This window comes from Chiloscyllium plagiosum, unplaced genomic scaffold, assembly GCF_037043375.1.
Source record: "Chiloscyllium plagiosum isolate Xiang-an unplaced genomic scaffold, Cpla_swu_hap1 HiC_scaffold_41, whole genome shotgun sequence".
Taxonomy (NCBI): domain Eukaryota; kingdom Metazoa; phylum Chordata; class Chondrichthyes; order Orectolobiformes; family Hemiscylliidae; genus Chiloscyllium; species Chiloscyllium plagiosum.
In genome coordinates this window covers 42794254-42866342 of record NW_028270179.1, presented here as the reverse complement: position 1 = coordinate 42866342, position 72089 = coordinate 42794254, and the positions used below count along the sequence as shown (strand labels likewise).

At 47.3% G+C, this 72089-nt stretch overlaps 1 protein-coding gene across 2 annotated transcripts; it reads right to left on the bottom strand.

Annotated features, from left to right (window-relative positions):
• Window positions 1–24248: 24248 nt before the first annotated feature.
• On the bottom strand, window positions 24249–53945 carry LOC148138267 (uncharacterized). Of its 2 annotated transcripts, none has more exons than XM_087981792.1 (2): window positions 53802–53945; window positions 24249–26435 (listed from the first exon to the last, which is right to left on the bottom strand). In XM_087981792.1, the coding sequence occupies exon 2, from the start codon at window positions 26355–26357 to the stop codon at window positions 24960–24962; it is 1398 nt and encodes a 465-aa protein (XP_087837918.1). In that variant the 5' UTR covers window positions 26358–26435; window positions 53802–53945; the 3' UTR covers window positions 24249–24959. The 2 variants fall into 2 exon arrangements, with proteins under 2 accessions (XP_087837918.1, XP_087837919.1); XM_087981793.1 differs by having other exon boundaries at window positions 53798–53921.
• Window positions 53946–72089: the final 18144 nt, after the last annotated feature.

Here is a 72089-nt window from a genome sequence, read left to right as displayed (position 1 = left end):
GATTCTGAGTTTCTGACCTGGACTTTTGACCACAGTATCCATATGCTGGTCCAGTTCAGTTTGTAGTCAACATAGTAACCGCCAGGAATTTGATCGCTGAGATTCAGCAATGGTAATACCACTGAATGTCAGTGGGAAATGATTATATTCTTTCTTGTTAGAGAGAGTCATTGTCTGGCACTTGTTACTTTTCACATTTCATCCCTAACTTCATATTCTCTAGGTCTTGCTGCATTTGAATATGAACTGCTTCAGTATCTGAGCAATTCCAATTAATATTGTGCAAACATCCAAACTTATGACTTTAGTATGAAGCAGTTAAAGATGGTTAAGCTTAGGCCGTTTCCCTGAAGTACCCCTGCAGAGATTTCCTGGAGCTGAAATAACTGACCTAGAACAATCACAACCGTGTTCCTTTATACCAGGAATTACTCCAACCAGTGAAGAGTTTTCCCCATGATTCCAGTTTTGTTGGGACTTCCTGGAACCAGTTTTGGTCAAATGCAACTTTGATGCCAAAGACAGTCATAGAGTTATACAGACACATAGCATAGAAACAGATGCTTTGGTGCAAACTCATCCATGCAGTCACTCATTTCTACAGTTTGCTTTTTAGTCCATGGTTTGAACCAAGGCTGTAATGAGGTCAGGAGCTGAGTAGCCATTGCAGAACCCAAACTGAGCATCAGAGAGCAGGATGATGCTGAACAAGTGCTGCTTGATAGTACTGTTGATGACACCTTCCATCACTTTACCGATGATCGAGGGTAGACTGATGGGTTGATAATTGGCTGGGTTGGATTTGCTTTGTGTACAGGATGTAGTTGTCAGATAGATGTCGCTGCTGTAGCTGTACTGGAACAGCTTGGCAAGGGGTGTAGAAAGCTCTTTGATTCATTTTGCCAGAATGTTGTCAGAGCTAATGGCCTTTGCAGTATTCAGTGCCTACAGCAATTTACTTGATATTACATGGATTGAATTGACTGACGATCTGGGATCCTGGAGACCGTTGGATAAAGATTATCATCTCAGCATTTCTGACTGAAGATTGCTGCAAATGCTTCACTCCTGTTGATGCTATGATACACGGGTGTGTCTGCAACAGGCAAGTTGATGAGGATGAGGTCAAATAGGTTTTTCCATCTGGTTGGTTCCTTAACCATCCACTGTGGACTCAGTCTAACAGCTATGTCCTCAAGGATCAACCAGCTTCATTGGTAATGTTAGCGCTGAGACACTTGTCACTAGATATTGAAATTCTCCACACAGTATGCATTCTAAGCCATTGACATCCTCAATGCTTTTCCAGGTGCGGGAATACTGATGGCAGTAGGTGGTAATCAGCAGCAGGTTTCCTTGCTCATATTTGACCTGATGCCACCTAGAGCAAAACCAGAGTCTAGTCTGTGATTGTATGTTGCACTTCCTTTTCTCAATAAAAGTTTGTTAATTGTATCAGTGTAGCTTTCTGTTCAGCGTATTTTTTAAATGTCAGTTGAACGCTTGCTCCCGGCTGCTTTTCCTGCCACCATTTTCTCTCTTCAATCCCATGTTGATCATAACAGCAACCAGGATGCTTTCGAAAGGTCTGGTTTATAGACTGATTCCCCCACCCCACCCCCAAGCAGATCTCTACCTCCAAGACTGAATCTCCTGACGTTTTCTTAAGTCAAAGCTGTCTTTCTTTCAGGGTAACTTATCCCTAAGATATTTTTCATTAGATGCACCTGTATGCTTGTCTTTGGGATCATGGATAGATCACCATAATTGTAGAGTGAGAGTCTGTGCTGGAGAATCAGCTAAGTTCAGTTTTGGACATAACAGGGATGGGAGATAATACCTGATACTGTATACTAGCATCAATTTTGAAAGGGTGGCATGGTGGCTCAGTGGTTAGCACTGCTGCCTCACAACACCAGGGACCCAAGTTCGGTTCCATCCTTGGTCGACTGTCTTTGTGGAGTTTGCACATTCTCCCCGTGTCTGCATGGGTTTCCTCTGGGTGTTCCAGGTTCGAAAGTCCACAGTCGAAAGATGTGCAGGACAGGTGAATTGGCCATGCTAAATTGCCCATAGTGCTAGGTGCACTTGTCAGAGGGAAATGGGTCTGGGTAGGTTACTCTTCGGTGGGTTGGTGTGGATTGTTGGGCCAAAGGGCCTGTTCCCACACTGCAGGGGAATCTAATCTAAAAAAGGATATCATGATTATCAAAACAATTCTAAATTATATTATGCAGCAAAAACCTCAAGATGGTCTATCCACAATCCAAGTTAGGGTACTGTAATTCCAAGGCTGTCTTTCTTTGAAACTTAACTAAGATAGTAAAATAGATGTCTGGGAGGGTGCCTTGCAGTCTGCATCACAGAGAAGCATTCTGGGAAGGGTATCCTTGCAGTCTGTGTCACAGTGAAGCATTCTGGGAAGGGTATCCTTGCAGTCTGTGTCACAGTGAAGCATTCTGGGAAGGGTATCCTTGCAGTCTGTGTCACAGAGAAGCATTCTGGGAAGGGTATCCTTGCAGTCTGTGTCACAGTGAAGCATTCTGGGAAGGGTATCCTTGCAGTCTGTGTCACAGTGAAGCATTCTGGGAAGGGTATCCTTGCAGTCTGTGTCACAGTGAAGCATTCTGGGAAGGGTATCCTTGCAGTCTGTGTCACAGTGAAGCATTCTGGGAAGGGTATCCTTGCAGTCTGTGTCACAGTGAAGCATTCTGGGAAGGGTATCCTTGCAGTCTGCATCACAGAGAAGCATTCTGGGAAGGGTATCCTTGCAGTCTGTGTCACAGTGAAGCATTCTGGGAAGGGTATCCTTGCAGTCTGTGTCACAGTAAAGCATTCTGGGAAGGGTATCCTTGCAATCGGTGTCACAGTAAAGCATTCTGGGAAGGGTATTCTTGCAGTCTGTGTCACAATGAAGCATTCTGGGAAGGGTATCCTTGCAGTCTGTGTCACAGTAAAGCATTCTGGGAAGGGTATCCTTGCAGTCTGTGTCACAGTGAAGCATTCTGGGAAGGGTATCCTTGCAATCGGTGTCACATTTGTGACAGTTCTAAATCTGATGACACTATGATCTCAAAGCCCCCAAATGTCCTCACACAAAGAAAACACTCGTCTCAAGGTCTTTTTATCTTTATTGTCTAAATTTCACTTCAATACACATTACAAACGCTATTTACAGTTCAGCAAAAGACCAGAAATTTCAACTGGGCCACAGCTTAACACTTGGCCTGCAGTTGATTCTGGAGACATCAATTTCTGTTTGACACTCAGCTTGGCCACAGTTCCCAGATCTCTCCCACCACCACACCCCACCCCCAATGCCTCAGTTGGTGGGTAATGTGAGGGGTTCAATAGTAGGTCGTTAGCAGTGAAAAGTCATTATGAAGGGGAAGGGACAAAGGTAAACATCGCAGAGTGAATGATAGTCGTAATTAAAGTGAAGAGCGATTATGTGCAGGGGGTACATGATGAGGCATTGGCAAAGGAAATGTAGAGAAGGAGCATGGGGGGACAAATTTGGACAACAAATGTGGAGGGAGGAATATAAAGGGGGAGTATGGAAGGGCAAATGTAGAGGTCAAATGCAGATGGGGAGCATGGAAGGGGAGATGTGGGGAGCAAATGAGGATGGGAAAATGGAGGGCAAATGAGATGGTAACGTGAGGCGGAGCAAATGTGCTGGGGTGCAATAAGAGGGGAAATAAGACTGTGGGAAAGGGGGTGGAGGGAAGGTGCCATAGAAGATGAAAGAATGGTATATTGGAAGGGTATGAGCCAAAAGCTTAAGGAGCAACAATGAGGGGTATGTAGTGAGGATGTGGGTCAAAGAGTGTGGAAATGGAGGAGTGGGGGATGTAGTCGGGCTGAGCGAGAGTAAGAAACTTAGAGTCACAGAATTTTGGCAGTACGTTGTCTCAGAGATGGGAAATGTGACTGCTCCAAATGGATCTGAGTTGATTGCAGATTCACTGTGGTGACAAGGCAACTTGAATTGCCCAGCCATGTCCTGCCCTGTCCAGACAGTGTCCTGACAGTAGGTTGAGGAGGGACTCTGAGCCTGCAATGAATGGCTTCACTTGCAAAAATCTGCTTCTGTTAATTCATATGCACAGCAAGATTCCACTCAACACAGATGTTCCAGTGTCATAGCAGAGAGAAAGCAGTAGCTAGTTGGATCCTTCCCAATCCCTCGAAAGCAAAAGCAGCAATGTTGAGAAATATTAGCATTGAGAAATAGGTTAACATGACTGCACTCAAAGCATTCACTCCATTCAGTGGTTTAACTGCACTGGAGCCAGTGGAAGGTGCATTCGGGGTTGCAGTGGTGTTGCAGCCAGTGGAAAATGCTTTCGGAGATGCAGTGGTTTTACAGCCAATAGAAGATGCATTTGGGGGTGCAGTGGTTTTACAGCCAATAGAAGATGCTTTTGGGGGTGCAGTGGTTTTACAGCCAATAGAAGATGCATTTGGGGGTGCAGTGGTTTTACAGCCAATAGAAGATGCATTTGGGGGTGCGATGATGTTGATGCCAGTGGAAGGTGTATTTGGGGGTGCGATGGTGTTGAAGCCAATAGAAGATGCATTTGGGGGTGCAGTGATGTTGATGCCAGTGGAAGGTGTATTTGGGGGTGCGATGGTGTTGATGCCAGTGGAAGGTATATTTGGGGGTGCGATGGTGTTGATGCCAGTGGAAGGTATATTTGGGGGTGCGATGGTGTTGAAGCCAATAGAAGATGCATTTGGGGGTGCAGTGATGTTGATGCCAGTGGAAGGTATATTTGGGGGTGCGATGGTGTTGATGCCAGTGGAAGATGTATTTGGGGGTGCAGTGATGTTGAAGCCAATAAAAGATGCATTTGGGGGTGCGATGATGTTGATACCAGTGGAAGGTATATTTGGGGGTGCGATGGTGTTGATGCCAGTGGAAGGTGTATTTGGGGGTGCGATGGTGTTGATGCCAGTGGAAGGTGTATTTGGGGGTGCAGTGATGTTGAAGCCAATAAAAGATGCATTTGGGGGTGCGATGATGTTGATGCCAGTGGAAGGTGTATTTGGGGGTGCGATGGTGTTGATGCCAGTGAAAGATGTATTTGGTAATCTTCTATTGTAATCAGTCAGTGATCCCTTCACTGGCGTTGTTGGAGTATAATCAATCAGTGATCCATTCAGTGATTGTGTTGTGTGTAAATCATTTACTGAGCCATTAATTGATGTGACTTTGCTGGAACTGAGCACTGATCCATTCTTAGAACTTGTTCCATGGGAATCAATTGATGATGCATTCATGGACATTGCTGTAGTCATGTGGTCAAATTGTGATCCATTAAGTGACAATGTTGAAGTGGAACTAATCGGTAATCCAGTCAGTGATAGTGTTGCATTGGAATGAAGTGAGGATTCTTTCTGGGACATCGCTCTGTCATAACCACTTGGTGATCCCTTCAGTGGCCAGGCTGAATTTAAACTAATTAGTGTTCCATTCAGTGGGACTGATGTGGAATCAGTTTTTGGTCTATTCAGTGAAGATGCTGTCGTGGAATCCATCAGTGATCCATTAAGTGACAGCAATGTAGTGGAATCCATTGGTGTCTGATTTGGTGATGATAATGTCATGTAACCAGTTGCTGATTTACTCAGTGATGATGCAGTAGAGGAACCCATTACTGATCTATTCAGTGACAACAAGGTAGTGGAAACCATTGGTGATCTATTCAGTATTGGTACAATAATGGAATCAGTTGGTGTTCTATTCATTGAGGATGTTATGGAATCAGTCAATGATCTATTAAGTGATGACACTGTATTGGAACCAATCAGAATTTCATTGAGTGATTGTGACTTTGACTTTGTAGAATTTATTGGCAATCCATTTATGGATGTTGTAGTGGAATCATTTGGAGATCCTTTTAATGGTAATGCTGTGTTGTAATTCATAAGTGATCCATTCAGCGGGGATGCTGCAGTATAGTCAGTCAGTGATCTATTCAGTGACAATTTTGGGTCATAATCAATTAGAGATCCATTCAGCAATAAAACTGTATTGTAATCAATCAGTGATCCTGCAAGTGGTGAGGCTACAGTGTAATTATTCATTAATCTATTCAGTGGCAATTCTGTGTTGTAATCAAGTGGTGATCCCTTTTGTGATGAGACTGTAGGGGAATTAGTCAGTGATCCAACTAGTGGGACATTTGCAATGGAGTTAGTTGGTGAGTCTACCATTGGTAATCTTGTGCTGGATTCAAACAGCAAGCCAATCAACTGTGTTGTTGTATTGTAGTCAGTTGATGAACTAATCAATGGGACTTTTGTACTGGATGAATCAATATGTGGGAATTTTGTAATGGTGGCCATTGATGGACCAATCAATGAGGATGATGTACTGGAATCAAACCATGAGCCTATCAGTGAATCTTTTGTATATAAACCAGTTGTTGAATCGTTTAGTGAGGAGTTTGTATTAGCATCAATCGATAAGCCAGTCAAAGAGGATGTTATATTAGGGTCAATAGATGAGCTAATTGATGCCTTCTTTGGCTCACCGATGGATTCCAGTACAATCAGTGGGACTGTTCCATTGGTGCCAATTGATGAGTCAATCAATGGGGCACTTGTAGTGGAATCAGTCTGTGGGCTAATTAATGAGGCCTTTATAGTTGAATCAGTCCACAAGCCAATCGATGTGTTTGGACTGGAATCAATCCTTGAGTCAGTCAGTGGATTCTTAATAGTAATTGGACTTGATTCAGTGTGTGAGCTAATCAAAGGGGCTTTTGCACTGAATGCAGTCAATGTGCTCAGAAATGGGTTTTCTGTACTGGAATCTGTTTTAGGACCAATGAATGGGGCCCTTGTACTGGATTCAATCCCTAAGCCAATTGATGAGGCTTTTGTACTGGAACCAGCTGATGAAACAATTAATGGGGGCTTTGTACTCGATCTAATCCATAAACTGATTGATGGAACTTTTATTATGTAATCAGCTGATAAGCCAATCAATGGGGTCTTTGTGCTGGATCTATTCCCTAAGCCAATTGATGGTGACTTTGTAGCTGAATCAATCAACAAGCCTATTGAAGGGGCCTTAATAGTGGAATCATTCCGAAGGCCATTTGGTGTAGCCTTTGTATTGGATGCAGTTGGGAAATCAACCGATGGGACCTGTGTAGTGGAATCAGTCCATGAGCCAATCAATGAGGGCTCTGTCCTGGAATAGGTAAGTGAGCCAATTGGAAATTTTGTACTGGAATCAGTTGATGAACCAATTGGTGAAGCCATTGTACTGGATTCAGTGCGTGAGCTAATTGATTGAGCTCTTGTGCTTGAATCAGTCTGTGAGCCAATCAGAGGGGCCTTTGTTCCAGAATCAGTCTGTGAGCCAATCAGAGGGGCCTTTGTACTGGAATCAGTCTGTGAGCCAATCAGAGGGACCTTTTTATTAGAATCAGTCCAAGAGCCAATCCATGGGTCCTTTTTATTTGAATCTGCGTGTGAGCCAATCAGTGGGGCACTTCTACTAGAATCTGTCCATGAGCCAATTGGTAAGGCCTTTATACTGGAATCAATCATAGAGCCAATCGATGAGAACTTTTCAGTGGAATCTATCCGTGAGCCAATCAGTGTGGCCCTTGTATTGGAATCAATTTGAGTGCCATTTGGTGTGGCCTTTGCATTGGATTCGGTCGGTAAGTCAACCGATAGAACCTGTGTAGTGGAATCAGTCCATGAGCCAATCAATGAGGGCTCTGTCCTGGAATAGGTAAGTGAGCCAATTGGAGATTTTGTACTGAAATCAGTTGATGAACCAATTGGTGAAGCCATTGTACTGGATTCAGTGCGTGAGCTAATTGATTGAGCTCTTGTGCTTGAATCAGTCTGTGAGCCAATCAGAGGGGCCTTTGTTCCAGAATCAGTCTGTGAGCCAATCAGAGGGGCCTTTGTACTGGAATCAGTCTGTGAGCCAATCAGAGGGACCTTTTTATTAGAATCAGTCCAAGAGCCAATCCATGGGTCCTTTTTATTTGAATCTGCGTGTGAGCCAATCAGTGGGGCACTTCTACTAGAATCTGTCCATGAGCCAATTGGTAAGGCCTTTATACTGGAATCAATCATAGAGCCAATCGATGAGAACTTTTCAGTGGAATCTATCCGTGAGCCAATCAGTGTGGCCCTTGTATTGGAATCAATTTGAGTGCCATTTGGTGTGGCCTTTGCATTGGATTCGGTCGGTAAGTCAACCGATAGAACCTGTGTAGTGGAATCAGTCCATGAGCCAATCAATGAGGGCTCTGTCCTGGAATAGGTAAGTGAGCCAATTGGAGATTTTGTACTGAAATCAGTTGATGAACCAATTGGTGAAGCCATTGTACTGGATTCAGTGCGTGAGCTAATTGATTGAGCTCTTGTGCTTGAATCAGTCTGTGAGCCAATCAGAGGGGCCTTTGTTCCAGAATCAGTCTGTGAGCCAATCAGAGGGGCCTTTGTTCCAGAATCAGTCTGTGAGCCAATCAGAGGGGCCTTTGTACTGGAATCAGTCTGTGAGCTAATCAGAGGGACCTTTTTATTAGAATCAGTCCAAGAGCCAATCCATGGGTCCTTTTTATTTGAATCTGCGTGTGAGCCAATCAGTGGGGCACTTCTACTAGAATCTGTCCATGAGCCAATTGGTAAGGCCTTTATACTGGAATCAATCATAGAGCCAATCGATGAGAACTTTTCAGTGGAATCTATCCGTGAGCCAATCAGTGTGGCCCTTGTATTGGAATCAATTTGAGTGCCATTTGGTGTGGCCTTTGCATTGGATTCGGTCGGTAAGTCAACCGATAGAACCTGTGTAGTGGAATCAGTCCATGAGCCAATCAATGAGGGCTCTGTCCTGGAATAGGTAAGTGAGCCAATTGGAGATTTTGTACTGAAATCAGTTGATGAACCAATTGGTGAAGCCATTGTACTGGATTCAGTGCGTGAGCTAACTGATTGAGCTCTTGTGCTTGAATCAGTCTGTGAGCCAATCAGAGGGGCCTTTGTTCCAGAATCAGTCTGTGAGCCAATCAGAGGGGCCTTTGTTCCAGAATCAGTCTGTGAGCCAATCAGAGGGGCCTTTGTTCCAGAATAAGTCTGTGAGCCAATCAGAGGGGTCGTTTTACTGGAATCAGTCCAAGAGCCAATCCATGGGTGCTTTTTATTGAAATCCATCTGCAAGCCAATCAATGAGTCCTTTGTACTGGAATCTATCTGTGAGCCAATCAGTGGGGAATTTCTGCTGGAATCGGTCCATGTGCCAATCAGTGGGGATCTTCTACTGGAATCTGTCCGTGAGCCAATGTGTGGGGCCTTTTTACTGGAACCAGTCAATGTGACAATCGATGAGGCCTTTGCTCTAGATTCTGTCCATAAAACAGTTGGTGAGGTCTTTTTACTAGAATCACTCCGTAAGCCAATCAGTGGGGCCTTTGTACTGGTGTGAGTCCCTGAGCCAATCAGTGGGGCCTTTGTACTGGAAACTGTCCATGAGCCAATCAGTGAAGCTCTTGTAGTGGAATCAGCCCATGAGTCAATTGGTGGTACCTTTGCAGTGGAATCTGTCCATAACCCAATCGGTGTGGTTCCTATACTGGATTCAACCAGTGAGCCCATCGGTGAGGCCTTTGTAGTAGAATCAGTCCATGATTCAAACAATGTGGCCTTTAAACTGGAATCAGCCCCTGAGCCAATCAGGCGGGCCTTTGTACTGGTGTGAGTCCCTGAGCCAATCAGACGGGCCTTTGTACTGGTGTGAGTCCCTGAGCCAATCAGACGGGCCTTTGTACTGGTGTGATTCCCTGAGCCAATCAGATGGGCCTTTGTACTGGTGTGAGTCCCTGAGCCAAGTAGTAGGGGCTTTGTACTGGTGTGAGTCCCTGAGCCAATCAGATGGGCCTTTGTACTGGTGTGAGTCCCTGAGCCAATCAGGCGGGCCTTTGTACTAGTGTGAGTCCCTGAGCCAATCAGGCGGGCCTTTGTACTGGTGTGAGTCCCTGAGCCAATCAGGTGGGCCTTTGTACTGGTGTGAGTCCCTGAGCCAAGTAGTAGGGGCTTTGTACTAGAATCGGTCCACCAGCCACTCGTTAAGCCAACTGTTTTGGTTGTCGTACTGGGAAGTGTCTGAGAGTGAGTCAGTGAGGTCTTTGTCCTGGAATCAGACTTTGGGTCAACTGTTGTGATTCTCAAACTGGAATCTGTCCATGAGCCAATCGTTGTTGTTGTTGTAATAGCATCAACAGATGGCGATGTTCTTCTCCAAGACCCAATGGGAGGTGACATTTTCTTGGGATTAGTTGCCAATGAACTGTTGCTCTGGCCAATTGGTGTTGCTGGTGCGGAGCCAGACCTTGATGGCATTGCCTTATAGCCAATCAGAGATGCTGTTACTGGAATGTTGGTGAATGAAATCATTCTTCTGGAGCCAATGAATGACAGCAATCCACCAAGACCACTCGATGAGATAATTCTCTTGGAGCCAATCAGTGTTGTTCTTCTACTAGAGCCAATGTGAAATGGCCTTGCACCAGATCCAATGACTGGTGGCATCTTACCAATCAGAGAAGCTGCCCTTTTGGAAGGATCGAGAGGTGGCATTGAGCTGGAGCCAATTGCAGGTGGCCTCGCAGTGGATCCAATGGAGGATGGTCTTAGCGTTGACCCGAGTACGATCGTGGGAAGAGAGAAGAGGGCAGCGAAGATCGGTAGCAGATCCATGGACCTGTCAGATCAAACAGTCCATCACTGACCCGAGGAGGAACATGAGGCAGAAAATCTGGATTCAGACAGAAAGCTCTGAGACAGATAGAAAGAAAGGGTGGGGTGATGGGTGTAGAGGGAGAAAGTGAGGGAGAGAGGAGGAGAGGGAGGGTGGAGAGATTGTAACAAGCACAGCGTGGAATATGAGTTTCCTGATTGGGCCTGTTAATCTAGTCGATTCAGGGTGCGCTGGCTGGCTGGCAGATATAAACAGAAGTGTGGGGAATTGTGTTTTAGCTCAGCTCAGTTGGCTGTATTGTTGGCTTACAGAGCAGTGTGATGCTAACAGCATGGGTTCAATTCAGGAAGCCAGTTAGCTCAGTCTGTTGGATAACTGGTTTACAGTATAAAGTGAGGCCAATAGCGTGAGATTAATCCTTACCGCTGTTAGGCGATAGTTTGGGGAAAAAAAAGAAAAAAAAACAGATAAACAGGAGTGTCAGAGGCTCTGTTCACTCTGAAAGCTGGCTCTGAGGGAGCTGGGAGAAAGTGAGGACTGCAGATTCTGGAGCTGGATCAATGCCAAGGGTATTCCATGTGAAAGTAAAGGGCAAAGTGCTAATAACAGGCAGCTCGGTGGCTCAGTGGTTAGCACTGCTGCCTCACAGCGCCAGGGACCCAGGTTCAATTCCCGCCTCAGGCGACTGACTGTGTGGAGTTTGCACGTTCTCCCCGTGTCTGCGTGGGTTTCCTCTGGGTGCTCCGGTTTCCTCCCTCAAAAGGATGTGCAGGTTAGGGGTGAATTGGCCATGAGAAATTGCCCATAATGTTATGTGCATTAGTCAGAGGGAAATGGGTCTGGGTGGGTTACTCTTCGAAGGTTCGGTGTGGACTGGTTGGGTCAAAGGGCCTGTTTCCACATTGTAGGGAATCTCACCTAACCAGGTGAGACGAATAAGGAGAATTTGGACACGGTCCTTAGATGTTTCTCCCGGGGGGTATACTTTAGGAAGGAAAAATGAGTGGTCCGGGCACCACACCTACTTGGGCTACATTCGATACTCATTGAAAAATAAAGTGAGGGAGATCAAAGATGCCCTGGCCCCCATGTCTGCACCAAAGCTTAGGTCTTTCCTTGCACTGGTGAACTGTTATAGAAAGTTCATCAGTAAACTGGCTTCCATCCCGACATGTTTGCATCAACTCTTATTAAAAGGTCAGCCAAAGAAATAGTCATGTAGCCAAGCCGTAGCCTTCAGTGAAGTGAAGAAACAGCTATCGTCCTCTAATGTGTTGGCACACTATGACCCCCAAGTGAAATCTGATGAAATGTCTCCCTGTACAGTATTAGGTGACCCAACAGAGAGGGATGCCCAACAAGGAATGCATCCAGGTAGAAAAGGAAGCATTGGTGGTCATACTTGGAATCAAGAAGTTTCACCAACAACTTTAAGGATGTAAATTTGTAACAATAACAAACCCCTGTTAGGTTTCCTTAAAGAGGACACGGCAGTGCTGCCCATTGTTTCAGGTCAAATTCAGCAGCGGGCTCTAATACAAAGCGCGTATAATTACAAATTGGAACACCATCTAGGAGGTGGTAGTGGGTACTGCAGATGCTGGAGATTAGAGTGGTGTTGGAAAGCATTGCAGGTCAGGCAGCATCCGAGGAGAAGAAAAATCGACATTTCGGGCACAATTTGATTTTCCTGCTCCTCGGATGCTGCCTGACCTGCTGTGCTTTTCCAGCACCACTCTAATCTTGACACCATCCAGGAGGCCAAGTAGCAAATGCAAGATGCATTGACTGTCTCCTGCTGGCAGATGATTACCGCTGGTGGTACTGCCAATGGAATAGTCCATAATGGTTTTAAATTTTCTGGATGCTCTTCTAGTCACAGCTGACAGTATCAGAGCTTGGACGTAGAAAGATCCGGCCCTGGGAGAAAGTAAAATAGTTAGTGGTGATGGGGAAACAAATGGGTTGTCACAACCAGAACTGAAACCTTTTTGGAAATAAACAGAGACCAAATCATAAGAGAGGATAGTATATTATTATGGGGGAGCAAGAGTGATTTGCCCAAGCAAAGGTCACCGCCAGACACTGCCCAAAATGAAGATGTTGGTGAAAAGTTATATCTGTTCAGGATTGGATGTAGACATAGTTGTATTGGTGGGCAGTACCACCAACAGCTCCCAGTTTGTAGGAATGGCTGGGTAAATATTGGACGCGGTTATTTGTTGGCTGTGCAGGACCTTTCAAGGACTCCATGTACTTGGTCATCATGGACAGCCACTCAAAATGGTTGAACGTGCATAGCATTCATTCGTCAAACATGGGGACAATGTCAGAGCAATGTTTACAATTCAGGGACTCCTGGTAAGGTTAGTCACAGATAACCAGCCATTGTTTACCTACAGCGAACTTGGATATTTCCAAAAGTTGAATGATATTCATCATGTAAGGACAGTTCCATACCATCCATTATCCAATGGTCTGGCAGAAAGAGCAGCCTAAACTTTGAAGGCAGGCTTAAAGAAACAGCCTACAGGGAGCAGTTTTACTCTGTATCTATCCCTGTGCTGTCCCTGACCTGGGAATGTTTAATGGGGATAGTATCAAGGGAGATTTACCTCCAGTTTAAAGGAGTAGAGGGATGTTTGGAAAAATATGGACTTTTTAGCGATATGAAGTCTGACTTTGTGTGGGGAAGATTATATCTCACAAACATGATCGGACTTTTTGAGGTAGTGACGAGGTAATTGTTGAGGGCAGGAGATGGACATGAAATGTAGCAAGGCATTTGACAAGGTCCCTCATAGTAGGCTGATACAAAAGATGAAGTCACATGGAATCCCGGTGAGCTGGTAAAATGAATACAGAACTGGCTTAGTCATAAAAGACAGTGCGCTAGCGGAAGAGTGTTTTTTGGATTGGAGATCTGTGACCAGTGTGGTCTGTAGGGATTACTGCTTGATCCCATATTGTTTGTATGACATTAATTATTTGGACGAGATCTAATTAGTAAGTTTGAGGATGACACAAAGATTGAGGAATATGTGGATAGTGATAACAATTGCCAGAAGATACAGCAAGATATTGATAGACTGGATTCTTGGATGGAGAAATAGCAGGTGGGACTTAATTCAGACAACTGCAAGGTGATGCATTTTGGAAGGTCTAACACAGGAAAGAAGGATACAGCAAATGGCAGAACCCTTATTAACATCAACATGCAGAGAGAGCTAGGCTACAATTCCCTGAAGGTGGCAACACAAGTGGATAAGGTGGTCAAGAAAGCATATGGACCACTTGTCTTCATTGGTTGGGACATTGAGCTCATAAATTGGCAAGTGATGTTGCAGCTGTGTAGAATTTTTTTAATTTGACCACATTTGGAATATTGTCTAAAGTTTTGTTCGCCTCACAACCAGAAGGATGTGGAGGCTCTGGGGAGGTTACAGAAACGGTTTTTCATAGAATTCCTATAGTGTGGAAACAGGCCATTTGGCCCAACAAGTCCATACTGACCATCTGAACAGTATCCCTCTCAGACCTGTTCCCTTATATCTCCCCTAACTAGTCCACCCAAACTACACATCCCTGAACACTATGGGGCAATTTACCTGACCTGCACATCTTTGGACTGTGGGAAGAGATTGGAGCACTCGGAGGAAACCTATGCAGTCACAGGGAGAATGTGCAAACTCCACATAGACAGACAGTTGCTGGTGGCTGGAATCGAACCCGGGCCACTGGTGCCGTGAGGCAGCTGTGCTAACCACTGAGCCACTGTGCTGCCCTTGCTATTTACCAAGATGTTGCCTGGTTTGGAGGAGATTAACCATGAGCAGACATTGGAGTTGGACTGAAAGGTCTGTTTCCATGCTGTACATCTCTATGATTCTCTGACAAATATCGTTTGTTTTCATTTGAACACAGAGGACAAGGAAGGGGTGACGACAGAATTTTACAATAAAATCAGTAGTTAGAGTATTTCTTCCATGGTAGAAATATCAATTACAAAGGTTGAAGGTAAAAAGAGGAAAGTTTAAAGGAGATGTGGGAGGCAGGTTTTGAAGGTGATGAGTGCCTGGAATGTGCTGTCGGACAAGGTGGGGGAGGTGAATACAATAGCAACATTTAAGAAGCATCTTACAAATACATGAATAGGCAGGGCTTATGAAGGGTCCAAAGGAAACGTGTTGGCACAGTCTTGGTGGGTCGAAGGGCATGCTCCTGTGTTGGACTTTGTTCATTGTTCATCTTTTTTGTTTACTTACTTTCTGTTTAAAGAGTAAAGGGAGTTTTACTCTGTATCTAACCCCATGCTGTCCCTGTCCCCAGGATGGGGGGGGACAGGGTAGAGGGAGCTTTACTCTGTATCTAACCCCGTGCTGTCCCTGTCCCTGGGATGGGGGGACAGTGTAGAGGGAGCTTTACTCTTTATCTAACCCTGTGTTGTCCCTGTTCTGGGATGGGGGGGACAGTGTAGAGGGAGCTTTACTCTGTATCTAACCCCGCGCTGTCCCTGTCCCTGGGATGGGGGGGGAGGGACAGTGTAGAGGGAGCTTTACTCTGTATCTAACCCCGTGCTGTCCCTGTCCCTGGGATGGGGGGACAGTGTAGAGGGAGCTTTACTCTGTATCTAACCCCGTGCTGTCCCTGTCCCTGGGATAGGGGGACAGTGTAGAGGGAGCTTTACTCTGTATCTAACCCCGTGCTGTCCCTGTCCCTGGGATGGGGGGACAGTGTAGAGGGAGCTTTACTCTGTATCTAACCCCGTGCTGTCCCTGTCCCTGGGATGGGGGGACAGTGTAGAGGGAGCTTTACTCTGTATCTAACCCCGTGCTGTCCCTGTCCCTGGGATGGGGGGACAGTGTAGAGGGAGCTTTACTCTGTATCTAACCCCGTGCTGTCCCTGTCCCTGGGATGGGGGGACAGTGTAGAGAGAGCTTTACTCTTTATCTAATCCCGTGCTGTCCCTGTTCTGGGATGGGGGGGACAGTGTAGAGGGAGCTTTACTCTGTGTCTAATCCCGTGCTGTCCCTGTTCTGGGATGGGGGGACAGTGTAGAGGGAGCTTTACTCTGTATCTAACCCCGTGCTGTCCCTGTTCTGGGATGGGGAGGACAGTGTAGAGGGAGCTTTACCCTATATCTAACCCCGTGCTGTCCCTGTTCTGGGATGGGGGGGACAGTGTAGAGGGAGCTTTACTCTGTATCTAATCCCGTGCTGTCCCTGTTCTGGGATGGGGGGGACAGTGTAGAGGGAGCTTTACTCTGTATCTAACCCCGTGCTGTCCCTGTTCTGGGATGGGGAGGACAGTGTAGAGGGAGCTTTACCCTATATCTAACCCCGTGCTGTCCCTGTTCTGGGATGGGGGGGACAGTGTAGAGGGAGCTTTACTCTGTATCTAACCCCGTGCTGTCCCTGTTCTGGGATGGGGAGGACAGTGTAGAGGGAGCTTTACCCTATATCTAACCCCGTGCTGTCCCTGTTCTGGGATGGGGGGGACAGTGTAGAGGGAGCTTTACTCTGTATCTAACCCTGTGCTGTCCCTGTCCCTGGGATGGGGGGGACAGTGTAGAGGGAGCTTTACTCTGTATCTAATCCCGTGCTGTCCCTGTTCTGGGATGGGGGGGACAGTGTAGAGGGAGCTTTACTCTGTATCTAACCCCGTGCTGTCCCTGTTCTGGGATGGGGAGGACAGTGTAGAGGGAGCTTTACCCTATATCTAACCCCATGCTGTCCCTGTCCTGAGAGTGTTTGATGGGGGACGGTGCAAAGAGGGAGGAGGGGAGAGGGGACAGGATGGTTTAAAAAAAAGAACAGGGATGGGAGAGACTGGAGGAGAGGAGCTGGAAGAGGGCATAGTGAGGTGGGGGATCAGCTGAGGAACGGGAGAGGAGAGGGGGAGAGGGGAGGATGGAAAATGTCCAGCGCTAGAAGACCTCCGCACACTCACCAAAAGGCACGGCTCCAGACCAGGAGCAGTCAGCCATGTGGGATGGTCAGGGTGATGGGCCCTTCGAGGGTAATGGGCTGTCACTCCTGTTCCTGGGGCAGCTTCATTGTGTGAGGTCAGGCAGAATCAGAGCCATGTGTTCCAGGGCGTCACCATAGAGACACCACAACACAGACAGGTCAGAGGGAGAGAGGGGGCAGGTCCCCAGCACTGCCCCACCGACTGGGGAGGCACCATCCCAACACTGACCCCCCAGACACTGACCCCCGTCCCCCAACACTGACCCCCAGACACTGACCCCCCCAGACACTGACCCACTGCCAGGGGGAGCACCATCCCAACACTGACCCCCCCAGACACTGACCCCCGTCCCCCAACACTGACCCCCAGACACTGACCCCCCAGACACTGACCCACTGTCAGGGGGAGCACCATCCCAACACTGACCCCCCAGACACTGACCCACTGTCAGGGGGAGCACCATCCCAACACTGACCCCCCAGACACTGACCCACTGTCAGGGGGAGCACCATCCCAACACTGACCCCCCAGACACTGACCCCCCCAGACACTGACCCCCCCCGACACTGACCCACTGTCAGGGGGACCAGCATCCCAACACTGACCCCCTAGACACTGACCCCCATCCCCCAACACTGACCGCCAGACACTGCCCCATCGACTGGGGGAGCATCATCCCAACACTGACCCCCCAGACACTGACCCCCCCCGACACTGACCCCCCCCAGACACTGACCCCCCCAGACACTGACCCACTGCCAGGGGGAGCACCATCCCAACACTGACCCTCCAGACACTGACCCCCGTCCCCCAACACTGACCCCCAGACACTGACCCCCCAGACACTGACCCACTGTCAGGGGGAGCACCATCCCAACACTGACCCCCCAGACACTGACCCACTGTCAGGGGGAGCACCATCCCAACACTGACCCCCCAGACACTGACCCCCCCAGACACTGACCCCCCCCGACACTGACCCACTGTCAGGGGGACCAGCATCCCAACACTGACCCCCTAGACACTGACCCCCATCCCCCAACACTGACCCCCAGACACTGCCCCATCGACTGGGGGAGCATCATCCCAACACTGACCCCCCAGACACTGACCCCCCCCGACACTGACCCCCCCCAGACACTGACCCCCCCAGACACTGACCCACTGCCAGGGGGAGCACCATCCCAACACTGACCCCCCAGACACTGACCCCCCAGACACTGACCCCCCCGACACTGACCCACTGTCAGGGGGAGCACCATCCCAACACTGACCCCCCAGACACTGACCCCCCCCTGACACTGACCCACTGTCAGGGGGAGCACCATCCCAACACTGACCCCCTAGACACTGACCCCCGTCCCCCAACACTGACCCCCAGACACTGACCCCCCCAGACACTGACCCACTGCCGGGGGGAGCATCATCCCAACACTGACCCCCCCCCGACACTGACCCCCCCAGACACTGACCCCCCTCCCCCAACACTGACCCCCCCAGACACTGACCCCCCCAGACACTGACCCCCCCAACACTGACCCCCCCAGACACTGACCCACTGCCGGGGGAAGCGTCATCCCAACACTAACCCCCCCGACACTGACCCCCCTCCCCCAACACTAACCCCCCCGACACTGACCCCCCCGACACTGACCCCCCTCCCCCAACACTGACCCCCCCAGACACTGACCCACTGCCAGGGGTAGCATCATCCCAACACTGACCCCCCCAGACACTGACCCCCCTCCCCCAACACTAACCCCCCTGACACTGACCCCCCTCCCCCAACACTGACCCCCCCAGACACTGACCCACTGCCAGGGGGAGCATCATCCCAACACTGACCCCCCCGACACTGACCCCCCAGACACTGACCCCCCTCCCCCAACACTGACCCCCCCAGACACTGACCCACTGCCAGGGGTAGCATCATCCCAACACTGACCCCCCCGACACTGACCACCCAGACACTGACCCCCCTCCCCCAACACTGACCCCCCAGACACTGACCCACTGCCAGGGGTAGCATCATCCCAACACTGACCCCCCCGACACTGACCCCCCAGACACTGACCCCCCTCCCCCAACACTGACCCCCCCAGACACTGACCCACTGCCAGGGGTAGCATCATCCCAACACTGACCCCCCCGACACTGACCCCCCAGACACTGACCCCCCTCCCCCAACACTGACCCCCCAGACACTGACCCACTGCCAGGGGTAGCATCATCCCAACACTGACCCCCCCGACACTGACCCCCCCCCCCCCCCCCCCGACACTGACCCCCCTCCCCCAGACACTTACCCCCCAGACACTGACCCACTGCCAGGGGTAGCATCATCCCAACACTGACCCCCCCGACACTGACCCCCAGACACTGACCCCCCCCCCAGACACTTACCCCCCAGACACTGACCCACTGCCGGGGGGAGCATCATCCCGACACTGACCCCCCAGACACTGACCCCCCCCCAGACACTGACCCACTGCCAGGGGTAGCATCATCCCAACACTGACCCCCCCGACACTGACCCCCAGACACTGACCCCCCCCCCAGACACTTACCCCCCAGACACTGACCCACTGCCGGGGGGAGCATCATCCCGACACTGACCCCCCAGACACTGACCCCCCCCCCCCAGACACTTACCCCCCAGACACTGACCCACTGCCAGGGGGAGCATCATCCCGACACTGACCCCCCCCCCAGACACTTACCCCCCAGACACTGACCCACTGCCGGGGGGAGCATCATCCCGACACTGACCCCCCAGACACTGACCCCCCCCCCAGACACTTACCCCCCAGACACTGACCCACTGCCAGGGGTAGCATCATCCCAACACTGACCCCCCCGACACTGACCCCCAGACACTGACCCCCCCCCCAGACACTTACCCCCCAGACACTGACCCACTGCCGGGGGGAGCATCATCCCAACACTGACTCCCCCCGACACTGACCCCCTCCCCCGACACTGACCCCCAGACACTGACCCCCCCCCAGACACTTACCCCCCAGACACTGACCCCCTCCCCCGACACTGACCCCCCCGACACTGATCCCCCTCCCCCGACACTGACCCCCCCCACACTGAACTCCCAAACATTGTCTCCCCCGACACTGACCCCCCCCCCCGACACTGACCCCGCCGACACTGACCCCCCCAACACTGACCCCCACCCCCACCCCCGACACTCCAACATTGATCCCAGACACTTAACAATACTGTCTTCTCTGGGGTAACACTGCTCCCCTGACCCTAACTCCAGATCCTGTCCCCAAGGGGTTGCATTCCCCGAGTCTGCCCCAAGACAGTGCTCTCTACATGAGGCATCTGTTCAACCCAGCCTCTGACATTACCCCACATCAGGGCAATTAGCCCCAGACTCAACCAAACACACTGTCTCTAAAATAAAGCTGAGTCTACTCCTTTAAACTGAAAGTAAAGCTCCCTCTACACTGTCCCCCATCAAACACTCTCAGGACAGGGACAGCATGGGGTTAGATACAGAGTAAAGCTCCCTCTACACTGTCCCCCATCAAACACTCTCAGGACAGGGACAGCATGGGGTTAGATACAGAGTAAAGCTCCCTCTACACTGTCCCCCATCAAATACTCTCAGGACAGGGACAGCATGGGGTTAGATACAGAGTAAAGCTCCCTCTACACTGTCCCCCCATCCCAGGGACAGGGACAGCACGGGGTTAGATACAGAGTAAAGCTTCCTCTACACTATTCCCCCCCCCCCATCCCAGGGATAGGGACAGCACGGGGTTAGATATAGAGTAAAGCTCCCTCCACTGTCCCTCCCCTCAAACACACCCAGGACTTTGTTCAATTTCTCTCTCTCTCTCGCTCTCTCTCTCTCTCCTCCTCCCTCCCTCCCTCCCTCCCTCCCTCTCTCACTCTCTCCCCTCGTGTTGCCGGATGTGTTCTGTCGGTTATTTTGTGGTGAACTAAAACGGAAGTGACCGTTTCTGCTCACACTGCTTTCTGCTCCACCCGAAAGCTGCAGATTCTTCTGCAAAGCCTCAGAGGCTCCGGTAAAGGATCAGTTCCAGCTGGAGGCTGGAGGGGGAGTGTACTCCTTCAGTCAGACTGATTCCACCTGCTCTCACTTCACCTCCATCCTCAGTCTCCTCATGACCCTCCTCAGTCTCCTCATGACCCTCCTCAGTCTCCTCATGATCCTCCTCAATCTCCTCATGACCCTCCTCAGTCTCCACACCTTGTTCAAACTCCTTGCCTTCCTCAAGATTCTCCTCATAATTCTTTCCTCCAAGTTCCTCACCTCCCCCAAACTTCTCACCTCCCTCTCAAGCTCCTCACTTCCCTCAAAATGCCTACCTCCCTACCTCCTCAATTTGCTCACCTCCCTCAAACACCCGACCTCCCTCTTTAATCTTCTCACCTGCCTCTTCAGTCCCCTCACCTCCCTCCTTAAAGTCCTTGCCTCCCTCAATCTCCTCACCTCCTTCCTCAAATCGTCACCCCCCCCTCACCCACTACCTCTCCGCCTTCTCTCGAACTTCATGCCTCACTCCCTCAGTCCCTCCCTCCTCTCTCAAACTCCTCACCTCCTCGGATCCTTCTTCAAACCCCTTCCCTTGAACTCCCTTACTCAATCTCTTTGCCCCCAGCCCTCCCAACCTCCTGTTTCCTGATCACCATTCTGTGTGCCTACAGTGTGGGATTTGCCTTCCCCACCATTACGTCCTCCTTCACCATCCAACCCTGCTCCCTTACGGCCTGCACCCTTTCTCTGGTGGCACCTCCTTTGTTGTGAAATTTTCCTCTTGTTTTCAAATCCTCCTGTGATCCCTGAGCCACCTCTACCCCCTGCCATAGCCTCCTGCCAGCTGAGGTTCCTCTTGTTTTCAAATCCTCCTGTGATCCCTGAGCCACCTCTACCCCCTGCCATAGCCTCCTGCCAGCTGAGGTTTTCTGCTGTCCCTCATTCAGGTCTGTTCCTTTTTCCTTTCTTCATTCTCGTTGATCCAAGGACTTTTCTTTTATCTCCAGCGGGTCGAGAACTTTCCAACCCTGCCTGGTCTCAGTGTCCTCTACAGAGCAACAACTTGTTTCATCCTCTAGGTTTGAGTAGCTCAGGGCCTCCATCCTAAACCAAACGTTTGCACCGAACCTGGGACCCTGCCCTCTCTGGAGAGTTCCTGGGGTCCGTGAGCGCCCCGGAGAAGGTGAGGATGAGCCGCTTTCTTGAAACACCGCAGGCCATATGATGTAGGGACACACACACACAGAGTGCCATTAGGGAGGGAGTTCCAGAGTTTTGACCCAGCAACACTCAAAGGAACAACTGATACCATTCCAAGTCAGGACGGTGAGTGGCTTGGAAAGGAATGAGTAGATTTTGAGAAGGGAATAATTGCAATTTAAGTGTGCAAGGCCCCTTTGGTTAAGAGTGAACATAATATGATAGAATTCTTAACTTAAGATGGAAAGCGGTTCTGAGGCTAGGGTCCTGAAGTCCTGAAATGAAAGAGAGAAAAATCCTTTTTAGAAGTATTCACTACAGTGTGGAAACAGGACCTTTGGCCTGACAAGTCCACACCGACCCTCCAAAGAGTAACCCACCCAGACCCATTCCCTTACATTTACTCCTGCTTAGTGCACCTAAACTACACACCCCTGAACACTATAGAGTGGATTGGCAATGCTAAATTACCCAATGTGCACATCTTTGGACTGTGGGAGGAAACTGGAGCACCCAGAGGAAATCCACGCAGACATGGGGAGAACGTGCAAACTCCACGCAGACAACTGCCTGAGGTTGGAATTGAACCTAGATGCCTGGTGCTGTGAGGGAGTAGTGCTGACCGCTGAGCCACCTTGCCATGCAATGGGTTATGAGTAAGGGAACATCACTTAAGGGAATGAGGGTAGACAAACAATGGCAAACATTCAAAGAACACATGAGTGAACTGTAACAAATGTTCATTCATGTCTGACGCAAAAATGAAACAGGAAAGATGGCTAAGCCGTGACTTACAAAGAAAAATTAAAAATAGTATTTTATACAAAGAAGAGGCATACAAACTGGTCAGAATTTAAACAGCAGTTTTAGAATTCAGGAAAGGAGGACAAAGTGATTGATTAAGAAATGGAAAATAGAAAATGAGAGTCAACTAACAGGGAACGTAAAAACGGACCATAAAAGAGAATGTGTGTATGTGAGTACGTGAGAGATTCGGTGTGTGTGACTCTGTGAGGGTCAGTGTGGTGTGTGTGTGTATGTGTGAGAGAAAGTATGTGTGACTATGTGTGAGGGTGAGTGTGTGTGTATGTGTGACTATGTGTGAGAGTGTGTGTGTGTATGTGTGACTATGTGTGAGAGTGAGTGTGTGTGTATGTGTGACTATGTGTGAGGGTGAGTGTGTGTGTGTATGTGTGACTATGTGTGAGAGTGAGTGTGTGTGTGTGTGTATGTGTGACTATGTGTGAGGGTGAGTGTATGTGTGTGTGTATGTGTGACTATGTGTGAGGGTGAGTGTATGATAGTGAGTGAGTGACTATGTGTGAGAGTGAGTGTGTGATAGTGAGTGACTACGTGTGAGAGTGAGTGTGTGGGAGTGAGTGTGTGGGAGTGAGTGTGTAATAGTGAGTGAGTGAGTATGTGATAATGAGTGAGTGACTACATGTGCGATTGTGTGTGGGAGTGAGTGAGTGACTACGTGTAAGAGTGAGTGTGTAATAGTGAGTGAGTTTGTGAGTGAGTGACTACATGTGAGAGTGTGTGTGGGAGTGAGTGAGTGACTACGTGTAAGAGTGAGTGTGTAATAGTGAGTGAGTTTGTGAGTGAGTGACTACGTGTGTGAGTGTGTGATAGTGAGTGACTACGTGTGAGAGTGAGTGTATGATAGAGAGTGAGTGTGTGGGAATGTGTGTAATAGTGAGTATGTGATAGTGAGTGACTATGTGTGAGAGTGAGTGTGTGATAGTGAGTGAGTGACTACGTGTGAGAGTGTGTGTGGGAATGAGTGAGTGACTACGTGTGAGAGTGTGTGTGGGAGTGAGTGAGTGACTACGTGTGGGAGTGAGTGTGTAATAGTGAATGAGTGATTATGTGATAGTGAGTGTGTGACTACGTATGAGAGTGTGTGTGATAGTGAGTGAGTGACTACGTGTGAGAGAAGTGTATGATAGTGAGTGAGTGACTACGAGTGAGAGTGTGTGGGAGTGAGTGAGTGACTACGTGTAAGAGTGAGTGCGTGGGAGTGAGTGTGTAATAGTGAGTGAGTGAGTATGTGATAGTGAGTGAGTGACTACGTGTGAGAGTGAGTGTGTGATAGTGAGTGAGTGACTACGTGTGAGAGGAGTGTGTGCCTGTCTGTTTGTGTGTGTGCGTCTGTGTGTGTGCGTCTGTGTGTGTGCGTCTGTGTGTGTGCGTCTGTGTGTGTGCGTCTGTTTGTATGTGTGTGTCCGTGTGTGTGTCTGTGTGTGTGTGAGGCTGTAGCAGAAATGCTGTAAGCATCATCTCCCTGAAGTGAGCTACAAGAACAGACTACACTCAGGGTATGTTTGATTTGAACTTTATTGGAAAATAATAAAGTAAAGTTCCTCAAAAGCTGTCTACAGATGAGTAAGCTCAAACCAATCCTGTCAAAAATTTACAACCTCCAGGATCTGGCACTAACTCTCCCCAAGGTGGGAGATCTAGTCACCTCTAAAATAAATCCAAATGTTAGTTTACAGCACCTCCATCCTCTCTCCTTGGAGTACGAGGACTGACTTGTCCCTGGGGTATGGGGGAGGGGGAACATTGACTCTTCCCGGGCTATGGGGGAGGGGGACACTGACTGTCCCCAGGGTACGTGGGTAGGGGGGGGGGGGGGAAACACTGACTCTCCCCGGGGTTTAAAGGAGATAGACAGTGTTTCTCAGGATCTGGCAAAAAATTTCTGTCTGACATGTGAAAATCCACCAACATAAATGGACACAGAAGAAGAAACACAGCTACTGAAGGAAGCCATTCAGCCCCCTCCTCCAGGCTGTTACACACAAACAGGAGGTGACCATTCAGCCCCCTCCTCCAGGCTGTTACACACGAACAGGAGGTGACCATTCAGCCCAGAAAGACTGTTCTGCATTGAAGTTGAAAGTGTATTCTTGAGACAATCTCCCCTTTCCCCAACAGGTGAAGAGGGTTCTGGTGTCAGGAATGGGGCATGGGGAGGTGGGAACGTGTTGGGGAAGAAAGCAGAAAGGGCACAGAGACATGAGGCTCTCAGAAAGCAGTCTTAGGAGCACCTGACTCTGGTATCACCCCCTGGGAAATGTCGAGGGGTGGGTCAGGGGGAGGCAGCTCATGGACAGGAGCCACACCATTCTCATTCTTGGAGACTGTGTTTGGCTGCGAGGGTGCATCCTGTGAAGCTGTACTTCCTGAGCTCAGGCCATTGGACAGGAGAGGTTCCTGCACATCCAGTTCCAAGTCTGGACCCTTTTCCACATCAAGTCCCTGGAGAACTGATGACGTCTGGGCCATGGACTTCCTTTTGAAGGTTGACAGAGAGAGGCGTTTGGAGCTCAAATCCTCATCTTTTTTGTCCTCGGCCGCCTCATTGGGCTCTCCATCCTCGGGGAGGGTGACTTTTCCTGCCCAGGTATCATCTGTTTTCTTCTTCCTCTTCCCAGCCTGGAGCACAAAGGCCTGTGAGTGCCCCCTCTTCCTTCTGGCCAACAAATAGCTGATGAAGACGATGATGATGAAGGCGAGGACCAATATCAGAGGGATGATCAAGTATGGGCTGATGGTTCTTGATTGCGTAGGTGGAGAGGCAGACTGCGAGGTGACTGCACTGGAACCAGGGCTATGGCTGGAGGAATCAAAGACCAGGGAGCTGCTTGTTAGAGTCGAAGATTCAATGATAGTGGAGGGACTGGGCTGAGTTGAAGATTCGATGATAGTGGAGGGACCGGGCTGAGTTGAAGATTCGATGATAGTGGAGGGACCGGGCTGAGTTGAAGATTCGATGATAGTGGAGGGACCGGGCTGAGTTGAAGATTCGATGATAGTGGAGGGACCGGGCTGAGTTGAAGATTCGATGATAGTGGAGGGACCGGGCTGAGTTGAAGATTCGATGATAGTGGAGGGACCGGGCTGAGTTGAAGATTCGATGATAGTGGAGGGACTGGGCTGAGTTGAAGATTCGATGATAGTGGAGGGATTGGTTTGAGTTGAAGGTTTGAAGACTGGAAATGTGCTGGATTGAGTTGTTGACTCACTCGATTGACTCATCGAGGTGATGGCTACAGTGCTGCCTGATGAAAAGTCCGAAGTGAGGATTTGTGGGGAGCTTGTGCTGCTGCTGCTGGTCTGCTCAAAGGGACTGAAGTCATCAACTGTTGAAGATCTCACTTCCTCACTGACGTAGATATCTTGTCCAGTTAGGGCAGAGATAGGTGGGCTGGGAGCACTTGCAAGAGGGATCAATGCATCCGAACTTGTGGAAGCCACCAACATCGTTTGGCGATGAGATAGGGACTGAGCAGAATTTGATGCCATCATGGCAGATTCAGGAGATGTTGAAACAGGCGATGCAATGTCCCCATTCTGGCTCAAAGACAATGAAAGAAGATTTGGAAAGAGTCCGAGCAAGAGGAGAACCCAATGACACGGCATGATGGGACATCGATGAGGGCCACAACACAGCAGACTGTAAAGATTTAATCTTGAAAAACCCTTCGGAAATGGCTGGAGCTGCAGAGAGAATGCAGAGGGTAAGGAAATGATAATCAAGAGACATGGAAAGACAATGCAAAATAAAATCTCCACCCTTTATTGGAACAATCTGACATAAGCCTCACTGTAATACAGATAGAGCCCACACCCCTCACTGTAATACAGATAGAGCCCACACCCCTCACTGTAACACCCAGATATACACCACACCCCTCACTGTAACACAATGATATACCTCACACCCCTCACTGTAACACACTGATATACCCCACACCCCTCACTGTAACACCCAGATATACCCCACACCCTTCACTGGAACACACTGATATACCCTACACCCCTCACTGTAACACACTGATATACCCCACACCCTTCACTGTAACACACTGATATACCCCACACTCCTCTAACTGTAACACCCTGATATACCCCACACCCCTCACTGTAACACCCTGATGTACACCACACCCCTCACTGTAACACACTGACATACCCCACACCCCTCACTGTAACACACTGATATACCCCACACCCCTCACTATAACACCCTGATATACCCCACACCCCTCACTGTAACACCCTGATATACATCACATCCCTCACTGTAACACACTGATATACCCCACACCCCTCACTATAACACACTGATATACCCCACACCCCTCACTGTAACACACTGATATACCCCACACCCCTCACTGTAACATTGTTATACGCCACATCCCTCACTGTAACACCCTGATATACCCCACACCCCTCACTGTAACACCCTGATGTACACCACACCCCTCACTGTAACACACTGACATACCCCACACCCCTCACTGTAACACACTGATATACCCCACACCCCTCACTGTAACACCCTGATATACCCCACACCCCTCACTGTAACATTGTTATACGCCACATCCCTCACTGTAACACCCAGATATAACCCGCACCCGTCACTGTAACACGCTGATATATCCCACACCCCTCACTGTAACACACTGATATACCCCACACCCCTCACTGGAACACACTGATATACCCTACACCCGTCACTGTAACACACTAATATGCACCACACCCCTCACTGTAACACACTGATATACCCCACACCCCTCACTGGAACACACTGATATACCCCACACCCGTCACTGTAACACACTAATATGCACCACACCCCTCACTGTAACACACTGATATACCCCACACCCCTCACTGGAACACACTGATATACCCCACACCCGTCACTGTAACACACTAATATGCACCACACCCCTCACTGTAACACCCTGATATACCCCACACCCCTCACTGTAACACCCTGATATACCCCACACCCTTCACTGTAACACACTGATACACCTCACACCCATCACTTTAATACCCGGATATACTCCACACCCCTCACTGTAAGACACTGACATACCCCACACCCCTCACTGTAACACCTTGATATACCCCACACGCCTCACTATAACAGACTGATATACACCATATCCCTCACTGTAACACACTGATATACCCCACACTCCTCACTGTAACACTAATAGAGCCCACACCCTTCACTGTTACACCCTGATATACCCCATACCACTCACTGTAACACACTGATATACCCCACATACCTCACTGTAACGCACTGACATACCCCACATTCCTCACTGTAACACTCTGATATACCCCACGCCCCTCACTGTAACACACTGATACACCCCACATACCTCACTGTAACACCCTGATATACCCCACACCCCTCACTGTAACACACTGATATACCCCACACCCTTCACTGTAACACTCTGACATACCCCACACCCCTCACTGTAACACCCTGATATACTCCACATCCCTCACTGTAACACTGTGATATACCCCACATCCCTCACTGTGACACACTGATATACCCACACCCCTCACTGTAAAACTGATAAACGCCACATCCCTCACTGTAACACACTGATATACCCCACACCCCTCACTGTAACACTCTGATATACCCCAAAACTTTCACCTAACACCCTGATATAGCCCACATCCCTCACTGTAACGCCCTGAAATACCCACACCCCTCACTGTAGCACACTGATATACCCCACACCCCTCACTGTAACACTCTGCTATACCCCAAACCTCTCACTGTAACACTGATATATGCCACACCTCTCAGTGTACGACACTGATATACCCCACATCCCTCACTGTAACACACTGATATACACCACACCCCTCACTGTAACACACTGATATACCCCACACCCTCACTGTAACACCCTGATATACCCCACACTCCTCACTATAACACTGATATACCCCACATCTCTCACTGTAACACACTGATACACCCAACAACCCTCACTGTAACACACTGATATACCCCACACCCCTCACTGTAACACACTGATATACCCCACACCACTCACTGTAACACACTGATATACCCCACAACCCTCACTGTAACACACTGATATACCCCACACCACTCACTGTAACACACTGATATACCCTACACCACTCACTGTAACACACTGATACACCCAACAACCCTCACTGTAACACTCTGATATACCCCACACCCCTCACTGTAACACACTGATATACCCCACACCACTCACTGTAACACACTGATATACCCCACAACCCTCACTGTAACACACTGATATACCCCACACCCCTCACTGTAACACTCAGATATACCTCACACCCATCACTTTAACCCCCGGATAAACTCCACACCCCTCACTGTAAGACACTGATATACCCCACACCCCTCACTGTAACACCTTGATATACCCCACACGCCTCACTATAACACACTGATATACCTCACACCCCTCTCTGTAACACACTGATAAACCATACAACCGGTACTGTATCACCCTGATATACCCGACACCCCTCACTATAACACTAATAGAGCCCACACCCTTCAATGTTACACCCTGATATACCCCACACCCCTCATGTAACGCACTGATATACCCCACACCCCTCACTGTTACACGCTGATATACCCCACACCCCTCCCTGTAACACACTGATATACCCCACATTCCTCACTGTAACACTCTGATATACCCCTCACCCCCGAGTGTAACACACTGATGTACCCGACACCTCTCACTGCAAAGCGCTGACATATCCCACAGGCCACACTTCAGCACTCAGATACACCACACACCCCTCACTGTAACACACTGATATACCCCACACCATTCACTGTAACACTCTGACATACCCCGCACCCCTCACTGCAACACCCAGATATACACCACACCCCTCACTGTAACACTCAACATAACCCACACCCCTCACTTTAACTCTCTGATATACACCACACCCCTCACTGTAAGGCACTGATATACCCCACATTCCTCACTGTAACACACTGATATACCCCACACCCCTCACTGTAACGCACTGATATCCCCCACACCCCTCACTGTAACACACTGATATACCTCACACCCCTCACTGTAACACACTGATATACCTCGCACCCCTCACTGTAACACCCTGATATACCTCACACCCCTCACTGTAACACACTGATATACCCCACACCTCTCACTGTAACACTCTGATATACCTCACACCCCTCACTGTAACACACTGATATACCCCACACCTCTCACTGTAACACTCTGATATACCCCACACCCCTCACTGTAACACTCTGACATACCCCACACCCCTAAGTGTATCACCCTGATGTACACCACACCCCTCACTGTAACACTCAACATAACCCACACCCCTCAGTTTAACTCTCTGACATACCCCACACCCCTCACTGTAACACCCTGATGTACACCACACCCCTCACTGTAACACTCAGATGTACCTTACACCCCTCACTGTAACACCCTGATATACTCCACATCCCTCACTGTAACACTGTGATATACCCCATACCACTCACTGTACCACTCTGATATACCCCACAACCCTCACTGTAACACCCTGATATACCCCACATCCCTCACTGTGACACACTGATATAGCTCACACCCCTCACTGTAACACTGATAAACGCCACATCCCTCACTGTAACACTCTGATATACCCTCACCCCTCACTGTAGCACACTGATATACCCCAAACCTCTCACTGTAACACTGATATATACCACACCCCTCAGTGTACGACACTGATATACCCCACACCCCTCACTGTAACACTCTGACATACCCCACACCCCTCACTGTAACACGCTGATATATACCCCACACCCTTCACTGTAACACACTGATATACCCCACATACCTCACTGTAACACACTGATATACCCCACACCCCTCACTGTAACACACTGATATACCCCACACCCCTCACTGTAACACACTGATATACCCCACACCCCTCACTGTAACACACTGATATACCCCACACCCCTCACTGTAACACACTGATATACCCCACACTCCTCACTGTAACACTCTGATATACCCCACACCCCTCACTGTAACACACTGATATACCCCACATTCCTCACTGTAACACTGATATACCCCACACCCCTCACTGTAACACCCTGATATACCACACCCCCCTCACTGTAAAGCACTGACATATCCCACACGCCACACTTCGACACTCAGATACACCACACACCCCTCACTGTAACACACTGATATACCCCACACCCTTCACTGTAACACTCTGACAGACCCCACACCCCTCACTGTAACACCCTGATGTACCTTACACCCCTCACTGTAACACCCAGATATACACCACACCCCTCACTGTAACACTCAACATAACCCACACCCCTCACTTTAACTCTCTGATATACACCACACCCCTCACTGGAAGGCACTGATATACTCCACATTCCTCACTGTAACACTCTGATATACCACACCCCCCTCACTGTAACACACTGATATACCCCACATTCCTCACTGTAACACTCTGATATACCCCACACCCCCGAGTGTAACACACTGATGTACCCGACACCTCTCACTGTAAAGCACTGACATATCCCACACGCCACACTTCGACACTCAGATACACCACACACCCCTCACTGTAACACACTGATATACCCCACACCCTTCACTGTAACACTCTGACATACCCCACACCCCTCACTGTAACACCCTGATGTACCTTACACCCCTCACTGTAACACCCTGATATACTCCACACCCCTCACTGTAACACTGTGATATACCCCATACCCCTCACTGGAACACCCCGGTATACCCCACATCCCTCACTGTAACACCCTGATATACCCCACATCCCTCACTGTGACAAACTGATATACCTCACACCCCTCACTGTAACACTGATAAACGCCACATCCCTCACTGTAACACACTGATATGCCCCACACCCCTCACTGTAACAAACTTATATACCCCACACCCCTCACTGTAACACTCTGATATACCCCACACCTTTCACTTAACACCCTGATATACCCCACATCCCTCACTGTAACGCCCTGAAATACCCTCACCCCTCACTGTAACACACTGATATACCCCAAACCCCTTACTGCAACACTCTGCTATACCCCAAACCTCTCACTGTACGACACTGACATACCCCACATCCCTCACTGTAACACACTGATATACCCCACACCCCTCACTGTATCACACTGACACACCCCAAATCCCTCACTGTAACACACTGATAAACCCAACAACTCTCACTGTTACACACTGATATACCCCACACACCTCACTTTAACACCTTGATATACCCCACACCCCTCACTGTAATACCCTGATATATCCCACACCCCTCACTGCAACACACTGATATACCCCACACCCTTCACTGTAACACCCTGATATACCCCACACCCCTCACTGTAACATCCTGATATACCACACACCCCTCACTGTAACACCCGGATATACCCCCACACCCCTCACTGTAACACCCAGATATACCCCACACCCCTCACTGTAACACACGGATATACCCCACACCCCTCACTGTAACACACTGATATACCCCACACCCCTCACTGTAATACCCTGATAAACCCCACACTCGTCACTGTAACACACTGATATACTCCACACGTCTCACTGTAACGCACTGATATACCCCAAACCCCTCACTGTAACACTCTGATATACCACACACCCCTCACTGTAACACACTGAAATACCCCACACCCCTCAAACTAACATTGATATACCCCATACCACTCACTGTAACACACTGATATAGCCCACACCCCTCACTGTAAAACACTGATATACCCCACACCCCTCACTGTAACACTCAGATATACCTCACACCCATCACTTTAACCCCCGGATAAACTCCACACCCCTCACTGTAAGACACTGATATACCCCACACCCCTCACTGTAACACCTTGATATACCCCACACGCCTCACTATAACACACTGATATACCTCACACCCCTCTCTGAAACACACTGATAAACCACACAACTGTTACTGTATCACCCTGATATACCCGACACCCCTCACTATAACACTAATAGAGCCCACACCCTTCAATGTTACACCCTGATATACCCCACACCCCTCATGTAACGCACTGATATATCCCACACCCCTCACTGTAACACGCTGATATACCCCACACCCTTCACTGTAACACGCTGATATACCCCACACCCCTCCCTGTAACACTCTGACATACCCCACATTCCTCACTGTAACACTCTGATATACCCCACACCCCCGAGTGTAACACACTGATGTACCCGACACCTCTCACTGCAAAGCGCTGACATATCCCACAGGCCACACTTCAGCACTCAGATACACCACACACCCCTCACTGTAACACACTGATATACCCCACACCCTTCACTGTAACACTCTGACATACCCCGCACCCCTCACTGCATCACCCTGATGTACACCACACCCCTCACTGTAACACTCAACATAACCCACACCCCTCACTTTAACTCTCTGATATACCCCACACCCCTCACTGTAACACCCTGATGTACACCACACCCCTCACTGTAACACTCAACATAACCCACACCCCTCACTTTAACTCTCTGACATACCCCACACCCCTCACTGTAACACCCTGATGTACACCACACCCCTCACTGTAACACTCAGATGTACCTTACACCCCTCACTGTAACACCCTGATATACTCCATATCCCTCACTGTAACATCCTGATATACCCCACACCCCTCACTGTAACACACTGATATACCTCACACCCCTCTCTGTAACACGCTGATGTTCCCCACACCCTTCACTGTAACACACTGATATACCCCACACCCCTCACTGTAACACACTGATATACCTCACACCCCTCTCTGTAACACGCTGATGTTCCCCACACCCTTCACTGTAACACACTGATATACCCCACACCCTGTAACACCCTGATGTACACCACACCCCTCACTGTAACACTCAGATGTACCATACATCCCTCACTGTACCACCCTGATATACCCCACACCCCTCACTGTAACACCCTGATATACTTCACATCCCTCACTGTAACACTGTGATATACCCCATACCACTCACTGTACCACCCTGATATACCCCACACCCCTCACTGTAACACCCTGATATACTTCACATCCCTCACTGTAACACTGTGATATACCCCATACCACTCACTGTACCACTCAGATATACCCCACAACCCTCACTGTAACACCCTGATATACCCCACATACCTCACTGTGACACACTGATATACCCCACACCCCTCACTGTAACACTCTGATATACACCACACCTATCACTTAACACCCTGATATACCCCACATCCCTCACTGTAACGCCCTGAAATACCCTCACCCCTCACTGTAGCACACTGATATACCCCAAACCTCTCACTGTAACACTGATATATACCACACCCCTCACTGTAACACACTGATATACCCCACACCCCTCACTGTAACACTCTGACATACCCCACACCCCTCACTGTAACACGCTGATATATACCCCACACCCTTCACTGTAACACACTGATATACCCCACATACCTCACTGTAACACACTGATATAACCCACACCCCTCACTGTAACACACTGATATACCCCACACCCCTCACTGTAACACTCTGATATACCCCACACCCCTCACTGTAACACCCTGATATACCACACCCCCCTCACTGTAAAGCACTGACAGATCCCACACACCACACTTCGACACTCAGATACACCACACACCCCTCACTGTAACACACTGATATACCCCACACCCTTCACTGTAACACTCTGACATACCCCACACCCCTCACTGTAACACCCTGATGTACCTTACACCCCTCACTGTAACACCCAGATATACACCACACCCCTCACTGTAACACTCAACATAACCCACACCCCTCACTTTAACTCTCTGATATACACAACACCCCTCACTGTAAGGCACTGATATACCCCACATTCCTCACTGTAACACTCTGATATACCCCACACCCCTCACTGTAACACACTGATATACCCCACATTCCCTACTGTAACACTGTGATATACCCCACACCCCTCACTGTAACACACTGATATACCCCACACTCCTCACTGTAACACACTGATATACCCCACATTCCTCACTGTAACACTCTGATATACCCCACACCCCCGAGTGTAACACACTGATGTACCCGACACCTCTCACTGTAAAGCACTGACATATCCCACACGCCACACTTCGACACTCAGATACACTACACTCCCCTCACTGTAACACACTGATATACCCCACACCCTTCACTGTAACACTCTGATATACCCCACACCCCTCACTGTAACACACTGATATACCCCACACCCTTCACTGTAACACTCTGACATACCCCACACCCCTCACTGTAACACCCTGATGTACCTTACACCCCTCACTGTAACACCCTGATATACTCCACATCCCTCACTGTAACACTGTGATATACCCCACATCCCTCACTGTAACACCCTGATATACCCCACATCCCTCACTGTGACAAACTGATATACCTCACACCCCTCACTGTAACACTGATAAACGCCTCATCCCTCACTGTAACACACTGATATACCCCACACCCCTCACTGTAACAAACTTATATACCCCACACCCCTCACTGTAACACTTGGATATACCCCACACCTTTCACTTAACACCCTGATATACCCCACATCCCTCACTGTAATGCCCTGAAATACCCTCACCCCTCACTGTAGCACACTGATATACCCCAAACCCCTTACTGTAACACTCTGCTCTACCCCAAACCTCTCACTGTACGACACTGATATACCCCACACCCCTCACTGTAACACACTGACACACCCCAAATCCCTCACTGTAACACACTGATAAACCCAACAACTCTCACTGTTACACACTGATATACCCCACACACCTCACTTTAACACCTTGATATACCCCACACCCCTCACTGTAATACCCTGATATATCCCACACCCCTCACTGCAACACACTGATATACCCCACACCCTTCACTGTAACACACTGATATACCCCACACCCCTCACTGTAACACCTTGATATACCCCACACCCCTCACTGTAATACCCTGATATATCCCACACCCCTCACTGCAACACACTGATATACCCCACACCCTTCACTGTAACACACTGATATACCCCACACCCCTCACTTTAACACCTTGATATACCCCACACCCGTCATTGTAACACACTGATATACCCCACACCCCTCACTGCAACACACTGATATACCCCACACCCTTCACTGTAACACCCTGATATACCCCACACCCTTCACTGTCACACACTGATATACCCCACACCCCTCACTGTAACACACTGATATACCCCAAACCTCTCACTGTACGACACTGATATACCCCACACCCCTCATTGTAACACACTGATATACCCCACACCCCTAACTGTGACACCCAGATATACCCCACACCCCTCACTGTAACACACGGATATACCCCACACCCCTCACTGTAACACATTGATATACCCCAAACCTCTCACTGTATGACACTGATATACCCCACACCCCTCATTGTAACACACTGATATACCCCACACCCCTCACTGCAACACACTGATACACCCCACACCCCTCACTGCAACACACTGATATACCCCACACCCTTCACTGTAACACCCTGATATACCCCACACCCCTCACTGTAACACACTGATATACCCCACACCCCTCACTGCAACACACTGATATACCCCACACCCCTCATTGTAACACACTGATATACCCCACACCCCTCACTGCAACACACTGATATACCCCACACCCTTCACTGTAACACCCTGATATACCCCACACCCCTCACTGTAACACCCTGATATACCCCACACCGCTCACTGTGACACCCTGATATACCCCACACCCCTCACTGTAACACCCTGATATATCCCACACCCCACACTGTAACACCCTGATATACCCCAAACCCCTCACTGTAACACCCTGATATACCACACACCCCTCACTGTAACACACTGAATACCCCACACCCCTCACTGTAACACACTGATATACCACACACCCCTCACTGTAACACACTGATATACCCCACACCCCTCACTGTAACACCCTGATATACCCCACACTCCTCACTGTAACACTCTGATATACCCCAAACCCCTCACTGTAACACCCTGATATACCACACACCCCTCACTGTAACACACTGATATACCCCAAACCCCTCACTGTAACACCCTGATATACCACACACCCCTCACTGTAACACCCTGATATACCCCACACCCCTCACTGTAACACCCTGATATACCCCACACACCTCACTGTAACACCCTGATATACCCCACACCCCTCACGGTAACACCCAGATATACCCCACACCCGTCACTGTAACACCCAGATATACCCCACACCCCTCACTGTAACACACTGATATACCCCACACACTTCACGGTAACACCCTGATATACCCCACACCCCTCACTGTAACACCCTGATATACCCCACACCCCTCACTGTAACACCCAGATATACCCCACACCCCTCACTGTAACACACTGATATACGCCACACCCCTCACTGTAACACACTGATATACCCCACACCCCTCACTGTAATAACCTGATAAACCCCACACTCGTCACTGTAACACCCAGATATACCCCACACCCCTCACTGTAACACACTGATATACCCCACACCCCTCACTGTAACACCCTGATATAGCCCACACCACTCACTGTAACACACTGATATACTCCACACGTCTCACTGTAACGCACTGATATACCCCAAACCCCTCACTGTAACACCCTGATATACCCCACACCCTTCACTGTAACACTCTGATATACCCCAAACCCCTCACTGTAACACCCTGATATACCACACACCCCTCACTGTAACACACTGATATACCCCAAACCCCTCACTGTAACACCCTGATATACCACACACCCCTCACTGTAACACCCTGATATACCCCACACCCCTCACTGTAACACCCTGATATACCCCACACACCTCACTGTAACACCCTGATATACCCCACACCCGTCACTGTAACACCCAGATATACCCCACACCCGTCACTGTAACACCCAGATATACCCCACACCCCTCACTGTAACACACTGATATACCCCACACACTTCACGGTAACACCCTGATATACCCCACACCCCTCACTGTAACACCCTGATATACCCCACACCCCTCACTGTAACACCCAGATATACCCCACACCCCTCACTGTAACACACTGATATACGCCACACCCCTCACTGTAACACACTGATATACCCCACACCCCTCACTGTAATACCCTGATAAACCCCACACTCGTCACTGTAACACCCAGATATACCTCACACCCCTCACTGTAACACCCTGATATAGCCCACACCACTCACTGTAACACACTGATATACTCCACACGTCTCACTGTAACGCACTGATATACCCCAAACCCCTCACTGTAACACCCTGATGTACCCCACACCCCTCACTGCAACACACTGATATACCCCACACCCTTCACTGTAACACCCTGATATACCCCACACCCCTCACTGTAACACACTGATATACCCCACACCCCTCACTGCAACACACTGATATACCCCACACCCCTCACTGCAACACACTGATATACCCCACACCCCTCACTGTAACACCTTGATATACCCCACACGCCTCACTATAACACACTGATATACCTCACACCCCTCTCTGAAACACACTGATAAACCACACAACTGTTACTGTATCACCCTGATATACCCGACACCCCTCACTATAACACTAATAGAGCCCACACCCTTCAATGTTACACCCTGATATACCCCACACCCCTCATGTAACGCACTGATGTACCCCACACCCCTCACTGTAACACGCTGATATACCCCACACCCTTCACTGTAACACGCTGATATACCCCACACCCCTCACTGTAACACCCTGATATACCCCACTCCCCTCACTGTAACACATTGATATACCCCACTCCCCTCACTATAACACACTGATATACCCCACACCCCTCCCTGTAACACACTGATATACCCCACATTCCCTACTGTAACACTCTGATATACCCCACACCCCTCACTGTAACACACTGATATACCCCACACCCCTCACTGTAACACTCTGACATACCCCACATTCCTCACTGTAACACTCTGATATACCCCTCACCCCCGAGTGTAACACACTGATGTACCCGACACCTCTCACTGCAAAGCGCTGACATATCCCACAGGCCACACTTCAGCACTCAGATACACCACACATCCCTCACTGTAACACACTGATATACCCCACACCCTTCACTGTAACACCCTGACATACCCCACACCCCTCACTGTAAGGCACTGATATCCCCCACACCTCTCACTGTAACACACTGATATATCCCACACCCCTCACTGTAACACACTGATATACCCCACACCCTTCACTGTAACACCCTGACATATCCCGCACCCCTCACTGCAACACCCAGATATACACCACACCCCTCACTGTAAGACACTGATATACCTCACACCTCTCTCTGTAACACACTGATAAACCACACAACCGTTACTGTATCACCCTGATATACCCGACACCCCTCACTATAACACTAATAGAGCCCACACCCTTCAATGTTACACCCTGATATACCCCACACCCCTCACTTTAACTCTCTGATATACAACACACCCCTCACTGTAAGGCACTGATATACCCCACATTCCTCACTGTAACACTCTGATATACCCCACACACCTCACTGTAACGCACTGATAAACCCCACATACCTCACTGTAACACTCTGATATGCCCCACACCCCTCACTGTAACACTCTGACATACCCCACACCCCTCAGTGTAACACCCTGATGTACACCACACCCCTCACTGTAACACTCAACATAACCCACACCCCTCACTTTAACTCTCTGACATACCCCACACCCCTCACTGTAACACCCTGATGTACACCACACCCCTCACTGTAACACTCAGATGTACCTTACACCCCTCACTGTAACACCCTGATATACTCCACATCCCTCACTGTAACACTGTGATATACTCCATACCACTCACTGTACCACTCTGATATACCCCACAACCCTCACTGTAACACCCTGATGTACACCACACCCCTCACTGTAACACTCAGATGTACCTTACACCCCTCACTGTAACAGTGAGGGGTGTGGGGTATATCAGTGTGTTACAGTGAGGGGTGTGGGGTATATCTGGGTGTTACAGTGTGGTATATCAGGGTGTTACAGTGAGGGGCTTGGGGTATATCATTGCGTTACAGTGAGACGCGTGGAGTATATCAGTGTGTTATACTCCACGCGTCTCACTGTAACGCAATGATATACCCCAAACCCCTCACTGTAACACCCTGATATACCACACACCCCTCAGTGTAACACACTGAAATACCCCTCACCCCTCAAACTAACACTGATATACCCCACCCCCCTCACTGTAACAGACTGACATACCCCCCGTCCCTCACTGTAACAGACTGATAGACTCCACACCCCTTACTGTAACGCACTGATATACCCCACACCCCTCACTGTAACACCCTGACATACCCCACACGCCTCACTGTAAAACCCTGATATAACCCACACCTCTCACTGTAACACCCTGATATACACCACACCACTCACTGTAACGCACTGATATACCCCACACCCCTCACTGTAACATCCTGATATACACCACACCCCTCACTGTAACAGGCTGACATACCCCACACCCCTCACAGTAACACCCTGATGTACCCCACACCCCTCACAGTAACACTCAGATATACCCCACCCCCCTCACTGTAACACCCTGATATACCCCACACCCCTCACTGTAACACTCAGATTTATCCCACACCCATCCCTTTAACACCCTGAAATACCCCACACCCCTCACTGTAAGACACTGATATACACCACACCCCTCACTGTAACATCCTGATATACACCACACCCCTGACTGTAACACGCTGACATACCCCACACCCCTCACAGTAACACCCTGATGTACCCTTCACCCCTCACTGTAACACCCTGATATACCCCACACCCTTCACTGTAACACACTGATATACCCCACACCCCTCAATGTAACACATTGATATACACCACACCACTCTCTGTAACTTTCTGATATACCCCACACCCCTCACTGTAACACACTGATATACCCCACACCCCTCACTGTAACACTCAGATACAACCCACAACCCTCACTGTAACAACCTGATACACCCCACATGCCTCACTGTAACACCCTGATATACCCCACATGCCTCACTGTAAGACACTGATATACCCCACACCCTTCATTGAAACATCCTGATATACCCCACACCCCTCACTGTAACACACTGATATACCCCACACCCCTCACAGTAACACACTGATATGCCCCACATCCCTCACTGTAACGCACCGATATAGAACACATCCCTCACTGTAACACCCTGATATACACCACATCCCTCACTGTAACACCCAGATATACCCCACACCCCTCACTGTAACACACTGATATACCCCACATCCCTCACTGTAACACACTGATATGCCCCACTTCCCTCACTGTAACGCACCGATATAGAACACATCCCTCACTGTAACACCCTGATATACACCACATCCCTCACTGTAACACCCTGATATACCCCACACCCCTTACTGTAACACCCTAATATACCCCACACACTTCACTGTAACAACCTGATATACACCACACCCCTCACTGTAACACCCTGATTTACCACACCCTTCATTGTAACACCCAGATATACCCCACACCCCTTACTATAACACACTGATATACCCCACACCCCTCACTGTAACACCCTGATATACCCCACACCCCTCACTTTAACAGACTGATATACCCAACATCCCACAACGTAACACGCTGATATACCCCACACACCTCACAGTAACACCCTGATGTACCCCACACACCTCACTGTAACACCCTGATTACCCCACATCCCTCACTGTAACACACTGATATACCCCACACACCTCACTGTAACACCCTGATACACCCCACACCCCTCACTGTAACACCCTGATATACCCCACATTCCTCACTGTAACACACTGATATACCCCACACACCTCACTGTAACACCCTGATACACCCCACACCCCTCACTGTAACACCCTGATATACCCCACATCCCTCACTGTAACACGCTGATATACCCCACACACCTCACAGTAACACCCTGATGTACCCCACACACCTCACTGTAACACCCTGATTACCCCACATCCCTCACTGTAACACACTGATATACCCCACCCACCTCACTGTAACACCCTGATACACCCCACACCCCTCTCTGTAACACACTGATATACCCCACATTCCTCACTGTAACACCCTGATATACCCCACACGCCTCACTGCAACACACTGATATACCCCACATCCCTCACTGTAACACACTGATATACCCCACATTCCTCACTGTAACACCCTGATATACCCCACACGCCTCACTGCAACACACTGATATACCCCACACGCCTCAATGCAACACACTGATATACCCCACACCCTTCATTGAAACATCCTGATATACCCCACACCACTCTCTGTAACACGCTGATATACCCCACACCCCTCACTGTAACACCCTGATATACCCCACATTCCTCACTGTAACACCCTTATATACCCCACACGCCTCACTGTTACACACTGATATACCCCACACCCTTCATTGAAACATCCTGATATACCCCACACCACTCACTGTAACACACTGATATACCCCACACCCCACACTGTAATACCCTGATATACCCTTCAGCCCACATTGTAACACCCTGTTATACCCCACATCCCTCACTGTAACATGCTGACATACCCCACACCCCTCACTGTAACACCCTGATATACCCCACACCCCTCACTTTAACACGCTAATATACCTCATACCCTGACTGTAATACCCTGATATACGCCACATCCCTCACTGTAACACCCTGATATACCCCACACCCCTTACTGTAACACACTGATATACCCCACACACTTCACTGTAACAAACTGATATACACCACACCCCACACTGTAACACCCTGATATACCCCACACCCTTTATTGTAACATCCAGATATACCCCACACCCCTTACTGTAACACGCTGATATACCCCACACCCCTCACTGTAACACCCTGATTTTCCCCACACCCCTCACTGTAACACACTGATATACCCCACATCCCTCACTGTAACATGCTGACATACCCCACACCCCTCACTGTAACACCCTGATATACCCCATACCCCTCACTGTAACACTCGGATATACCCCACACCCATCACTTTAACACCCTGATATACCCCACACCCCTCACTGTAACACCTTGATATACCCCACACGCCTCACTGTAACAGACTGATATACCCCACATCCCACAACGTAACACGCTGATATACCCCACAGCCCTCACTGTAACACGCTGACATACCCCACACCCCTCACAGTAACACCCTGATGTACCCCACACCCCTTACTGTAACACACTGATATACCCCTCACCCCTCACTGTAACATCCTGATATACCCCACACCCTTCACTGTAACAGACTGATATACCCCACACCCCTCACTGTAACACCCAGATATACCCCACTGCACTCACTGTAACACACTGATATACCACACACCCCTCACTGAAACACTCTGACATACCCCACACCCCTCACTGTAAAATCCTGATATGCCCCACACCCCTCACTGTAACACCCTGATATACCCCACACCCTTCACTGTAACACACTGATATATCCCACACCCCTCAATGTAACACATTGATATACACCACACCCCTCTCTGTAACTTTCTGATATACCCCACACCCCTCACTGTAACACACTGATATACCCCACACCCCTGACTGTAACACTCAGATATAACCCACAACCCTCACTGTAACACTGATATACCCCACACCCCTCACTGTAACACTCAGATATACCCCACACCCCTCACTGTAACACCCAGATATTCCCCACTGCACTCACTGTAACACACTGATATACCACACACCCCTCACTGAAACAGTCTGACATACCCCACACTCCTCACTGTAAAACCCTGATATGCCCCACACCCCTCACTGTAACACACTGATATACCCCACACCCCTCACTGTAACACACTGATATACCCCACACCCCTCACTGTAACACACTGATATACCACACACCCCTCACTGAAACAGTCTGACATACCCCACACTCCTCACTGTAAAACCCTGATATGCCCCACACCCCTCACTGTAACACACTGATATACCCCACACCCCTCACTGTAACACTAATAGAGCCCACTCCCTGATATACGCCAGTCTGTTTTACAGTTTGGTTTCTGATTTGATTTGATTTATTAATGCCTCATGTTCTGTGGTACAGTGAAAATTTTTGTTTTACATGTTGTGCAGGCAGACCATTCTATTCAAGAGCATTGGCATTACAGAAAAGGGTGCAGGATGCATGTTACACCAGGCAAAGACGGTACAGAGAGAGATTAACAGTATGTCAAATTAAAGAGATCCATTCAAAAGTCCTTTCAAATGCGCTCTCTCTCTCTCTCTCTCTCTCTCTCTTTCTTCCCTCCCGCACCCTTTCTCCTCTTTCTCTTGCGATGGTTTTTCTCTCTCTCTGTGTTTTATTTAGCTGAAGCTGTTCCTGTTGCAGTCACTCTGACAAATGGCTCGAACAGGTTGTGGAAAGGACTGTGTGCTGATTTCACAGTCTGTTACGCCCCAGTGAGAACAGGAAGCTGTGTTTCTGTGGTTTGACAGCAATCATTGTTTCTGCCTCCACAAAACCAAGAAGGCGAGGATTTTAATGTTCTCCAACCCCTTATCAAGTCACGCAAGCCTTTCCTCTTTTTGACTCTACCCAGTACTATCCTGCTGTCAGTTCTGGAGAGGCCCTGCACTTATGGTTCTGGAACAGGTCGGGTGGCACAGAGAGTCAGTGGATGGGGAGGGGGGGGGAATGGGGGGAGGAGGTGAGGGAGACTTTAGGATTTAAAGAGGCTTAGCCAGCCTTTTCCTGCGTCTGGAGTCACGTGTGGGTCAGACTGGGTAAGGAAGGCAGATTTCTCTCCCTAAAGGATGTGAGTGAACCTGATGGCTTTTACAATGACCAATTACTGATCGCCAATCACACATCGTTTTTATTCCAGATTTTTATTGAGTTCAAACTTCACCATCTGCCCCAGTGGGATTTAAATCCATGTTACCAGAACATTAACCTAGAGTTCTGGATTACTCATTTAGTGATAGCACTAAGTCCCTCAGTGTGAGAGTCTGTCTGTGACTATGTGACTGTCTGTATCTGTCTGTCTGAGCATCTGTGTGATTGTGTATCTGTCTGAGAGTGTACCTGTGACTGTGTGTGCCAGGGAGGGTGTCCATCTGTCTGCATATGTTTGCACATGTATTTATGTATCTGTCTAGATGTCTGAGTGTGAATCTGCCTCTCCTACACTCAGACACTACACTCCAGACCCTAACCACTTGAGTGAACCTCCCCCCCCCACACTCTCAGACAGTATGTTCCAGATGCTAGCCCCTCGAGTGAATCTCACTCTCCCCCCCCCCACACTCTCAGACAGTATGCTCCAGACCCTAACCCCTTGAGTGAACCTCCCTCCCCCCCCCCCCCCACACTCTCAGATAGTATATTCCAGATCCTAACCTCTCGAGTGAACCTGCCTCTCCCCCACACTCTCAGACAGTATACTCCACACCCTAACCCCTCGAGTGAACCTGCCTCCCCCACACCCTCAGACAGTATACTCCACACCCTAACCTCTCGAGTGAATCTCACTCTCCCCCCCCCCACACTCTCAGACAGTATGCTCCAGACCCTAACCCCTTGAGTGAACCTCCCTCTCCCCTCCCCACACTCTCAGACAGTATATTCCAGATCCTAACCACTCGAGTGAACCTGCCTCTCCCCCACACTCTCAGACAGTATACTCCACACCCTAACCCCTCGAGTGAACCTGCCTCCCCCACACCCTCAGACAGTATACTCCACACCCTAACCTCTCGAGTGAATCTCACTCTCCCCCCCCACACTCTCAGACAGTATGCTCCAGACCCTAACCCCTTGAGTGAACCTCCCTCTCCCCCCCCCCCACACTCTCAGACAGTATATTCCAGATCCTAACCTCTCGAGTGAACCTGCCTCTCCCCCACACTCTCAGACAGTATACTCCATACCCTCACCCCTCGAGTGAACCTGCCTCCCCCACACCCTCAGACAGTATACTCCACACCCTAACCTCTCGAGTGAACCTCCCTCCCCCACACCCTCAGACAGTATACTCCACACCCTAACCCCTCGAGTGAACCTGCCTCCCCCACACCCTCAGACAGTATACTTCACACCCTAACCTCTCGAGTGAACCTGCCTCCCCCACACCCTCAGACAGTATACTCCACACCCTAACCTCTCGAGTGAACCTCCCTCTCCCCCCCCAACACTCTCAGACATTATTCTCCAGACCCTAACCCCTTGAGTGAACCTCCCTCTTCCCCCCCCCCCCCACACTCTCAGACAGTATATTCCAGATCCTAACCTCTCGAGTGAACCTGCCTCTCCCCCACACTCTCAGACAGTATACTCTACACCCTAACCCCTCGAGTGAACCTGCCTCCCCCACACCCTCAGACAGTATACTCCACACCCTAACCCCTCGAGTGAACCTGCCTCCCCCACACCCTCAGACAGTATACTCCACACCCTAACCTCTCGAGTGAACCTCCCTCTCCCCCCCCCACACTCTCAGACAGTATGCTCCAGACCCTAACCCCTTGAGTGAACCTCCCTCCCCCCCCCCACACTCTCAGATAGTATATTCCAGATCCTAACCTCTCGAGTGAACCTGCCTCTCCCCCACACTCTCAGACAGTATACTCCACACCCTAACCCCTCGAGTGAACCTGCCTCCCCCACACCCTCAGACAGTATACTCCACACCCTAACCTCTCGAGTGAACCTCCCTCTCCCCCCCCCACACTCTCAGACAGTATGCTCCAGACCCTAACCCCTTGAGTGAACCTCCCTCCCCCCCCCCCCCCCCACTCTCAGATGGTATATTCCAGATCCTAACCACTCGAGTGAACCTGCCTCTCCCCCACACTCTCAGACAGTATACTCCACACCCTAACCCCTCGAGTGAACCTGCCTCCCCCACACCCTCAGGCAGTATACTCCACACCCTAACCTCTCGAGTGAACCTGCCTCCCCCACACCCTCAGACAGTATACTCCACACCCTAACCTCTCGAGTGAACCTCCCTCTCCCCCCCCCCCACACTCTCAGACATTATGCTCCAGACCCTAACCCCTTGAGTGAACCTCCCTCTCCCCCCCACACTCTCAGACAGTATATTCCAGATCCTAACCACTCGAGTGAACCTGCCTCTCCCCCACACCCTCAGGCAGTATACTCCACACCCTAACCTCGAGTGAACCTCCCTCTCCCCCCCCCACACTCTCAGACATTATGCTCCAGATCCTAACCCCTCGAGTGAACCTGCCTCCCCCACACTCTCAGACAGTATGTTCCAGACTCTAACAGTATACTCCACACCCTAACCCCTCGAGTGAACCTCCCTCTTCCCCCCCCCCCCACACTCTCAGACTCTAACCACTTGAGTGAACCTGCCTCCACAAATATTTCATGGAAAAAAAACCTAAAACTAGAGTAAGGAAGGAAGGAAATAGGTGCTTGTGGAACTGTGAACTGGTGAAAACAGTGGAGGTCAGCAGAGATAACATCAGAAATGTTCACCCATGATGGCACAATGTTCAACACTATTTGCAACTTCACAGATACAGGCTTGGACTGACCAATAGCAAATAACTTTCACCTGCACAAATGCCAGGAAATAATCATTTTCCATCATAGGCAATCTAACCAGCATCTGTTGATATTACCATCACTGAATTCCCCCACTATTAACACCCTGGGCATTCACTATTGACCAGAAACTGAACTGAACTACCGCAGCAAAACAGTGGTGACAAGACCAACCCAGAGGCTGGGAATACTGCAGCAAGTAACTCACCTCCTGACTCCCCAAAGTCTATCCACTACCAACAAGGCACAAGTCAGAATTGCGGTGGGGCACTCCTCACTTGTCTGGATGGGTGTAACTCCAACAATGTTCAAGAAGCTTAGTAGCATCCAGGACAAAGCAGCCCCACTTGAATGGCACCACGTCCACAAACACCCCCTCCCCCCACCATTCGCTCAGTAGCAGCAATGTGTACCATCTACAAGACGCACTTCATGAATTCGGCAAAGATCCTCAGACAGCACCTTCCAAACCCACAAAGGGGAAAGGCAGCAGATACATGGGAACACCATCACCTGCAAGTTCCCCTCCAAGCCATTCATCATCCTGACTTGGGAATATATGGACCGTTCCTTCAGTGTGGCTGAGTCAGAATCCTGGGCACTGTGTAGGTGTCCCTACACAACACAGGACTGCAGCAGTTCAAGAAAGTAGCATACACCCCCACCCCCCTTCATTTCCACACCCCTCCCCCCAACTTTCTGCAGGGGGTGGTTAGGGAAGGGTAATAAATGTTGGACCAGCCAGTAACACCCACATCCTGTGAATAAACAAGAGTCTCGCTGAAGCTGACATAAGGGAATGAAAAGGTAGGCTCTGTGTGAATAATTTGCTGATAAGATTGATGCCTCACTCTCCTTCTAATTCCCTGCACCACATTCCAGCTCCAAGCCCATTACACGGAAGGAAACAACTTTTCTCAGATAACCTTCCATTTTTCTGTCAATCATCTCAAACCTCCTGTGTGCAGGAATCACTCTCTCCTCATTGACTTGATCAATCACCCCTTCACATTCCCAGACACCTCTCCACTCGACCTCTCCCCCTTAACCATCTCAGCTCCAAGGGAATGATCTTGATCTCTCCAGGTGAACTGAAAACCCTCTCCTCAGCCCCTGGAGGGAGCTGTTTTGGGAAACCTCCCTCCACAACCTCCCAGCCAATCAGTGATGAATAAAGTTTGTGTTTATTTGTAAAATTCAGTATGTCTCTCTTTCTCTTTCTTCTGGTCAGCTTAATGTACAGCATTGAGCACAGAATTCTTCAAGGATTTACGTACAGACACGCCCTGAGAATCGTCAGTCTGTGAACCCCATCAGATCAGTGTTTGGATTTAACTTGTCTATCAACAGATTGTTGAACTTCATACTTGCCAGTTGTGAATTTTTGCTGGCACCTAACTGCTCATTTCGCCAGCCCATTCACTCCTATCCTCCTCACCATTTCATCTCCCAACAGCATGCCTCAAGCCCAGAAGACAGAAGTAGGCTGTTCAGCCCATCTAATCTTCTCTGCCGTTCAGTGAGAACGTGGCTCATCCCCAACTCCACTTCGTTCAATAACCTTGATCCTCTTCCTGATTAAAAATCTATCTGTCTCAGCCTTGGATATACTGGATGACCCAGCCTTGACAGCCCCCTGCAGTAAATAATTCCACAGATTAATTCCCTGATTATTTTAAAAGAGAGAGAAACTCCAAAACATGGAGTGCTGAGGAAGCTGAAAGTTCTTGTGCATGAAACACAAAAAGTTAGCAATTAGTCCCAATAATCACAGAATTTACAATACAAAAGGAGACCATTCCACCCATTGTGTGTACCAGCTCCTGGCAGAGGAACCTTGTTAGTCCCACTTAACAGCTCCATTTCTGTAGCCCTCCAATTTAATCCCTTTCAAATATATATCCAGCTCTCTTTTGAAACCTGTAGAATCTACATACATCACTCTCACAGGAATCCTAGGAATGAGTAAAGAAGTTTCTCCTCATCTCACTTCTACCTCTCTCGTTGACAATCGTGAAATTGTGTGGTGCTGGAAAAGCTCAGATGCTGCCTGACCTGCTGTGCTTTTCCAGCACCACACTCTTGACTTTCATCTCCAGCATCTGCAGTCCCCACTTTTGCCTAATTGTGAAATTGTGCTGACATACCACCGAGTGGAAATAGAATATCCTTCTTTGCCCTGTCAAAACTCTTCATGATTTTCAACATCTCAATCATGTCACCTCTTAATCTTCTCTGTTCCAAAGAGAATAAGCCAATTTATACAGTCATAGAGATGTACAGCACAGAAACAGACCTTCGATCCAACTCTCCATGCCAACCAGTATCCTAAATTAATCTAGTCCCATTTGCCAGCATTTGGCCCATATCCCTCTAAATCCTTCCTATTCATGTCCCCAACCAGATGCCTTTTAAATGTTGTAATTGTACCAGCCTCCACCACTTCCTCTGGCAGCTCATTCCGTACACACAGCAACCTCTGAAAAAGTTTTATATCATTGCCGTCCTTAATCTGTTTTTGTATCTTAAAATTCCTGGTATTATTCTAGTAAATCAGCTTTGCACTCTCTCCAGAGCTCGACATCCTTCCTTAAATAAGGTGCCCAGAACTGAACAGAATGCAGGTACTCCAAATGTGGTTTGACCAATGATTTGTAGAGATGTAGTATCACTTACTTTTATACTCTATGCCTCTATTTATAAACAACTGTTTCAACGTCAAGATTAGAGGAGTGCTGAGATGCTGTGCTTTTCCAGCACCACTCTAACCTTGACTCCGATCTCCATCATCTGCAGTCCTCACTTTCGCCTGATTGTTTCAATGTGCCTGATCACCTTCAGAGAGTCATGCCACCTGAACCCAGAGGTCTGTCTGCTCCTGTACTCCCCTCAAGCTTATACCGTTGAGTCTGTATTTTCTCTCTGTGAACTTCTTCAACCAAAATGCATTCCTTTCCATTTCTCTGCATTGAAATTCATTTGCCAGGTAACTGCCCATTTGGCTAAATTGTGAGTGTCCCTTTGAAGTCGCTCGACATCACAATTCACTATTATCCCTGGATAGTGATCCAACACCAATCCCTGGGAAATACCACTTCCAACAATCTGAGAGATGCCCATCTATATCTACCCTGTGTTTCCTTGTTTATGGCCAACTTCTGATGCATGCTACCAAGGACTTATCAATCCTCAACATTTCTAAGTTGCGAACCAACCCAACTCTGAAGCAAATGTTTTCTGAAGCACTTAAGAGGGCAAGTGAAATTTTAACCTTTATTGTTAGAGGGTTGGTACTGTGTCACAACAGTACATATGTTAATGTGGGGTAGTGTGGACAATTTTGGTCCTGGACTCAAGAAAGGATCAAGTGGTTTTGGAGACAATTCAGTAGAGATTAATTGGTTGATTCCTGGGATGAACAGCTTGATTTATTAAGAACATCTAAAGAGTTTTGGGCTTTATTCATTAGCGTGAGAAGAATGAGTGATGATTTCTTTAAAACATACAGGATTCTGAGAGTAGATGTGGAGAAGACGGGGACACAGAATTTAATCATAAAGCTTTTACAGCACAGAGAGAGAGAGTGAGAGACGGGCCCTTCAGCCCATCGGGTCTGTACTGATCTAGCACCTTAAACAGAAGAATTAGCTGCGGTGAAGGAATCTACAAGGCTGCAGAGAAACAGGCAGGAGGATTTTGGGTCTCACTCAATTGCTCCTGAGGTGGGGGGAGTCCATAGGAACGTTATGGTCTGCATTTGATCTCCTCCTCATGGTCTGCCGTTCAGTGCCTTGGCTGAAGGAACAATACAGAGGGACTTTGGCCCAGGTTTTACTGATGACCCTGAGCTCCGCCTCATGTGGAGGTCAGCAGGCAGGGGCTGGTCCAGACTCAGTGAGTGTCAGCCACAGCTGGATGCAGTGGGAAAATGGTGAGAGACACATTGGAGTAGAGACCAGCTCTCTTTGAAGTTTGTATCAGGTATAGACAGGGTGAGTAAGAAGGTGTTTAGCGTGCCTGCCTTCACTGCTCACACCTTTGAGTATCAGGAGTGGGGGAACGTCACGTTGAGGTTGTACAGGACATTGGTGAGACCTCTTATGGAGTACTGTGTCCAGTTCTGGTCGCCCTGTTATAGAAGGATAAGCTGGAGAGGGTTCTGCAGCGATTTATGAGGATATTGCTAGGAACAGAAGGTTTGAGTTATAAGGAGAGGATGACATTTTTTTTCCCTAGTGTGTAGGAGGTTGTAGAGGTTTATAAAATCATGACAGGTATAGAGAGAGTTGATGATACATGTCTTTTCCCGAAGGTAAGAGATTTTAAGACGAGGGGCACAATTTCAAAGTGAGAGGAGAGAGATTTTAAAAAAGACACGAGGGGCAAATAGTTTACACAGAGGGTGGTTCACGTGTAGGATGAACTTCCTGAGGAAGTGATGGATGTGGGTACAATTACAACATGTAAGAGACATTTGGATAAGTACATGAGCAGGAAAGTTTTGGTGGGATATGGGCCAGGAGCAGGCAAGTGGGACTAGTTTAGTTTGGGACTAGGATCGGCACGGGCTGGTTGTCTCCGTGCTGTACGAGTCTATGTCTCTACGACTCAGGCTCGAGTTTAGGAGGTGGGAGGGGACTGAATTGAGACAGCAGTCTGCTATAAAGAGATTCTGGTGATAGGCGAGTGTGAGAGAGAGAGAGATTGAGAGAGGGGGTCCAAACAACGGCAAATTAACCTGAAACGAAGCTCAGACCTATCGAGAGATGGGTCAGTAATTGGCCTTTCCTTTTTCTGGACAGGGCATAACTGATCAATGTCCCATCTTTGTACAGTACAAATCAACCATGATCTCACAAACAGCGAGACTGTATTAGGGAGGCTGTATGGTTCCGTTTTGTTCCTATATACCCAATCTCCAAGTGTCTCTCTCCCCCAAATCCAGTTCACTCCCCATGCCAGTCTCTCTCTCTCTCTCTCTCGCTGTCTGTCCACAGCCCCACCTTTCTCTCTCCATTCCTATCTCTGTCAAACCTCTCTGCCCTATCAGAGGTAACAGCACCGATTGACAGGGTGGGGCTGGGGTTATTGATGTTACGGGCGATGGAGCGGTGAATGGTGGGCTAACATTCAGAGTTAGCCCCCCCCCAGAGACCTCTCCCCAGATTCTCCCTTCACATCCGGGGACTCCTAGTAACTTGGAGACAATTCTCAAACAGAATTTCTTCAAGTTCAAACTGACTGATTCCTCCACACAGCCAGTGTACGGAATAAACCAGTTCAGGATACAATCTCCCTCTCTGCACATTTCTACCGCTCACATCTGTTATACCTTCCTGTGTCTCCCTCTTTCTCCTTTTTTTTAAACCGAATCACTGTTACCCTTTCCTTTATGTCTCTCTCTCTCTCCCCTTCTCACTCTCTCTCTTTATCTCTGCCTCTATCTTCTCAGTCTCCCTTATGACTATCTCTGTTTCCCCCTCTCCCTCGATCTTCTTGCCCTGGGATTTAGCTCTGGCTCTCAAGTTTTGCATCTCTCTTTTGGTCTCTTGCTTTCATTCTCCATTCCCCACCCCCATCCCTCTCTCCTGCTCACTGTCTGTGCCTGCTCTCTCTCTCTCTCTCTCATTCTGTCTCTTGCTATCTCCCTATCACTGTTTGTCTCTTGCTCCCTCTTGCTCTCCGTCTCCTTCTCACTCTTTGTGTTTTGCGCGCTCTCTCTCTCTCTCTCTGGAACTCACCTGGTTCTCTTTCTCTCGCAATGTTTCTCTCTGTCTCAACTCCCTGTCCCTTCCTCTTTACGTCTCACTTTGCATCTTTCTGTCTCTCTCTCTCTGTGTCTCTCTATCTGCCTCTTGCTGTTTCTTTCTGTCTCTCCGTCTCTCGCTCTGCCTCTTTATCTCCCACTATCTTCTACACTCCCAGATTGTCCTCACTGATGGACAAACAGACGAGCTGTAGATGCAGGTCCTGGGTGAAAGGTTGAACTGGTCTGAGAATGAGCTGACCTACCGGGTCCCTTGGTCTCTGATCTTGGGATGCCACTGGATTTCTTGCAGCTCCTGCTGCGTCTGGCCCAGCCAGCTCCTCACTGAATTTAGGTGGAGCAAAATTTTACCAGTTCTCCGAATCAGCTCATTTCCTGTTTCTCTCAATCTCTCAACAGGAAGTGGATGAATTGACGATCGTTATCTCGATGATGCTTCATCACCTCAGAAGTGAAACAGCAGGATGAGGCCATTCAGCCCCTCCAGTTTGCTTCACCAGTCCATACAATCGTGACTCATCTTTCGATATCCTCACCCCTACTTTGCTATCTGCTCCTCCACTCCCTCATCAATGTCTCAGGAACCTCTCTGAGAGATATATTCAGTGACCCAGCAGCCCCACCCCCACCACCTGTACAGAGCCAGAGAAACTCCAGATAGAAAGGCAAGCGATAGGCTAAGGCTAACAACTCCTGCCGATAGGTTAGGGATTTAAAATAAACAGCATCTGCTGGTCTGTGGTTGTCAGTGGCTTGATGTGCTAACAGATGAACTCATGTGTTCTGAAGGTCACTGTTGGAGAATTCATGCACTCCTACGCTGCAGGTAAAGAAAGGGAAATTATCGCTCTCTCACTCTCAGTGCTGCCAGTCATACACTGTCGAATAAAAAACCAGGACAAAATGATTTCAATTAGCCAGAAAGTGCAGAATTTCACAATCGATTGCCCAATCAACCCCTACTGGCACCATACCACATAACATGCACATGCCCTAGTTTCCCTTTAGCAATGACTCACAAACTGATCTGTTATTTTTGGGATGGTGTTAAAGTTAGAACTCTGCTCTTGTTTCCAATCTGTATGTATATATGTGTGTGGTACTGGTATTTATACTTGTGTTTGATAACTGTAAAACTCACTCCTTTGCTACTTCAAGACAGCCTGATTAAGTCATAAACAAAAAAACAGAAGTTGCTGGAAAAGCTCAGCGGGACTGGCAGCGCCTGTGAAGAGAAATCAGAGTTAACATTTCGGGTCCGGTGACCCTTCCTTAGAACTGAGGATGAATCACTGGACTCAAAACATTAACTCTGATTTCTCTTCACCGGCACTGCCAGTCCCGCTGAGCTTTTCCAACAACTTCTGTTTTTTTGTTTCTGATTTTCAGCATTTACAGTTCTTTCGGATTTTATTTCCTGAAGGTGTACACCCAAAACATCGGATTCTGCACCTCCTAATGCTGCCTGGCTTGCTGTGTTCTTCCAGCCTCCTGTCTGTCTACTTTAACAGCCCACCCTGTTCCCTGGCCAACACCCCTGTCTCAGGCTTGTTGAAGTGCTCTGGTGAAGCTCAGCCCAAGCTGGAAGGACAGCGCCTCATTTTCTGCTTCCTCCAGACTCCGTATCCAGTTCAACAATTCAACAAGCCCCCTACCCCAAAGCCCAGGCCTTGTTATCACACAGTCTTGCCATGATACACTACCTGTTGTTAGCCACTAACAGTCTCCATTAACAGCCATTCGTTATTCACTCCTTTTCCTGTCCAACTGCTCTTCCCTCTCTCTGGGCTCTATCCCTATCCATCATTTATACTTTACCCCTCCGCCCCACCCTATCTTCTGTGTACAAACCAACAATTTCCTCGCTACCATCAGTTCTGAGGACAATAGACAATAGATGCAGGAGTAGGCCATTCGGCCCTTCGAGCCTGCACCACCATTCAATATGATCATAGCTGATCATTCCTAATCAGTATCCTGTTCCTGCCTTATCTCCATAACCCTCAATTCCACAATCCTTCAGAACTCTATCCAACTCTTTCTTAAATGAATCCAGAGACTGGCCCCCACTGCCCTCTGGGGCAGAGCATTCCACACAGCCACCACTCTCTGGGTGAAGAAGTTTCTCCCCATCTCTGACCTAAATGGTCTACCCCGTATTTTTAAGCTGCGTCCTCTGGTTCGGCACTCACCCATCAGCGGAAACATGTTTGCTGCCTCCAGAGTGTCCAATCCATTCATAATCTTATATGTCTCAATCAGATCCCCTCTCAGTCTTCTAAACTCAAGGGTATACAAGCCCAGTCGCTCCAGTCTTTCAGCGTAAGGTAATCCCGCCATTCCAGGAATTGACCTCGTGAACCTATGCTGCACTCCCTCAATAGCCAGAATGTCTTTCCTCAAATTTGGAGATCAGAACTGCACACAATACTCCAGGTGTGGTCTCACCAGGGCCCTGTACAGCTGCAGAAGAACCTCTTTGCTTCTATACTCAATCCTTCTTGTTATGAAGGCCAGCATGCTATTAGCCTTCTTCACTACCTGCTGTACCTGCATGCTTACCTTCATTGACTGGTGTACAAGAACACCCAGATCTCTCTGTACTGCCCCTTTACCTAAATTGATTCCAGTTAGGTAGTAATCTGCCTTCCTGTTCTTGCCACCAAAGTGGATAACCATACATTTATTCACATTAAACTGCATCTGCCATGCATCTGACCACTCACCTAACCTGTCCAGGTCACCTGTAATCTCCTAACATCCTCATCACATTTCACCCTGCCACCCAGCTTAGTATCACCAGCAAATTTGCTAATGTTATTATTAATACCATTTTCTATATCATTAAAATATATTGTAAAAAGCTGCGGTCCCAGCACTGATCCCTGCGGTACCCCACTGGTCACTGCCTGCCATTCCGAAATGGAGCCGTTTATCACTACTCTTTGTTCCCTGTCGGCCAACCAACTTTCAATCCAAGTTAGTACTTTGCCCCCAATACCATGCTCCCTAATTTTGCTCACTAACCTCCTATGTGGGACTTTATCAAAAGCTTTCTGAAGGTCCAGGTACACTACATCTACTGGATCTCCCTCGTCCATCTTCAGAGTTACATCTTCAAAAAATTCCAGAAGTTTAGTCAAGCATGATTTTTCCCTTCATAAATCCATGCTAACTCTGACCTATCCTGTTACTACTATCCAGATGTGTCATAATTTCATCCTTTATAATAGACTCCAGCATCTTTCCCACCAACGAGGTCAGACTAACTGGTCTATCATTTCCTGCTTTCTCTCTCCCACCTTTCTTAAAAAGTGGTACAACATTAAGGGTCACCGGACCCGAAACCTTAACTCGGATTTCCCTTCACAGATGCTGCCAGAACTGCTGAGACTTTACAGCAACCTCTGTTTTTTGTTTCCCTGATTTACAGCATCTGCAGTTCTTTTGCTGATTAAATTGGTGACTTTTAAACTCTGGGTCTGGGAGAAACAAATCTGGAAGGAAAGGGGTTTTTCATTAATGCTTGGGAAGTGACTGGACCCATCATTTGTCTTCTGTCCCTAGTTGCCTCTTGAGAAGGTGCAGTTGAACTGCCTTCTTGAACCACAGCAGCTCCCTCTCTACCCCTCCACTCCCCCCACCCCCATCCCATGCAGTGGAGGGAGATGGTGTCTTTAGAGAGGGAATTTCAGGATTCTGACCCAGCCACACTGAAGGTACAGCTGATATACTCCCAAGTTGGGATGGTGAGGGGCTCATAAGGGGCTGGAGCTCCCATGTATCTGCTGCCCCTTGTCCTTCTAGATGGAAGTGGCTGTGGGTTTGGAGGATATTTGGTGAATTCCTGAAGTGCAACTTGTAGACGGTACACACTGCAGCTACTGAGCGTCGGTGAGGGAGGGGTGGGGTTCTGGTGGAAAACAAGCAAAGGTTGCTTGGTCCTGGATGGTGTCGAGCTTCTTGAGTATTATTCAAGATAGTTCTCCCCGTGGGACTAGCATGTAGTCCCCCCCACCCCCGGGACCAATATGTGGTTTAAACACCAGAAACAAGAACTGCTCAAGGGTTGAGACAGTTGAAAGGAAGACATGTGACTTAATCTGGAGTTTTGTCAAACCATTCATCAGGTGTGGGAGGAGGTCAGGACTGCAGAGTCAAAAAGTGTGGTGCTGGAAAAGCACAGCCAGTCAGGCAGCAAACTAAGGAGCAGGAGAATCGACATTTCGGGCAGAAACTCTTCATCACGAAGATCCTGATGGTCTGAGCTGATATGTCACTTTTGTTTTACATTAAGTTGTCCTGAGAATGTGGCTTAAAAGAGGTTCTGGGATTTACATATTAACAAACTGAAACCTGGAAACTATGGGCGGCACGGTGGTACAGCGGTTAGCACTGCTGCCTCACAGCGCCAGAGACCCGGGTTCAATTCCCGACTCAGGCGACTGACTGTGTGGAGTTTGCACGTTCTCCCCGTGTCTGCGTGGGTTTCCTCCGGGTGCTCCGGTTTCCTCCCACAGTCCAAAGATGTGCAGGTTAGGTGAATTGGCCATGCTAAATTGCCCGTAGTGTTAGGTAAGGGGTAAATGTAGGGGTATGGTCTGGGTGAGTTGTGCTTTGATGGGTCGGTGTGGACTTGTTGGGTTGAAGGGCCTGTTTCCACACTGTAATGTAATCTAATCTAATCTAAAAGATGAAATACTTAATAATCTAGGTTTGTTAAATATGCACAATACATGAACAGGGGAATATAAAGATTATATATCATGCTGGAACTGGGGAATGTAAAGATTATACACAATGCAAGAACAGGGGGATGTAAAGATTGTACACAAGGCAGGAACTGGGGAATGTAAAGACTGTACACAATGCAGGAACAGGGGGATGTAAAGATTGTACACAAGGCAGGAACAGGGGGATGTAAAGATTGTACACAATGCTGGAACATGGGAATGTAAAGATTATATACGATGCAGGAACATGGGAATGTAAAGATTATACACAATGCAGGAACAGGAGAATGTAAAGATTATATACAATGCAGAAACAGGTGAATGTAAAGGTTCTTTAGGATGCAGGAAGGTTATACATGAAAGAGAAACAGGAGAATGTAAAGATTATACAGAATGCAGGGTCAGGGGAATGTAAAGATTATATACAATGCTGGAACATGAGTTTGTAAACATTGTACACAATGCAGGAGCTACAAAATGTGAAGGTTATACATGATGCAGGAAGAGGAGAATGTAAAGATTATACACAATGCAGGAACTGGAGAATGTAAAGATTATATATAATGCTGGAGCATGGGAATGCAAAGATTATATACAATACAGGAACATGGGAATATAAAATTATACACAATGCAGGAACCAGGAAACGTAAAGATTATACACGATTCCGGAACAGAGGAATGTAAAGATTATACACAATGCAGGAAGAGGAGAATGTAAAGATTATACACAATGCTGGAACAGGGGAATGTAAAGATTATACACAATGCAGGAACATGGGAATATAAAGAGTATATACAATTCAGGAACTAGAGAATGTAAAGATTATATACAATGCAGGAACAGGGGAGTGTAAAGATTATATATGATGCAGGAACAGGAGAATGTAAAGATTGTATATGATGCAGGAACAGGAGAACGTAAATATTATATATGATGCAGGAACTGGGAAACATAAAGATTATACACGATGCAGTAACAGGGGAATGTAAAGATTATACACAATGCAGAAACAGGGGAATGTAAAGATTATATACACAATGCAGGAACAGGGGAACGTAAAGATTATATATGATGCAGGAACATGGGAAAATAAAGATTATACACAATGTAGGAAATGGGGAACGTAAAGATTATACACGATGCAGGAACAGGAGAATGTAAAGATTATACACGATGCAGGAACTGGGTTCCGTAAAGATTATACACAATGCAGGAACAGGAGAATGTAAAGATTATACACGATGCAGGAACTGGGGAATGTAAAGATTATACACGATGCAGGAAGAGGAGAATGTAAAGATTATACACAATGCAGGAACCAGGGAATGTAAAGATTATACACAATGCAGGAACTGGGGAATGTAAAGATTATACATGATGCAGGAATTTGGGAATATAAAGATTATACGCAATGCAGGAACAGGAGAATGTAAAGATTATATACGATGCAGGAACTGAGGAATGTAAAGATTATACACAATGCAGGAACCAGAGAATGTAAAGATTATACATGATGCAGGAGCAGGAGAATGTAAAAATTATATACGATGCAGGAACAGGAGAATGTAAAGATTATACACGATGCAGGAACAGGGGAATGTAAAGATTATACACGATGCAGGGACAGGACAATGTAAAGATTATACACAATGCAGGAACAGGGGAATGTAAAGATTATATACGATGCAGGAACAGGAGAATGTAAAGATTATACAGGATGCAGGAACAGGGGAACGTAAAGATTATATACGATGCAGGAACAGGGGAATGTAAAGATTATATACGATGCAGGAACAGGGGAATGTAAAGATTATACACAATCGAGAAACAGGGGAATGTAAAGATTATATACACAATGCAGGAACTGGGGAACGTAAAGATTATATACGATGCAGGAACAGGAGAAGATAAACATTATACACAATTCAGGAAGCAGGGAATGTAAAGATTATATACAATGCAGGAAGCAGGGAATGTAAAGATTATATACAATGCAGGAAAATGGGAATATAAAGATTATACATGATGCAGGAAGAGGAGAACGTAAATATTATACATGATGCAGGAACTGGGGAACCTAAAAATTATACACGATGCAGGAACAGGAGAATGTAAAGATTATACACGATGCAGAAACTGGGGAACGTAAAGATTATACACGATGCAGGAACTGGGGAATGTAAAGATTATGCGCAATGCAGTAACAGGAGAATGTAAAGATTATATACGATGCAGGAACAGGGGAATGTAAAGATTATACACAATGCAGGAACAGGAGAATGTAAAGATTATATACGATGCATGAACAGGGGAATGTAAAGATTACATACAATGCAGGAACAGGGGAATGTAAAGATTATACACGATGCAGGAACAGGAAAATGTAAAGATTATATATGATGCAGGAACAGGAGAATGTAAAGATTATACACGATGCAGGAAAAGGGGAATGTAAAGATTATATACAATAAGGGGAACATAAAGATTATACACGATGCAGGAACAGGGGAATATAAAGATTATACACGTTGCAGGAACAGGAGAATGCAAAGATTACATATGATGCAGGAACAGGGGAATGTAAAGATTATACACAATGCAGGAACAGGGGAATGTAAAGATTATACACAATGCAGGAACTGGGGAATGTAAAGTTTATACACAATGCAGTAACAGGAGAATGTAAAGATTATACACGATGCAGGAACAGGGGAATGTAAAGATTATACACGATGCAGGAACAGGGGAATGTAAAGATTATATACAATGCAGGAACAGGAGAATGTAAAGATTATATACGGTGCAGGAACATGGGAACATAAAGATTATACACAATGCAGGAACAGGAGAACATAAAGATTATATACGATGCAGGAACGGGGAATGTAAAGATTATACACGATGCAGGAACAGGGGAACATAAAGATTATACACGATGCAGGAACAGGGGAATGTAAAGATTATACACGATGCAGGAACATGGGAATGTAAAGATTATACACGATGCAGGAACATCGGAATGTAAAGATTATATACGATGCAGGAACAGGAGAATGTAAAGATTATACACGATGCAGGAACAGGGGAATGTAAAGATTACATACGATGCAGGAACAGGGGAATATAAAGATTATACATGATGCAGGAACAGGGGAATGTAAAGATTACGTATGATGCAGGAACATGCCAATGTAAAGATTATACACAATGCAGGAACATGGGAATGTAAAGATTATATACGATGCCAGAACTGGGGAACGTAAAGATTATACATGATGCAGGAACAGGGGAATGTAAAGATTATACACGATTCAGGAACAGGTAAACATAAAGATTATACACGATGCAGGAACATGGGAATGTAAAGATTATACACGATGCAGGAACAGGGGAACATAAAGATTATACACGATACAGGAACAGGGGAATGTAAAGATTATATACGATGCAGGAACAGGAGAATGTAAAGATTATACATGATGCAGGAACAGGGGAACATAAAGATTATATACGATGCAGGAACTGGAGAATGTAAAGATTATATACAATGCAGGAACAGGGGAATGTAAAGATTATTCACAATGCAGGAACCGGGGAATTTAAAGATTATATACGATGCAGGAACAGGGGAGTGTAAAGTTTATACACGATGCAGGAGCAGGAGAATGTGAAGATTATATATGGTGCAGGAACATGGGAATGTAAAGGTTATATACGATGCAGGAACAGGGGAATGTAAAGATTATATACGATGCAGAATCAGGGGACTGTAAAGATTATACACAATGCAGGAACGGGGAATGTAAAGATTATATACGATGCAGGAACATGGGAATATAAAGATTATACACGATGCAGGAACAGGGGAGTGTAAAGATTATACACGATGCAGGAACAGGGGAACATAAAGATTATACACGATGCAGGAACATGGGAATGTAAAGATTATACACGATGCAGGAACAGGGGAACATAAAGATTATACACAATGCAGGAACAGGGGAACATAAAGATTATACACGATACAGGAACAGGGGAATGTAAAGATTATATACGATGCAGGAACAGGAGAATGTAAAGATTATACATGATGCAGGAACAGGGGAACATAAAGATTATATACGATGCAGGAACTGGAGAATGTAAAGATTATATACAATGCAGGAACAGGGGAATGTAAAGATTATTCACAATGCAGGAACATGGGAATATAAAGATTATACACAATGCAGGAACAGGGGAACGTAAAGATTATGTATGATGCAGGAACATGGGAATATAAAGATTACACACAATGCAGGAACTGGAGAATGTAAAGATTATACACAATGCAGGAACAGGGGAATGTAAAGATTATACACAATGCAGGAACCGGGGAATGTAAAGATTATATACGATGCAGGAACAGGGGAGTGTAAAGTTTATACACGATGCAGGAGCAGGAGAATGCAAAGATTATATACGGTGCAGGAACATGGGAATGTAAAGGTTATATACGATGCAGGAACAGGGGAATGTAAAGATTATATACGATGCAGGATCAGGGGACTGTAAAGATTATACACAATGCAGGAACGGGGAATGTAAAGATTATATACGATGCAGGAACATGGGAATATAAAGATTATACACGATGCAGGAACAGGGGAGTGTAAAGATTATACACGATGCAGGAACAGGGGACTGTAAAGATTATACACAATGCAGGGACAGGAAAATGTAAAGATTGTACACAATGCAGGAACAGGGGAATGTAAAGATTATATATGATGCAGGAACAGGGGAGTGTAAAGATTATGCACGATGCAGGAACATGGGAATATAAAGATCATACACAATGCAGGAACAGGAGAATGCAAAGATTACATATGATGCAGGAACTGGGGAATGTAAAGATTATACACATTGCAGGAACATGGGAATATAAAGATTATACACAATGCAGGAACAGGAGAACGTAAAGATTATATACGATGCAGGAACTGGGGAATGTAAAGATTATACACGATAAGGAACTGGGGAATATAAAGATTATACACAATGCAGGAACAGGAGAACGTAAAGATTATATACGATGCAGGAACAGGAGTGTATAAAGATTATACACAATGCAGTAACAGGAGAATGTAAAGATTATACACGATGCAGGAACAGGGGAATGTAAAGATTACATACGATGCAGGAACAGGGGAATGTAAAGATTATACACGATGCAGGAACAGGAAAATGTAAAGATTATATACGATGCAGGAACATGGGAATGTAAAGATTATATACGATGCAGGAACAGGAGAATTTAAAGATTATACACGATGCAGGAACAGGGCAATGTAAAGATTGCATACGATGCAGGAACAGGGGAACGTAAAGATTATACACGACGCAGGAGCAGGAGAATGTAAAGATTATATACGGTGCAGGAACATGGGAATGTAAAGATTATACACGATGCAGGAACATCGGAATGTAAAGATTATATACGATGCAGGAACAGGAGAATGTAAAGATTATACACGATGCAGGAACAGGAGAATGTAAAGATTATACACGATGCAGGAACAGGGGAATGTAAAGATTACATACGATGCAGGAACAGGGGAATATAAAGATTATACATGATGGAGGAACAGGAGAATGCAAAGATTACATATGATGCAGGAACATGCCAATGTAAAGATTATACACAATGCAGGAACATGGGAATGTAAAGATTATATACGATGCCAGAACTGGGGAACGTAAAGATTATACATGATGCAGGAACAGGGGAACGTAAAGATTATACACGATGCAGGAACAGGGGAACATAAAGATTATACACGATGCAGGAACAGGGGAACATAAAGATTATACACGATACAGGAACAGGGGAATGTAAAGATTATATACGATGCAGGAACAGGAGAATGTAAAGATTATACATGATGCAGGAACAGGGGAACATAAAGATTATATACGATGCAGGAACTGGAGAATGTAAAGATTATATACAATGCAGGAACAGGGGAATGTAAAGATTATTCACAATGCAGGAACATGGGAATATAAAGATTATACACAATGCAGGAACAGGGGAACGTAAAGATTATGTATGATGCAGGAACATGGGAATATAAAGATTACACACAATGCAGGAACTGGAGAATGTAAAGATTATACACAATGCAGGAACAGGGGAATGTAAAGATTATACACAATGCAGGAACCGGGGAATTTAAAGATTATATACGATGCAGGAACAGGGGAGTGTAAAGTTTATACACGATGCAGGAGCAGGAGAATGTAAAGATTATATATGGTGCAGGAACATGGGAATGTAAAGGTTATATACGATGCAGGAACAGGGGAATGTAAAGATTATATACGATGCAGGATCAGGGGACTGTAAAGATTATACACAATGCAGGAACGGGGAATGTAAAGATTATATACGATGCAGGAACATGGGAATATAAAGATTATACACGATGCAGGAACAGGGGAGTGTAAAGATTATACACGATGCAGGAACAGGGGAATGTAAAGATTATACACAATGCAGGAACAGGGGAATGTAAAGATTATATATGATGCAGGAACAGGGGAGTGTAAAGATTATGCACGATGCAGGAACATGGGAATATAAAGATTATACACAATGCAGGAACAGGAGAATGCAAAGATTACATATGATGCAGGAACTGGGGAATGTAAAGATTATACACATTGCAGGAACATGGGAATATAAAGATTATACACAATGCAGGAACAGGAGAACGTAAAGATTATATACGATGCAGGAACTGGGGAATGTAAAGATTATACACGATAAGGAACTGGGGAATATAAAGATTATACACAATGCAGGAACAGGAGAACGTAAAGATTATATACGATGCAGGAACAGGAGTGTATAAAGATTATACACAATGCAGTAACAGGAGAATGTAAAGATTATACACGATGCAGGAACAGGGGAATGTAAAGATTACATACGATGCAGGAACAGGGGAATGTAAAGATTATACACGATGCAGGAACAGGAAAATGTAAAGATTATATACGATGCAGGAACATGGGAATGTAAAGATTATATACGATGCAGGAACAGGAGAATTTAAAGATTATACACGATGCAGGAACAGGGCAATGTAAAGATTGCATACGATGCAGGAACAGGGGAACGTAAAGATTATACACGACGCAGGAGCAGGAGAATGTAAAGATTATATACGGTGCAGGAACATGGGAATGTAAAGATTATACACAATGCAGGAACAGGAGAACATAAAGATTATATACGATGCAGGAACAGGGAATGTAAAGATTATACACGATGCAGGAACAGGGGAACATAAAGATTATACACAATGCAGGAACAGGAGAACGTAAAGATTATATACGATGCAGGAACAGGAGTGTATAAAGATTATACACAATGCAGTAACAGGAGAATGTAAAGATTATACACGATGCAGGAACAGGGGAATGTAAAGATTACATACGATGCAGGAACAGGGGAATGTAAAGATTATACACGATGCAGGAACAGGAAAATGTAAAGATTATATACGATGCAGGAACATGGGAATGTAAAGATTATATACGATGCAGGAACAGGAGAATTTAAAGATTATACACGATGCAGGAACAGGGCAATGTAAAGATTGCATACGATGCAGGAACAGGGGAACGTAAAGATTATACACGACGCAGGAGCAGGAGAATGTAAAGATTATATACGGTGCAGGAACATGGGAACATAAAGATTATACACAATGCAGGAACAGGAGAACATAAAGATTATATACGATGCAGGAACGGGGAATGTAAAGATTATACACGATGCAGGAACAGGGGAACATAAAGATTATACACGATGCAGGAACAGGGGAATGTAAAGATTATACACGATGCAGGAACAGGGGAACATAAAGATTATACACAATGCAGTAACAGGGGAATGTAAAGATTATATACGATGCAGGAACTGGGGAACGTAAAGATTATACATGATGCAGGAACAGGGGAACGTAAAGATTATACACGATGCAGGAACAGGGGAATGTAAAGATTATACACAATGCAGGAACAGGGGAACGTAAAGATTATACACGATGCAGGAACAGGGGAATGTAAAGATTATACACAATGCAGGAACAGGGGAACGTAAAGATTATACACGATACAGGAACTGGGGAACGTAAAGATTATTCACAATGCAGGAACATGGGAATATAAAGATTATACACAATGCAGGAACTGGGTTCCGTAAAGATTATACACGATGCAGGAACAGGGGAGTGTAAAGATTATACACGATGCAGGAACAGGGGAGTGTAAAGATTATACACAATGCAGGAACAGGGGAATGTAAAGATTATACACAATGCAGGAACAGGGGAACATTTCCTCCTGCAACATGTATGAGGTGAGGGATGCCATCGACGTCCCTGCCGATTACACTTGCAGGAAGTGCACCCATCTCCAGCTCCTCCAAGACCGTGTTAGGGAACTGGAGCTGGAGTTGAATGAACTTCGGATCATTCGGGAGGCAGAGGGGGTCATAGATCAGAGTTATAGGGAAGTAGTAACTCCAAAGATGGCAGATAGATGGGTGACAGTGAGGGGGACTGGGAGGAAGCAGCCAGTGCAGGGACCCCCTGCGGCCATTCCCCTCAAGAACAAGTATACCGTTTTGGATACTTGTGGGGGGGATGACTTACCAGGGGTAAGTAATGGGGCTCAGGTCTCTGGCACAGAGCCTGTCCCCGTTACTCAGAAGGGAAGGGTGAAGAAGAGCAGAGCAGTAGTAATTGGGGACTCGATAGTTCGGGGCACAGATAGGCGGTTTTGTGGGAACGAGAGAGACTCACGTTTGGTATGTTGCCTCCCAGGTGCAAGGGTACGTGATGTCTCTGATCGTGTTTTCCGGGTCCTGGAGGGGGAGGGGGAGCAGCCCGAAGTCGTGGTCCATATTGGCACCAACGACATAGGTAGGAGGAGTGCCGAGGATGTTAGACAGGCTTTCAGGGAGCTAGGTTGGAAGCTCAGAGTTAGAACGAACAGAGTTGTTGTCTCTGGTTTGTTACCTGTGCCACATGATAGAGATTCGAGGAATAGGGAAAGAGAACACTTAAATGCGTGGCTACAGGGATGGTGCAGGAGGGAGGGATTCCGGTTTTTGGATAACTGGGGTTCTTTCTGGGGACGGTGGGACCTCTATAAACAGGATGGTCTACACCTGAACCTGAGGGGCACCAGTATCCTTGGGGGGAGGTTTGCTAGTGCTCTTGGGGGGGGTTTAAATTAACTCTGCAGGGGCATGGGAACCCAGATTGTAGCTTCAGGGTGCAGGGCCTGGAGTGTAGGGAGGTTAGGAACATGGCATCAATTTCAAAGGAGGGTGCCTGTAAACAGGGAAGTGGCTTGAAGTGTGTATACTTCAATGCAAGAAGTATACGAAATAAGGTAGGTGAACTTGCAGCGTGGGTTGGTACCTGGGACTTCGATGTTGTGGCTATTACGGAGACATGGCTAGAACAGGGACAGGATTGGCTGTTGCAGGTTCCAGGATTTAAATGTTTTAGTAGGGTCAGAGGTGGGGGTAAAAGAGGGGGAGGTGTGGCATTGCTTGTCAAAGATAGTATTACAGTGGTGGAAAGGACGATGGATGAGGACTTGCCATCTGAGGTAGTTTGGGCTGAGGTTAGGAATAGGAAAGGTGAGGTCACCCTATTAGGAGTCTTTTACAGGCCTCCTAATAGTCCTAGAATCATTGAAGAAAGGATAGGGAAGGTGATTCAGGAGATGAGTGACAGTAATAGGGTGGTTGTTATGGGGGACTTTAACTTTCCTGATATTGATTGGGAAAGCTATAGCTCAAGTTCGTTAGATGGGTCAGTGTTTGTCCAATGTGTGCAGGAGAGTTTTCTGACACAATATGTAGACAGGCCAACAAGAGGTGAGGCCATACTGGATTTGGTTCTGGGTAACGAACCAGGCCAGGTGTTAGAATTAGAGGTAGGTGAGCACTTTGGGGATAGTGACCATAATTCGGTGATTTTTACACTTGTGAAAGAGTTATAGCTGGGGTCAGGGAAATTATGATGCGGTGAGGCATGACTTAGGATGCGTGGCTTGGAAAAGTAGACTCCAAGGCAAGAGTGTAAATGATATGTGGAGCTTGTTCAAGGAGCAACTATTGAGTGTCCTTGATAATTATGTACCTGTCAGGCAGGGAGGAAAGGGTCGTGCGAGGGAGCCGTGGTTTAATAAGGAATTGGAATCCCTTGTTAAATGGAAGAGGGCGGCCTATCTCAAGATGAGACATGAAGGTTCAATTGGAGTGATTGAGAGTTATAGGGTAGCCAGGAAGGACCTGAAGAGAGAGCTAAGAGCAGCAAGGAGGGGACATGAAAGGTCCTTAGTCGGTAGGATTAGGGAAAACCCTAAGGCTTTCTATAGGTATGTTAGGAATAAAAGAATGACTAGGGTAGGATTAGGTCCAGTCAAGGATAGTAGTGGGAAGTTGCGTGTGGAGGCGGAAGAGATTGGGGAGACACTGAATGAATACTTTTCTTCAGTATTTACTCAGGAACAGGGCATTGTCGTCGATGTGAATACTGAGTCACAAATAAGTAGAATGGATGGCTTTGAGGTATGTAGAGAAGAGGTGTTGGAAATCCTGGAAAAGGTGAAAATAGATAAGTCCCCTGGGCCTGATGGCATTTATCCTAGGATTCTCTGGGAAGCAAGGGAGGAGATTGCAGAGCCATTTGCCTTGATTTTTATGTCCTCTTTGTCTACAGGAGTAGTGCCAGAAGACTGGAGGATAGCAAATGTGGTTCCCTTGTTCAAAAAGGGGAGTAGGGATAACCCTAGTAACTATAGGCCGGTGAGTCTCACTTCTGTTGTGGGCAAAGTCTTAGAGAGAATTGTAAGGGATAGGATTTATGCACATCTGGATAGGAATAATGTGATCAAGGATAGTCAGCATGGTTTTGTGAAGGGCAGGTCATGCCTCACAAACCTTATTGAATTCTTTGAAAAAGTGACGAAGGAGGTTGATGAGGGGAAAGCGGTAGATGTGGTATATATGGATTTTAGTAAGGCGTTTGATAAGGTTCCCCATGGTAGGCTACTGCAGAAAATACGGAGATATGGCATTGAGGGTGAGTTGGAGGTTTGGATTAGGAATTGGCTGGATGGAAGAAGACAGAGGGTAGTAGTTGATGGCAAAGTTTCTTCATGGAGTGCCGTCACTAGCGGTGTTCCACAAGGATCTGTTTTGGGACCATTGCTGTTTGTCATTTTTATAAATGACCTGGAAGAGGGGTTAGAAGGTTGGGTGAGCAAGTTTGCGGATGATACGAAAGTCGGAGGAGTTGTTGACAGTGAGGAAGGATGTGGCAGGTTACAGCAGGATATAGAGAAGCCACAGAGCTGGGCAGAAAGGTGGCAAATGGAATTCAATGTAGCTAAGTGTGAGGTGATTCACTTTGGGAAGAATAACAAAAAGATGGGGTACTGGGCTAATGGTCGGATACTTGGTAGTGTGGATGAGCAGAGGGATCTTGGTGTCCATGTACACAGATCTCTGAAAGTTGCCACCCAGGTAAATAGTGCGGTGAGGAAGGCAAATGGCGTACTGGCTTTTATTGGTAGAGGAATTGAGTTCCGGAGTCCTGAGGTCATGATGCAGTTGTATAAGACTCTGGTGCGGCCGCATCTGGAATATTGTGTGCAGTTTTGGTCGCCATACTATAGGAAGGATGTGGAGGCACTGGAACGGGTGCAGAGGGGGTTTACCAGGATGTTGCCTGGTATGGAAGGAAGATCGTATGAGGAAAGACTGAGACACTTGGGGCTGTTTTCATTAGAGAAAAGAAGGTTTAGGGGTGACTTGATTGAGGTGTACAAGATGATTAGGGGGTTAGATAGGGTTGACAGTGTGAACCTTTTCCCGCATATGGAGTCGGGTATTACAAGGGGGCATAGCTTTAAATTAAGGGGGGGTAGATATAGGACTGAAGTTAGGGGTAGGTTCTTCACTCAGCGAGTCGTAAGTTCATGGAATGCCCTGCCAGTAGCAGTGGTGGACTCTCCCTCTTTATGGGCATTTAAGCGGGCATTGGATAGGCATATGGAGGATAGTGGGTTAGTATAGGTTAGGTGGGCTTGGATCGGCGCAACATCGAGGGCCAAAGGGCCTGTACTGCGCTGTATTCTTCTATAAAGATTATACACAATGCAGGAACAGGGGAACGTAAAGATTATACACGATACAGGAACTGGGGAACGTAAAGATTATTCACAATGCAGGAACATGGGAATATAAAGATTATACACAATGCAGGAACTGGGTTCCGTAAAGATTATACACAATGCAGGAACAGGGGAATGTAAAGATTATATACAATGCAGGAACAGGGGAATGTAAAGATTATATACAATGCAGGAACAGGGGAATGTAAAGATTATACACGATGCAGGAACATGGGAATGTAAAGATTATACACAATGCAGGAACAGGGGAACATAAAGATTATACACAATGCAGGAACAGGGCAATGTAAAGATTACATACGATGCAGGAACAGGGGAATATAAAGATTATACATCATGCAGGAACAGGAGAATGTAAAGATTACATATGATGCAGGAACAGGGGAATGTAAAGATTATACACAATGCAGGAACTGGAGAATGTAAAGATTATACACAATGCAGGAACCAGGGAATGTAAATATTATATACGATGCAGGAACAGGGGAGTGTAAAGTTTATACATGATGCAGGAGCAGGAGAATGTAAAGATTATATACGGTGCAGGAACATGGGAATATAAAGATTATACACGATGCAGGAACTGGGGAACGTAAAGATTATACACAATGCAGGAACAGGGGAACGTAAAGATTATACACGATGCAGGAACTGGAGGATGTAAAGATTATATACAATGCAGGAACTGGGGAATGTAAAGATTATATACGATGCAGGAACATGGGAATGTAAAGATTATACACGATGCAGGAACAGGGGAATGTAAATATGATATATGATGCAGGAACATGGGAATATAAAGATTATACACGATGCAGGAACAGGGGAACGTAAAGATTATACACGATGCAGGAACTGGAGGATGTAAAGATTATATACAATGCAGGAACTGGGGAATGTAAAGATTATATACGATGCAGGAACAGGGGAGTGTAAAGATTATACACAATGCAGGAACGGGGAATGTAAAGATTATATACAATGCAGGAACAGGCGAATGTAAAGATAATACACGATGCAGGAACCAGGACAATGTAAAGATTATACACAATGCAGGAACCAGGGAATGTAAAGATTATATACAATGCAGGAACAGGAGAGTGTAAAGTTTATACACGATGCAGGAGCAGGAGAATGTAAAGATTGTATACGGTGCAGGAACATGGGAATGTAAAGATTATATATGATGCAGGAACAGGGGAATGTAAATATTATACACAATGCAAGAACTGGGGAATGTAAAGATTATACACGATGCAGGAACTGGAGAATGTAAAGATTATATACAATGCCGGAACGGGGAATGTAAAGATTATATACGATGCAGGAACAGGGGAGTGTAAAGATTATACATGATGCAGGAACAGGAGAATGTAAAGATTATATACGGTGCAGGAACATGGGAATGTAAAGATTATATACAATGCAGGAACAGGGGAATGTAAAGATAATACACGATGCAGGAACTGGAGAATGTAAAGATTATATACAAGTCAGGAACAGGGGAATGTAAAGATTATACACAATGCA

Coding starts and splice junctions, on each gene's coding strand:
- LOC148138267 (XM_087981792.1), bottom strand. CDS start 26,357: ATGCCGTGTCATTGGGTTCTCCTCTTGCTCGGACTCTTTCCAAATCTT.